This window comes from Clytia hemisphaerica, unplaced genomic scaffold (genome assembly GCF_902728285.1).
Source record: "Clytia hemisphaerica strain Z4C2 unplaced genomic scaffold, Clytia hemisphaerica genome assembly, whole genome shotgun sequence".
Lineage (NCBI taxonomy): Eukaryota > Metazoa > Cnidaria > Hydrozoa > Leptothecata > Clytiidae > Clytia > Clytia hemisphaerica.
In genome coordinates this window covers 450,850-516,891 of record NW_027104377.1, presented here as the reverse complement: position 1 = coordinate 516,891, position 66,042 = coordinate 450,850, and the positions used below count along the sequence as shown (strand labels likewise).

Genomic DNA, 66,042 nt, shown 5'->3' with positions numbered 1-66,042 from the left:
TGTGCTTATAAAGAACTTTTCATTTTCTGGCTTGAGAAAATATATTTTCAAAACAAAATTTAATGGATGACAAAATTGAACGCAAACTTATTTCGTGGAGCTAAATTTTATTTTATTCTCGTATATTAGAAGGCTGGAAATCTTCGATGCTGATAGTAAGAATGTTCAGAGCAAACTTGAGTTCTACTAAAAAGTCGTATTTCATCGGGCGAGCCTGGAATTTCTTTTGATTTATCACATAAAAGAAATCAAAAGACTTTAACGACCAATTACCGACAAATTCATCTCCTGTCTTTCTTTATACCTCTATGGTTAGAGATTGAACTCTAGCCCTTCGGGCTTTAAACTCAATGAATCCATCTGCAAGTGTAAGGGGGAAATATTTAGTCGCATTTGTGCGAATCTTGTTTAACATTGCAATAGCCCGGGGTCCACTTAAAGCTTTTTTGTAGACTGGATGGCGCGATTAAGTGGCCCGGTAGTATAGTAATATGCTTTTGCCTAGGCGGACTGTAAAATAGTCCGCCAGATTTTCGTTGTTTTTGCCAGGTAAAAAAAGAACGAAGCAATGTTTTTATTATAAAATAAGGGATTCAAATCTGTTATTGATGTTTGTTTCTCATTCTTAATTATATTTTTCAACTTTGAGTAGCTTTTTTGTTAGTTGGGTTTTAAATATTTTTTTCCAAAATGACGACATCGTCAAATGCTCCTAGTCTACTTCACTGAACTCAGCGTCATAAAAAATTAGCAAAAAGCAAAGTTCAGCCAGAAGTAGACTCTAGTCTAACATTGCAATGGCTTCTTCTCGCGGGTACCAATTCCAAAAAAGCTCCGATCAAAGATGGCGGATATAGCTTGGTCCGTCAAGTTTCATTTGAGTAGTACTTTTTTCAATGTTTTTTGATAGCGAAAAAAAAAGGTTTTTACTTATTATTGAATCGATTATCCAAATGAAAGTGGTTGGACTATGCCCACTGGTATTTATTTGGTATTTATTTGGAATAGTTTAAGCATCGATATTTGCTAGTTAGTAGCTATCTATCTATTTTGAAGTCATTGTATTAAGAGCTATTATTAAACTAAGAGCTAGATTTTTAGTTTCATTAGCAAGTGGAGGTATTTATGATGAAGGGCAAAACTCGAAGAATTTTATTTAGTTTTTTGCTTTTTTAATTTTATTCTCCGATTTAGTTTTCTTTGCTTATCATGTAACTTAATAAAAAGTTGTGTATGTTCGGGTCATAGTACAGTCCGCAATTATTTCAGCGCATTAAGCAACGAACTTTTCGAAAGCCATTCCCATACCTTTACTAAATGAAGAATCAATTCATGGCTAGTTTTGAATATTAGGTAAAAAAGAACAGCGTCATTTTATTCCGCAACAGTAAGTCTGAAAAAGAAACTACTGTAAATTTTCTAATTTATCGCGTACCCTGTTTTTAGCGAAAAAACGTAATTAATCTTATTATGATTTTTAACGCGTAGCCGAAATTTTACCTCATTGATTATCTCCTAATTATTACGCGTGACCTTAGACAATAAAATTTCAATTTTGAAATTAATTTTCCCCTAATTATTATTGGGAGTATTTACACCTGAATTTCGTAATTAATTCTTCTCTTTTTTTTTATGCGTGCGTCAAAAATAATTACTTATTGCCACGCGTTAAATTAAAAAATTTGACGTTATAATTTGCGAATCTTATCCTCTATGTTGTATGTTAAATCTTCTAGACTTGAACCAGAGTTTGGATTGCAAATTATACTAATACTGTTTACAATTTTTTTTTCGTTTAGACAATTGAAAAATAATATAGAAATAAGATTGCAAAAGATATAAGATTAGACATCCAGGGACCAAGAACAGTTCAGCTCCCACATAGATTTCTAGACAGCAGAAAGAAGATTTTTCAGAATGTTTGGGCCTGGTGTAGGAATTGGTTTACATACAATACGGTGAGTTTAACAACTTTAACTGTTACATTATTTTAGCATAGAAAGCCGCGACTGGAATGATAACATCTCAATTTCTGTTGTTCTATCTCTGTCGTATTTCATGACTATTTCTAGATAAAGTAATGTAGCATCTTTAATGGTAAATTTTATTTGTTTGCCGTTAACCCTTAGAAGCCAGAATACGTATATATACGTTTTGAAAAGGCCATTTTACCGATACACAGTCTTTTGGTCATAACTCCTGACCACTTGAGATTCAGAGAAAAAAAATATGCTATTTTTTGTAGCTGAGAGAAAGAGCTTTCCAACGATACCAAAGTTGATACCTGAATCGTTTGTCCTGGTCCAGAAATTGCCTTTGAAAGAATAAATTTCCAGAAAAAAATGATGAACTTTTTGGCCTTTTTCAAAAAAAGACAGCGGCTTCTAAAGGTTAATGCCTACTTCTCAGTGTGTTTAAAAACATATGAACAATACGGTACACATTTCAGTCACGGCTTATTACTTATACTATGATTTTAGTGATCTAAGACTACAGTCTACTTCTGACTGAACTTTGTTTTCTGATAATTTTGATGACGCTGAGTCCAGTTAAAGCAGATTTGAGAATTCCGCCATCATGACATCACTTTCGTTCTCAAAAATCATATAAAAACACTAAAATGAGTCCCATCCAAGTTTATGAAACTAAAATAAAATTATAAAATTACATCCAAAATTTGAATCAAACGTTCATAAATTGATCAGGGTTTTCTGTTAGCTTTTCTCAAAAATGAGACTGGGTCTAGTGGTATGGATTTGCTGTATGCTCAGGCAAAGCCAAAAATGAAGTCTGTAATATTACACCTCGCCCAGGCCCAGCGGAAGCGGAGAGACTCGGGAGACTTCAACCTCTTGAGCAAATAAGATTTTTTTCTCAAATTTTATCTCATTTTGAGCCTTCAGCTTCCCCCACTTTAAGGTTGTTCCACCGGTCCTGTACTCATCATGGCCATCCAGTCCATTGAGAGCCAAAGGCCCCCGGGCTAAAGTGGTCGTGACCGTTTATACTCATTAAACGGTTTTCTTCAATATTCCTCTGCTTTCCAGCTTTTTTCTAACAAATAGTCGATTAGGATTGCATTCCTTTTTCGTTTTCAAAATTGTTTTCTTGAAACTATTTCAGTGCACTTTGTGTTTGATGAAATTCTTTTTCTTGATCTACAGGTGTAGACTACGGAGTTCGCGTGGATTTGATGCATGCCTTCTCCGATATTGCTACCGTAGTTTAATATCTACTCATTAACTCACCCACCCCCCCCCTACCGTCTTTTTAAACGGTGCTTTTGAAGTTCACTAGGAAAAGTGACACCCTCCAACCTTCTTTGGAAGTGAACGCCCCATACCACCATTCTCTTGGAAAGTGACGCCCTCCCACTTCTCTTGAAAGTGAACGCCATCCCAAAACCTTCTCTTGGAAAGTGATGAACGCCAACCTTCTCTTGGAAAGTGAACGCCCATCCCAACCTTCTCTTGGAAAGTGAACGCCCATCCCAACCTTCTCTTGGAAAGTGAACGCCCACCCCAACCTTCTCTTGGAAAGTGAACGCCCATCCCAACCTTCTCTTGGAAAGTGAACGCCCACCCCCCCTTCTTGGAAATGTGAGCCCACCCCGCCTTCTCTTGGAAATAACGCCCATCCCAACCTTCCTTGGAAATGACGCCACCCCCGCCTTCTTGAAAGTGAACGCCCATCCACCTTCTTGGAATGTGAGCCCCATCCCAACCTTCTCTTGGAAAGTGAACGCCCAACCCAACCTTCTCTTGGAAAGTGAACGCCCAACCCGCTTCTCGTGGAAAATAACGCCCATCCCACCTTCTCTTGGAAAGGAAACGCCCATCCCAACCTTCTCTTGAAAGTGACGCTTCTCTTGGAAAGTGAACGCCCACCCCAACCTTCTCTTGGAAAGTGAACGCCCAACCCAACCTTCTCTTGGAAAGTGAACGCCCAACCCCGCCTTCGCTTGGTTCAACAATTTCATATCCATGCAGGGGATGGACGAACGAACATCTCCAGGGGGGAATCCGAGAACAATGCATAGGATGTCTAAGGAAAATGTTTTATTTTTCCACGGGGTAAAAAAATATTCTAAATAGAATTCTAATAGAATGATTTTAGTTCGTCCATCCCTCCCTGTTAAGTACGAAGAAGATTTTTCAAGGTTTTCCAGTTGGTATTCACACAATTTCTTTTTGACTCGAAAAGTTCTTCTACCCCCTGTATGGATTTTAAAAGGGACAGCTATAAATGATATGGCAACTTTTCAATAAATAAAACTTTGTCATTTTCCTCGTGATGTTCTTTTGATTTTCAATGGAGACGTTCTGGCATGAATGGCGGGCATTGTGACGTAATATCCGGCTTGTTTTTTTCGTGATGTCTTGGTTGAGAGGAGAAAGACACTTAAAAATACTCCCATGGTATGACGCACGATTTGGAGTTGTAAACAGGAAAATTTAAAAAATCATCACCAAAAAGTATGTTTTCCAAATTCGAGATGATTTCTAAGCCCAGAGTAAAAAATTCTAAATTACAGGCCTATGACTTGGTATCGAATATGCTCCATTAATCATTTTTCTTTATATCAGTCTATCCTTTCTCGACAAAGGGTACAGCACTGTCTAAAAGTTAAGTCAGGAAAAATTACTATAACATTAATCAAAGGAAGTAGTATGTTTTTGAAAAAAGTTTAACATAAAACTGACACTACAACAATCACTGACATTGTTATTTCCAACTTGTTTCCTTTCGCAAAAAACCTTATAATGAAGTCTTAGAGTTTGAGTATTTGAGAAATAGACGGCATCGACGATTTTCGGTGCAAATGACATCATTCTGTCTAAATGTCCTAAATAAACCAAATAGTCGATTAGCTGGCTTTTTCTTTAACGCTTTATACCAGCTGAGAGAGATTGCAACTAGAAGCTAGGGGGTAGTGGCCGTAATGAACATTAAGTGACAGTTGCTTGAATGTCAATTTTGTTGACGCGAGTTGATCATTGCATTATTTGGCACAATATTAAAAGTAGTTCTCTAGTGTTTTTCCTTTTTGCTCATGGTCTATTTTTAAATGCCGTGTACTGAGTCTTGACCTCTTTGCCGAAATGGTATAAAGTAATCACATGAAATTGAAAGTGCCTTTTCGATTTTATATTTGCTCAGTGCAAATTGCTGTTTAGCAACTTAGCAATAGAGAGTTATGGACATTGTCGGAAAACTTTTTTCGGGCTTTGTTTTAATACCGCAGGCCCGATATTTTGCTTGAAGAATGTCTTGATTTTTTTTAAATTCAGTTGTTGTGTTTTTCTTAACTTGCTTTATTTGGGCAAGGTGTTGTTGGGAAGTTGGTTGCAGTTAGATTGAAGCACATTGATTTCAAGCATGATGAACGACCCTGAAAGTATACTATGTTGAAAGAGGCTTTTTTCCGAAAGAAAATTTTTTCGGTGGAGAGGCTTACATGGTTTACGGTGTGTCACTATTACTCCTTTTTATGCCGTTGTTTCAGGGTTTGAAGGGAAAAGTCTGTTTTCAATAGTGTTGAAGGAGCCATGCACTGACAAAAGAAAGGATTTTAAGAGTCATTGGTGTTCTCAGTAATTTTAAAAGAATTCGTCGGTATTTTGGTGTTGGCGACCACCACCAACATTCCCAGTTTGCCCTAATTGGACAATTTTTATGTTTTTTGAACTTGGCATCGTTTCAAATACATTCAAGTTCTTGGAATATAGCAATATTTGAAGAAGCTGAATTTGCTTTTAACCTTTCCATCACGAGCAACCCAATTTAATTGTAAATTCAAATATCATTATTGTTGTATTTTCAGAGCAGTTTGTTCAACTCTTTCATCATGTTCATTATCGGTATCAATGCTATTGTTATCGGCCTGGAGACGAGTATCAGTTTGAAAAAAGTATATGGTGAAACCTTCTCCTTACTCGATGATCTCTTCCTGGCGATTTACACGGCGGAATTTTTGATCAAAGTGTGCGCTGATTATCGAGGATATTGGAAAAGCGCCTACAATATTTTCGATTTTGTCATCATTGCTGTTTCTTTTATACAAATCCTTATGAGCAGTTTGGATGTTGGTAATAATAGTCTCGGAGTCTTCAGATTATTAAGAGGTATGTTTTTGTTTATTTCGCTCAACCCAGTCTTGATAATGCTAAACTCTGAAGGCTTGGGGACAAGAGAAGTTTTCTTCGCGTTGGTGTAATTCAACATGCTCCATCCCACCAACACAAGAAAAAAGTGCGTGTCCCATGGTTTCTTTTTTTGTTTCATATGGGACAAAAAGTGAGGGAAATACCCAAAATACACGCTGGTTTTGTCTCTGGGACAAAAGTGAGATTTCACTTTTATGGATAGAGAGAAAAATGGGGTGGAGACACGAGAAAGCGTTTCAGGTTGGCGGGATGGAACATGTTGCATTGCACCAACGCAAAAAAACCTATCGTGTCCCCAAGCCTTTAGAGGCTACCTTTATGGCGAAAAGTTAGTTTGTCATAGGAAAATTGTCATTTTTGTGAACACTTTTTCCCCGTCCCCCTCCCCCTTAAAGGTATTTTTTGGAAGGAGGGGATATCCGAAAAGAAAAGGAAGGGTGGATGAAGGCGATGCTACTATTCAGAGCAATAATTCCTTCGCTCCTTAGGGTGGATGAAGGCGATGCTACTATTCAGAGCAATAATTCCTTCGCTCCTTTCTCTTTCTTAACCTCACGATTTGCTGTTTTTACCCTAATATGGAGTCCACTTAATTAAAGCTTATTGATAAACTGTTAATGCAGTTACGTGACCTGGAGAGTGCCATTTCAATTTTTTTTTCGCAGCATACGATGGCTGCTCGTTTCCTATACACCTTTTTAGACCGTAGCCGCCAATTGCCGCGTGGGTATTTTTTGTCTGCTTTATCCCACTAAAACCGTCCCAGTCCTTTTTTCGCACCCAAAGACAATAGAAAAATGTGTCAAAAAAGGATTGGATCGAGTTTAGGGGGATAATTAAATAATTAAGTGGCACGCGCCTAACCGCGCGACTACGGTGGAAAAGGTGTTTTCTACATGTTTCTTTATTACCCAAGGGGAGTTGCTCTAGCAAATCCCAGCCAATCCAACTTGTGATTTTATGAATATGGCTCTCAGGCACGTTCCTTACGATTTTCAGCGAAAATAAAATTGCAATGGACAAAATATGACCACTTTAGCACTTTTTGAATGGAAAACTTCCAAGTTGTTTTCTCAAGAAACTTTGTCAAATTATTTTTAGATTGGATTTTCTACAAAGAAAACTAACTAAACGATTTCGTAATTTGTCAACTTTTTTGAGTTGATCTTTTAAATAGATGGATAGTTTAGCGATAGAATGTTAAGCCTTTTAAGTCTGAACAGAAAAACTAACAAATTTAAAGATTAGTTTGTTTATTATACTAATGAGTCGGATCAGAGCAAAGTGCCTTTAGAGATTCGGTGGATTCTTGACTTTTGACAACATTTGATGCATAGGCAGACTTTTGGGAGTTAACTTTTGATAAAGATTGTATAACAGGGTTTGGGACTGGTGCATGAAGAAAGTATGAGTGGTTGGTTTGTGAATCGGAGAGTATATTTTCGTCACGAAATCTACAATGTTTTCTTCTCTATTTCGCTTAGTTTAGAAACTACCAAACTGATAGGGTTTTTCTGTGGAACCGTTCCCTCTGTGCAAAAAGTGGTTGAAAATTATTTGGTTTGTAACATTTGGTTTGTAACATTATTTTATAACATTTTCAAAACTAACTGTTTCAGCACTGCGTACACTTCGTACTATCTCCTTCGTGGAAGGACTACAGGTGTTAGTGACGGCACTCATCGACACCATCCGAAACTCTGTATTGAATGTGGTCTTCTTGTTGGCATTATTGATGATGTTTTTTGGAGTTGCTGGTTATTACATCTTTGGTTATGATGAAGATGGTGATAGAGAGAGATGGGGAACTCTCAACAATGCAATGTTAACACTCTTCACCTTTGTTACTGTAAGGAGTGTATATTTTTTATGGATATCCAGGGGGTTGTTCGTCAAAGGGCTTGTTGATATGCAAGGCGTTGACTGTCTAAATCTCATGGATATTCTCGCAGATATCCAGAGGGCACATACAGTTCGAAAAATCAAGACTGACCAAATGTTAAACATTTTCAAGTTTTAACTATTCTGTGGATGAAGCAAAGAAAAGTTAGAGTCAAAATTCAATGCTAAAATTCTCTAATACATAAATCTAAAAAAATTCCATAAATTGATATCCTCAATGATAACCCCATACAATTTTTTTCTCGGAAAGCTCAATTCTGACATCATACGGTGGTAAGGAATATCATTCTAGACATTCTTTCCAGATTCGAAACGAATTGCCGATCTTAATGTTTTTAATTTTTCCTGATCGGTACAGGCAGACGGATGGACAGACATCCAGCGACGTTTGGAGGAGAAATATCCTGGATCGCAATGGTTCACCGTAGTTTTCTTATTCCTTGGTCATTTCATCTTCACCAATCTTTTCATTGGTATCATCATCATGGTACGTCTAACCATAGGTTTGAACCCTTTATTCTGAGGGAGAGGGCACATTCTTTACTAGAAAAATCTCCTTTGTCAAAATTTTTACTTTTAAGTTTTTCTTTTTATGATGATGCTTATATGTGACGAAAGTTATCCTATCAGTTATTGAAGGACCGCCCCCATGCGGCAACACTTGATACCCAAAGACCATAGGACTAAGACCATTTTTCCTTGATCATCTTCCTGTTAAGAGCATTTCACCTTAGGATGTCCAAGTTCGATTCTAAATCCTGAAGTATCGTACATAAGACATCATTAGTAGCTCTAAGATTCTAACTTGAAAAGGATATGCTCATATTTTTTTAAGAAGTAGGGTCCATTACATTCTTTCTTAATACTGAGGACTAGTATAATGAGAAATGCGAAAACAATCTGAGAGATTTTTTTTAACGGATTCTTCAACATTCCCTTGTACTCCTCTTTCAATTTTTAGAATATCCATGAGGCAACTGAAAAGTTTCTACAAGCACAAAGATTTGAAAAAGAAGCTCAATTGAGTGTAAAGACAATTTCTGATTTTCTTTTTACTGTTTTAAAAAGAAAATAAACCGAGAATAGGCAGGCACTTTAATGGAATGTAGCTCTCTAATCTTAAAAATGACAACTTGATGAGCCTGTATGGTCAAAGATTTCTAGCTCCTAACATCCTTCATTTGACTAAAGTCTATGGGGAGACATGAAATATTTAGATTTTGATCTAGATGGGCTGTCGTAAGTTCAGATGATATTGTTTAGATTTATCCTTATATGGAAAAATATTTTTTGTAGCTTTTCCAGTTATCCATTTAGGTATCTTGTCTGACGTCACCTTGTCAAACGTTGAGAGCTTATTTTGACTTGATTACTTTCTTGCAAATATTTGACAGAAAACTGCATACTTACCTGTCAAATTACAGGCTGTATCTTCATCATTACTTTTAAAAATTACTAAGCTTTTACGTCTTTAGAAATATTTTAAAAGATTTAATCTATCACTTTTTCCAGTGGTACGAGGCACTTTAGACATAGACACACCCATTATCCGCTAAAAATTGTTGTGCTTTTTACGACTCTGAGAAAGATTTAAAAGCTACTCTTTAAGGTACGCCTCGTCCTCGTATCCCTAATTTGCTTAGAACCCGATCGGCCAGATAAAGATGACTTTGTTTCATTTTTGTACGTTCTTAGTTGAAGAAAGAATATTTGTACAAACGACAACATGAAGATGTCAGACAAATGCTGGAGAAACAGGTATTTTTTGCTGCTTACAAACTTTATCTTTTAATGAGAAAGGTACATCATTTAGCTTTGAAGTGCAAGTTTTTGATTCAACCACCAGGCAGATTTGGTCATACCAACGACTGGTATTAGATACCTACCTCTCTGCTTTAAACGAAGCAAATAAAGAAAAAGGCTAATGAATACCGATTTTATTGTTCTACATCTGCAATTTGAGCTTTATTAAGGTTAAAGCGGATAAATATAAGGAGAAAAAGTGGCATCCTCTCCATTGCACTCTTAGGTTCCAAATAACTGGGGGGATTGAAAAATTTTCAAAATTTTAATAAACGAGGGGACCTAATTTCCGGTGGGGGGGGGGGTTGGAAATTGTAATTACGAAAACCAAACCTTCTCTTTGAAAGCTGAAAAATTTCTTAAAAATTGATAAACGGAAGGGTCCGTGGGGTTGCGGGGGGGGGGCGTTTATTTGGAATCTAAGAGTACACTAACTGCCATACCTGAAAAGATAGATGTTCGGTCTATTAAATCACGGTCAGATTATGTTTTCGACGAATGAATTTGACCTTATACCTAAAAACAGTTAGTTGAAGTACTGTGACTGCTGACGAAAAAAATGAACATAGAAATTTCTTACTCAATATAAGGAGAAAAAGATTTCGAATGTAATTTGACTGGACCCTTACAGCGCCGGAAATGGAGAACAGGGGGGATACTTGACAGATTCTTGACCTAATTTATGAACAAAGACTTTACGTGAACGAATTTGAAAGTTATTTTAAATTAGGATAAGCCTTAGGATAAAGAATCTCTAATTAAACGTCATTAATAATTCGGCATACCGTAATAACGAATAAACAAACATACCAATCCTAATTACTCAATACAAACAAACTTTATTTGCACTCATTAGTTTTAATGAGAAAGTTTTTTCCATCCTTTCGCGCTCACTTTGTCGCTATTTCATAGGCGGGAATTTTACAAGGTCCGTGAATTTGATTAATTTGTGTATACTCTTCTGTGAATCAAGGATGAACAATTTCTCAATCCCTTATAACATCGAGTACCTTGTTCGTTGTTTTTTTCTTCTAAATTTCCTGATTGAAAAATGTGTACACGTTTTTTTTTTATAAGAACAAACTATATAAGAACATAAGGCTTCGAGGCCCAAAAATTTAAGAACATTCTAAGAACATTCTAAGGCTTTGGAGACTTAAAAACATGCATTTTCTTAAGAAATTACATCAAAATGCTCAAAAAATGCTGAAAATAAGAACATTTTAAGAACATTTTTAGGCTTCAAATCCCAAAGACTAAGAACATCCGAAGGCTTCGAAAATTTTTGACGTTCTTATAAAAAAAAAAAAACGTGTAGCTACTGAAATAAGAAAAATTCGTAGCTACTAGTGTAGCAAGCTAACAATAATCGTATTATCATATAACACCTATACTAGACTACTGTATTACACGCATTATAAACAACTCCAGTCTACGTAACTACTGAAATAAGAAAATTTCTCCGGTTAATAACACTACGTCTCAAGGTAATTTTCCAAAAAAAAAACTCGAAAGAAAACGACTCTGTCTATCTTCATAAACAAAAAGTTACTGAACCCTCCAACGGAATGAGTGTCTACCAAATTTAAAGTTATTTACTTGTTTCATTTTCAAAAACTATCATTTTTTTCTGTTCTTTGCCCATAGAAAACAAGCCACTATACAAACTTTAACGAGATGGCTTCAAGTTTTGTCAAAACATTACGTCATGATGATTACGTCATCATGAAAGACGTTTGTACCAATTTGCTGTGGATTGAAACGTACATCGACTCCCTGGATTATCTTGATCTCTATATGCATAGGTACGCCTACAATCAACTCTTTCAAATTCAAATTTACATTGTTTAAGGTCTCTTCATATTTCGAACCTTCTGAAGAATAATCGAAGAATTTTTAGGGCCTCCACATTTTTTCTTAAAAGAACATAAAAATTTTTTGAGGCCTCTGGATGGTCTTAACTTTTTCAGTTTTAAGTTCAAAAATGTTATTAAAATGTTTTTATTTTCACTATTTTGACTATGACTGTTTTGTTCATCTGGTTCAGAAAGCTCGAGTAAGGATTTCGTCAGATATGTTTTATGTAGGGTGCAACAAGGTCATCGAAATTTTGCGTTAGTCCTGGCGGAGATGGCTGAGCGGAACTACAAGAAACAATACGGTTTGTTACTAACGGACGACCACAACGACCGGTATGAACCATTCCTCAAGAAAGAGGACAATATAAAAACACCCATACCTCAATTACCCGCTTTCACTGTCACTAATGCATCAGAAGAAATGATGGGCTCATCTTCACAACACGCGGTTAACCCTTCCCGACCGTCTTCGGTGGTGAATCCGATGGCTGAATTCACTTCATTCGGATCCTGGGGAGCATCAGGTGAGTCTAACTTAAGGTGTGCCAGCTTCCATCTAAAATGTTGTCTTGTATAACAGCACAGTTGCTTTTGTTCATATCAAGCGCATCATGATTCCTATTCATCTAAAGTGGCTTCAGTTAAGTTTTATACCAGATTTGAATTATGGAAAATGTCTATTTGATTGAATGCTTTATAACTTTAGGTTTACTCTCTAACCCAAGACCTCTTCCGTGCAGTTATTACAAGGGATGTTAGCTATACAGTTGACGCTTTCTCATTCGATTTTCTAAGGGGAATTGGATTTTCATCGAATAATGGAATCTGAGAGTTTCGATGGCTTTCAGCAAAAAGAGAGAGCATCAACTGTATTTTGAATCATAATTTTTTAAATTTTTTTCTACATTCTTCTTATCGAAAGTTTTTCCAAAATAGACAATATTGACAAGAACAATATCTTTCCAACAGGAAGTTCACGCTCATCAGGTGTATCAAATCTCGATGGTGAAGGTACTCCAAGTTACGTCGTTCGAAGATTCACGGCTCCATCAAGTCGAAGGGCGTCAGAAACGCCAAGTCTTGATGGTGGAGAAGGTCCCTCAGACTATACAAGCACACACCGGCGCTCTTCTGGTGATCCAAGTGGCGAGGAAGGGTCAAGTCGTAGGGCAAGCCTTGATGAGGATCAAAATTCAAATCAACGTATGAAATATCCGCAAAGGCAATCGCTGACCATCCACACTAACAGACTTTTAAGTACGTTTCTTTATTTTCGAAAATATCTGTTTATTTGACATTATTTGCTCTTGGAAAGTTTTTTTTCCAATGGTTACATTTTGAGGATTTGATTTTAACTTCAAAATCATCCAAGGTTACAGAGGTCTGAAATAGCAAGCCAAAGACTTACTCCTGGATGTAGGAATTGTGACATATGGCTTAAGAAATCACGTATTTATTGCTAAGTTTGAAAATGCCCGCTCTTTTTTCGCATTTAGGATTTCAGTGCTCATTGTTAGAATGAGAAATGTCGACTCTACTTTCACAATACACCTTTTCGACCGTAGCCGCCAATTACCACGCGGGTATTTTTTTGTCCGCTTTATCCCACTACAACCGTCCCAGTCCTTTTTTCACACCTATAGACAACATAAAAATGTGTCAAAAAGGGATTGGATCGAGTTTAGTGGGATAAAAGTGACACGCGCCTGACCGCGCGACTACGGTCGAAAAGGTGTATTAGAGTTTGTCGGAGTTTAGAATGACCCTTCTCATCTAGCTTATTTGGGTCGAAAATGCTCTCTCTACTTTCATATCTAGGAGTTCAGTGTTTATTGCTAAAGTAGGAAATATCCAATCAACTCCAATATTTAAGTAGAGTTCGATGATTAAATGCAATCTGTTTTAGGTTCACCAGTGATGGAAGGATCAGGAGGAAATCGGAAGATTGATGACATCCAAGAAGAAGATGAAGAGAATGATCAACCTCGTCCGCAAAAACAAACAAAATCTTCCAAAGATAATGCACTACAACCCGGTACTTTATGACATACTCGCTATTAAAGAAACCCATCTTAATGCTTAGTTGTCTTAAAATGTACTTAGTTTAAAATAGTTTTGGCTCAAAATTCATAAGCAACTTTTTGGCTGAAATCTGGAAAATTCTTTTAGCAACACAAGCCCTGAGCCGAAAATTGGGGTTGCTTAAAAAAACTGTAAGTAAGTTGTTTGTAAGTAAGAGCTAGAATCGAGTACTTCTAAAATACGCTCTCTATGAAATTTTGAATAAAAATCTAGAAGTGTTCTAGTTTTTTAATTACAATTATAGTGTGGTCAGCTACCTAATGCTTTAGTTCCCCTTTTTTCGCTTAGAGATTTCACATTAGAGTACTCTCTGCTATAATCGTGAGCAGGAGATGGACATCAGAAGACTAAGACCTCTTGAGATATTTTCTTTATACACCACCCGGACTGAACTTCCTAATAGGAAGCCATCCAGAGCTTTTTTCGACGTTTTGAGATCTAGCTGAGTTATTTTTAATGTGTTTTAAAATTCTGCTTCAAGTGCTTTTATTTAAGGGGGCCTTAGAGGAGCCATCTTACCAATTCTACTCTTTAGTTTAGATCATATTTTGTATTGTGTAAAATTACTTGTTTTCTAAATAACGTTTTTTACACAATTCGCAAAGCTTGGGAATAGCTATTAGGGTTCTCAGGTTCTACCTGTGCAAAAGCAATTCATAAGGAATCTTTGGAAATAGAAATAGAATGAAATCCATTTTTTTATTTAGGTATGAAACTATTCCGATTCCATTCTCAAGATCATAGAGATGAAGAATCCGATGATTCCGATTGTGATACACCGATATTGGAAGATTGCCCTGAAGAAGGTGATGTGCAGGAAAATACACGTCCCAAAACCGTCCAAGCAAGACGTATTGAAGTCGTTCCCAGAGCTTCGATGAATGATGAAGAAGATGTGTAAGATACTGAGTGATTCCTGAGTTTCATACCTATTTGAAACTAAGCTCTAATTTATACTGCCCACTTTTCATCCTGCCTATTCTAATAGTGAATTAAAGTGGGCAAAAAACCAATGTGTTGCCCTTTTTGATGCCAATACAATGACTTCTTTCAATCTTTTTCAAGCAAAAATTTTAACTTTTGACTTTTCGCCCACTTTCAGCCCACTCTAACAATTCGAATAGGCAGGGCAGAAAGTCTGCCGTCAAAACTAGAACTAAATCTTTTAAACTGGTGTTTCAAAAGTCAGGAAAGTTAAGTTTTTGTACCACACACGCTGGTACATAACGTTATTTTGTCGTTCATCTAACGTTTCATGGTCGTTATGTATATCAAGTGGACGTTGTAGCAACGTTGTGTGTCAGCTTGACTTTCTATCAAAAGTTTTGAATTTTCTTCTCTGTGTTCCCATTTGGTTTCTAGGGGTTTTAATATGGTCTTAACACACTGTGACTTGATTGTATTTTGTATGAAAAGCCCCAGTTTAAAGAACTTTTTGAAGAATTTCGGGTTTGTCAGTTTCCTGATTTAAGAAAATTTTCTAACGAGTTTTGAAAATGCCAGTAAAATAAAGTGCAGGAATTGGTTTTATTAATTAGGCTTGCTTTTTAGACCTTGAAAGGGCCTTTAAAAGGCCCGAGTTTTGCATAGCTTGAATTTTGAGTACCATATACATATCTATAAAGAAATACCAACGGTCTTAAGATAATATTTTGTTTAAAATTTTTGACCCTTTAGATCAGTTTGTATAAAAAGTTTTACTTAGAGAGGCTATCCATCAAGTAATATTTTTGTAAAAAGTTCATGTCTTAAATTTTCTTTTTGGTGTTTCGCCTGTCAGTTTTACCGTTAAAAGAATTTTAAATTTATGTTATTGTCTTTTTCGTCAAGTTATTTATTAGATGTTTCCAAATGAAAAGATTATTAGTGTTGGCTCAGTTACATAATTTTTTTGTTCAATATTTTCTTTGAAAAGGGAGGTCGTAGCCTTCAAAATCTTAGCTTAGAAGTTTTTCCGAAGAAAAAAAGTGGATTGTTGTTACACTAGCCTAACTCACGAAAGGTTTAAGAATATACCACCATGATGGACTTTTTGAAGATTACGATGATGGTTATGATTCTTGATTGCAAAAATATTGTGTTTTGTATTTATTCTATTTCACTGGATCTCCTTTAAATGGAATTTCATCCATCGCTTTATTATTGGGTTATTTTCTTTTGCATTCCTTAAACCCCTTTTTTGGTAATTTTGCTAATTAGAAAAGAGGAAAAAGTCTGAGGCAATGTTTCTGACAACAAAGGTCACCAAATGGCCTTACTGAAAAAGGTTTTAAGATTTCTGATTCTGATGTTCCTTTACCTGTACATAAGCCTGTCTATATATTTTTTTGTCTCCGCGACAGACTGTTATTAAAAGAATCAGTGACTTTTCCAGAAATAGTCGTTTTTGAACTAAGTTTATCCGTACGAACTTATCTCTATAACAACCCAATTTTCTAAATCTCTACATTTTATTCAGATTACCATTCTAACGCATTCTAACGTTTAATTCGGTCTTTTACGGGCGCATTAAGCTCTGACCGCCCTCCCTTACTTTTACTAGTCCCGCTTTATCACAATCCTATGCGGTGGAAATTATTTCCATGACTCAAATTACTATCCGATTAGCATCTTAGCTCTTTGTGGCAGAGACTCCTTCCATCTGAGCAATTTAGTTATATTAAAGTAAAAGATTGCGTTATAGTTCATTTTAGAGATGTGAAGAATGCGACCAGTTGAACCTTGGACGCCATGGCAATTTTTTGATTTTTTTGTGGACATGTCTTTAATTTTTACGGTTTTTATGGTATATTTATGTCTTGTGGAAAGTCGTCCGGTCGTATAATATAACAATAGCGTTCAGTTTGAGGTCGTTGTTGTTAATATAGCCCGATAGTGTCATTTCGCCCGCCGTTCGAATCTTTAATCGCTTACTTAATGACCGCTATATGGATAATAATGGACAATAAAACATGATGCTAGATTATACTTTTTCTCTTGACTTTTTTCTCAATATTTTGGGAAAAATTTCTTCATCTTTATCATTTAGGATTTGGGATGGTGAGAAAATCCTAAAAAAAGGTGAGAAGAAATGGGTGTGAGCTGCATTTCCGAAGCTTGTTCTTTTTCTCTCCAAAAAGAATCTACAGATAAAACTAATATTACTCTGAAATTATATAATCCTTGTTCTTGTCTGCTGAAGCATTTGATTAAACCTCTTACATTCTTTTTATTTTATAAGAATATTTTTATAAGAACAATGAGCCAAAATATCGCCATAAGATAAGAAAAATTTAAGAACAATGCTGAGATTGGATTTACTCAAGCAATAATAGGGGTTAAAGAAGTAAAAATTGAATATAAAGAATAAAATTCCTCAATTTCACCCTTTAAATGAGAACAATTTGAGAATCAAAGAACCAAAAAAAAAGAACAGTCGAGCTTTATAAAAAATTTGCTGGCTCTTATAAAAAATTCTCTTCTAAGACTTAGACTCAGCCAAATTATCAAAATTAGTTGACATTGTAAAAGGTCTAATCATCATTAAAATGTTTGCTTTTAAGTCATACTTACTAGTTAATTAGAAAGCCTCAAGAAATATTTTTGATCCTTAAATTTCAAAGTACTAGTACAATTTATTGTAAGATTTATTTAGGTCAAATCTTATTTTTGTTTCGAAAAATCCTTGAAAAATATTTTCGATGAGAAATGAACATCCAGTCATACCTACACGTTTTTTATAAGAACAAACTATATAAGAACATACGGCTTCCATGGCTGAAATGTTGAGAACGAGAATATTTTAAGGATTTGCGAACTCTAGAACACCGAATTTCATAGGAAAATGAACAAAAATACTTAAAAAAGGCAAAAATAAGGACATGTTAAGAATATTTTTAGGCTTAAAACTCAAAAAGTTGGGAACATCCAAATGCTTCAAATTTTTTGAATGTTCTTACAGAAAAAACGTGTAATTTGAAGGTCTTCACTTGAATCGGTATGTTGAATAAAAATTGTGGAACGCCAAAACAACGTCGATCTAATATAGTATTAATATTAACAAATGTTGTGTGTGAGCTAGGGATTAAGCAAGACTTGAGTGGTACTTCTGATATCAAAATTTGAAAGTTTCGAAGCGGGATGGGAATTTTTTAACACATTGACGCCAATAGGTTTGTTAGTAAAACATAATTAGCGTAGACGAATAATGTTTTTCTATCCCACTCTTCCAACTTTAGTTTGTTTTTATTTGACTGTGAGAACTCTGTGATCAAAGGACGTCACCATTTACCGTGTTTCATATTTGGGTTAGGTTGGACCGTTATGAAGATGGTTTTACTGGGTGAGTAGGATTAAGTCGATTTAGCGGATGTATCGGATTTGAGGGATTTGGTTATATGGGTTGAGATACAAAAATTCTGAACATAGCAGGTTTGAGATCACGCATCACCCTTCTCTACATTCCTTCTCACGAGTGCCTTGAATTACAAAGCTCGCTTCAAAAATGTTTTTCTTTAAACAATGTCTTTATTTTTGAAATATGAAGCTTCGAGTACACCAGATTGGAGATTAAAGAACAGATAAAAACAGCTCTCTTTTTTTGTCACTTTGATTAATTTTCATTTTTGTTATTAGACCTATGCAGCTTGTATATCAAATTTCTCGTTAATGAAAAGCTGGTTGAATGTAATTTTTCCACAGGCTAATTTTGCGAAAATAGTTGCAATGGCGATAGACGATCCTATCGTCTACACAAGATCACTAAAAAAGGGAATCGTTTAGGAGAGGCGTGATAAATTCGGGTGGAGTAAGCAGTGGTGGAGATGTTTACAGTGTTCCAAAACTCTAGCGCCACTTTTTTTCCGTAAACCGCCCAGACGCCCTAACTCTTTCCTGCGTTTACTGACCTTTAAACAGACGATAGCATCATCCACAGTATATTGGCGATGACTAGCGAGCACCTCACTAAAAACCGGGATTTTTCATCTCGTTTCTTAGTGAGTTCCACTTTGATGATTTTCGAAAAATAGAAGCCTTTCAAGTGTTTTGACGCAAATTCCATTATTTTGCTACTGCAGGAGCTTCGAAAGTTAAAAGTGACGTCAAAAAATCGAATGTTTAGAGCCCGAAAACCCTAGCCTATACTAGACGTCACCCGCGTTTTTTTACGCAATTAACGTCTATTCCACTTTGCGACTTTTTCGAATGTTTTGAGCCCTGGTTTTCGGTGAATGGTTCTGTACTTCTTTCTAAAAATTACTTTTTCAATATACTTTTTTATGAAACACCCTGTGTAGGAATGTTTTCGATTTCAAATATTTGCAGAACGCAATACCAACTCCCTTTTTTGTCCCTCTTTTTTGGCAGAAGAAAACTCACAACCACGGCATGCTAATTGGGTAGTACAAGGTGCTTATCGTAGTCGCGTGTTTTATTATGTCGTTAGAGAGGTGTCATGTTGCATACTAGTGAAACTTGGGCTATAACTGTCAGTGATTGTAACAACAGGATCATGCACAATGACAATTCAATGATTATGTGGATATGTTCAACATGTCTGCCAGAAAGGCTCTCTATGGTTGTGCTTAGAGGGCCTCAGCTCTAGTTTAGACGGCCGACTTTCTGCCCTGCCCCTTCTAATTGTTAGAGTAGGCAGAAAGTGGGCACAAAGTTGGCAGTTAAAATCTTTGCTCGGAAAAGATTGAAAGAAGACATTGCATTGACGTCAAAAGAGGGCAATGCATTGACTTTAGACAGCCCACTTTATGCCCACTTTAATTCACAATTAGAATAAGCAGGGCAAAAAGTGGGCTGTCTAAACTAGAGCTTAGAGACAGACTTAGTATCTCTCCAATTGATTTTCTGCTACGTTAAGGTAGCTTTTGATGGTTTTGTTTTCAATACTTATATGGATGGTGACCCTCATTTACCTAGGTTTATGAGTTACAACGCTCTTTCAACGTTCATCTAACGTTATATGGACGTTCTGAACGTTAGATAAACGTTGAAACAACGTTGTGTGCCAGCTGGGAATGTTGAGACCCCGTTGAGACAACTTCAAATTGATTAATGCAACTAAACTATTGACATGACTGATGATAGGGCAGTCTGGCGTACAATATAATCCAAGGCGCTCCATCCTCAATTACTAGGAATAACGGACGATATTTTGCCAATTTTTTCAGTGGGAAAGGTTCCCAGTGGGTCTGTGAGAAGGGAGTGTGTTTTTGCGTGGTTTTCGAAACCTTAATTCCCCTACTAACATGGGAAAATAACAGCCCCTAGAGGGATTACTTACTATTATTAGTATTATTACTTATTACGACCCTTGTTATCCGCACATACTGAGCGCCAATTATTTGCTTAAATAACCCCTCCCCCTCCACCGGGCTTTGCTTTCGTTAAGCATAGTTGAACAAAATCTCCCTTCAAAAGTAAAACTACAATCTTATGATTCATAGGTATTTTTCTTTGAGTCTACACGAAAGATAACTTGAATTGTTTCACCATTAATCTTGTTCCAGTGTTTTTTCAAGCTGCCAGCTAATGCTTATTGTTCTATTCGCCTTATATCAAGATTTGTTCTTAAGATTTTAATATAGTTTATCTTTGCTAGTTTTTGTACGTGGATGGAGTAATGAACTTTGTCACAATGTTGCGATTTATAACAATGAAGTTTTGAGATGGTGATGAGATTTTGAATTGACTCGACTGTTTTTTTTTTGAAAACGTGTTTTAGGTCCTTAACAATGGTGGAATAACAATCTTACCTTAGGTTATTTTTTTATTCACGTTGAAGAAAAGTTTCATGAAAAAACATTAAGTTAACAAAAAAACAATCTGCCTCTATAACTGCCAAGAAGACTTCTAGAACAACCTCAAAACGGTCTGGTCGATTTGTCATGTGCAGTTTATAACCATATGGTTTAGTAAAGCAAGCTCCCTTCTTCAGAGGGGTGAACGTTTTTAGAACGTCGTAACGATCTATTTAGACATTGTATAAAAGACACTGGAGATGGAGGAAGAGCAGACACGTTCATAGCATGAGCATTCACTCTTCTTTTGGATTCGCGCTAGAAACAGTATTTCTTGCTATTTATTGAATTGTAAGGTGCGATAGCATCGTCTTGAAGACTCTATGGTCAAATTAGGGCAACAATATCACGAGAGAGTCATTTTTCTCATATGTAGAATAAATAACATTCAAGCACTCTTAAGATTTTGCCTTTAAAAGTGCCTCTCGAATCTTTGTCTTTTAGACGCCACATGCATTTTTTTCTAGGGCATTTTGAAGTGTGCGAGTTACCGCAAATCTTAAAATAAACAATACACATGCATCATAGTCTATTGTATTTTCATTTCAATTATTTCAGCAATAATTTAAAAAAATTGATGTATAAATAAGCGAGGGAGCTAATATCCCAAAAACAGAAAAGCAATTCCCAATGGAAAACTGGTCACACGTTTATAACTCAAGAACAACTCGACAATATAGAAGAGAAGACGATATGGAATCATCATTCGATCGCTCTTCAACATGTAGTTCATTCGATTCTGAATCAACTGCGTCTACCTCATCTTCGCATTCACAATATTCGATCTGTAAAAGGAACGGTCGGAGGGGTGGCGTTCAAATGAAAAGCAACGGTCCTGATTTTACGGTCAAGAATGGACAATGGACATTATGGGTAAGTTGAATTTTCTTTTCATAAATCCTTTGTTCTTATTGTTCTTATTTCCTAGCCTTCTACCGATATTCGGGTCGACACGATATGAACATTATTCTTTTAAAATAAAGGCAACTCCGCTTTAGTTAGATTTTAAGTTTGGGTAAATTTTCCATGACAACGATATTACATGAACTTCTGGATATTAAAAGGGCCTTAAAAACCCTCGATTTGTTAGACTGTCTAAAAGTTCTGGATATATCTGGGCTATTCACGTACAATATCTATTTGTAAACGACTTAACCTCAAAACGATTTTTTTTTTATTTCAATTTTAGGTTGACACTTTACCACGTGCAGAACTAAACAGTAAGTTTAGTTACCTATTCAGGTTTCTTTCAAATATTTCAATGCAAAACAGGGTGTCAATAGGACCTTGAAAACCATGCACATGTTAAAAATGAATCATCCACCCTCAAAAACCTTTGAAGATTATGTATTTTCTTGGAGAGACTTGGAAAACTTTGAAAAATTCCTGAAAACCTTAAAGGTTTCTACAATTTTAATCAATTTGAGTCGTACCCCTAAAATGAAAACATCGCAGGTTTAGTACTCATGATTTTTTGAAAAAAATTACAGATGTCAAGTCTATATAGAGCCATCTTATAGAAATTGATTCTAATGTAAAATATTTATTATTTTCTTTATAGATTACAAAGTAGCGTTTTCAATGTTCGATCGCAAACGTAAAGGAAGGATAGGAGCACGACATCTTGGTGAATTAATGAGAAGCTTAGGTTACAATCCACTGGAACAAGAACTTAGTGATCTCATCGACGAATTTACTGACCGAAGTAAGTCTGAATTCACTTTGTTAGCCTGATGAACCAAGCAACTTATTCTCAGTGTAATAAAAAAGAAACCGCATGCCTACAATATCCGTAAATCATATAGCGCATCGTAGCTTTAAAGTCATTGTTTGAATTTTAATGTTTGCTTCGAATAAGTATTCAGTCACAACTTTAACCATCATATTTTTACCAAGCGACTGAATGGTAGCTTAGATTTCTATATCACTTTGTCACCGATTTTTGATATTGCAAAACTTTTTACTTTTTTTTAAACTTTTTTTAATTCTATTGAAAAATCAGTTATTCCATATCTGTCACGAAAGTTAGAGAAGATTCAAACCCGACTTTATTTCAAACTCTATAAACAAATTTCTTATATATTTATAGATTCCAGTAGGATAACGTTCCCTGAATTTGTTACCATCATGGCACAAAAACGACGCTCTTCTGATCAATACATTCGCGACACGTTAGACGTCCTCGATAAAGAAGGCAAAGGATTAGTACCAATCACTGACCTCCAAAAAAACCTTGCCACTATAGGTGATCAATTGAAGCCTGAAGAAATAGCAGAAATTTTCACTGATCTCGATATAGATGACGATGGAAATGTTTCTTATGACGGTAAGAATTTTTCAGATTCAAATTGGACCAATTTTGTGTATCCGGTTACATTTCGTCTCAATACCAGTCTATAAAGCCGTTTACAAATTGTGCTATAATCTCTTGATAGTATTCGAATATACCTGGTGTGCCCACACCCCTATATCACTGAGCCAATAGCCCGGGGGGGGTACTAGGGCAAGATGGGTTACGGGGATGCTCCGCTGGTCAGGGTACCTTTTTTAACCTCCACGAGTCCCAGGTAGGGTCGCAAAAACACCAAAATAGAAAAATCAGTCCCTCGTAGAGTGCCTATTTTTGGAAAATTTGGGGAAAAAGTAGAAAATTTGAGAAAGTTTTGGAATTTCAGTCCCATTCAGGGTCACTTTTTTCGCAAATTTTGAGTCCCACTTAGGGTCAATTTTTCGATCCTCAGCGGAGCACTCCCGTCGGTCGACAAGGGTAGTACCCCCCCCCCGGGGCCAATAGCCTATTTCACTAAACCTCCGTAAATTCCAAAGTTTCAGTGTATCTACACCCCTTTGTATTCAATGTAACAAACACCTCCATGTCTCACTCAACCAGGGATGACTTCCAAAGGGTGGTGCTTGATTATATCTTTGTACCTCCTTAATTGCCAACAATGAGTTGTTGAAGTGATTTGAAGAGAAGATTTCAATTTGAGTTTCTTTTCACTTTTTACAGATCTTGTCGAAATGATATCAACAGCTCCAGAGGTTTTCGACGAACCTGAAAAACAACGAACGCAACGCAATCGAAAGATGTCTGAATACACCGTAAAAGGCGCCCTTAAAAGCTTTTTTGGAACATGACCCCAGAGTGATGTATGCCAATTTTGAGAGAGGTGGCAGCAGCTGAGATTTGGTACTGCCTCTGTTTGAAACTCATTGCATACCCTTTAGATCGTGTTGTGCTACTGAACGAGCTGTCATCTCCAAGTCTACAAGATTCTCCACACGTTACCTGATAATGGATGGTTTAACGATCACAGACGAATTTGATCAAATTCAAACAAAATTTGAATATAATAATGTTGAAAATGGTTTTTAAAGAAGAACAATGCCCTCTTTGGTGCTGGAAACATGACAACAATGGCGATATCAAATGAAATCACTGCTGGATTGTACAAGATTCTGGATTCTTTATACGGCACATTTTTGATTCTACTATACAGTGTGTCTAGATAAGCATAACAGAATCTATTTTATATAAAACTTGTCAACTGTATTTGAGTACTGTACAGATTTTCCATTTACTAAGGAAATTCAATTCAAATTGCAATTTAATAGGTTTGATTAAAACGGGGCTAAAGAAATAATGTCTTAACATGAACGCCGTTTTGAAGATTTTTCTATGAATAAATCCTGGACACACTGTACGCAAGATAGTATTTGACTTTTCGGATCCTAGGATCAACTACTACGAGAATTCCTGCAGCATCAGTTGGAACAGAAGGGATTCAATAGTTGTAAAATTGAAATATGAAAATTGAAAAATAACTATTTTTGAAAAGAAAAATTTTTTATATAATATTTCTAAAATGAGAATTTTAAAATTTCAAAATTTTTTGTATTATGATAGTAAATTTATTAATCAAAGATTATCAAAATATTTATTAACTTTAAGATAACAAAACTTGAATTCTTATGCCAATACTCCAATGACAGAAAATTCTGCACTTAGAACATATTTCGCGGCGCAAATTTCCTTTGCCATAATGGAGCTTTAGCATCGTGCAAACCGACCAGATTAAATAAATTGTTTTTTCATTTTAAATGTTAGCGTGACCGACATAGTAGAACCACTGGTGAATAGGTTTCTGATCTTTTTTTTTGAAGGGAGAGGTCCAAAACGCTTACTGACTATCTACACGTTTTGTATAAGAACATCCAAAATTTTTGAACCCTTCTGATGTTCTTAACTTTTTGAGTTTTAAGCCTAAAAATGTTTTTAACATGTTCTTATTTCCACCATTTTGAGGATTTTGTGCATTTGCTAAGAAATAAGGTGTTTTAGGGTCCACAAAGCCTTAAAATGTTCTTAAGTTGTTCTTGCTATTTTGGTCATGAATGCCTCATAAATTCATATAGTCTGTTCTTATAAAAAAGACGTGTACTCCGTTTGGATACTATAGATCATAACTTTCTTTCGCCGGTGTAAAACCTTCTACTCCAAACAACCAGAACGTCGAAACGTGTATAACAACACTACATAGATGAGCATTCCCCAAAACATCACAGACTGAACAAAATATTCTACCGCAACACTGCCAAATGTCATCTATAGTTGCACCAAAATCATGAAAAGCATCATACAAAGTCATAATAAAAACATCCTTACAGAAGAGGCAAACAAGAACGCAACCGAGAGAAAACGTAGACAACCGAAAGTGTAACTGCAGGGTAAAAGCCAACTGTCTCTGAATGGTTCATCTTTAGTTGAATGATCAGTATGCCAAGCTACTGCGAGGAAGAACGAGATTACAGCAAGGGACATAACAGTACTTGCGAAATTTGTAAACAAACTGTATGCAGCGGATAGAAAATCAAAATAAATGTCACATGTCAAAATAAAAAATCAAACCAAATATGGTTAATTTTGATTGTTCAATTGTTTTACAAGTTTGTTTTGGACACGTGATTTTAATTGTTCTCTTTTATGACACCTGGTTTGCGCAATGTTTACATTTTACTACTGTAATGTCCCTTTAATATCAGACTTGCTGAACCAGCTTTAAAAAAAACAAAGACAAAATCATCAAAAGAGGTTAAAACGAAAAACCGACCGCCAAAAATCGCATGGACATCCGACAGCACCCAACGTTCAATCAGCGTTCATCATTGAAATGTTCTTTGTCTCGCGGCGGAGAAACTTGAAATCTCTACATTTCCAAACTGATTTCAAAATGCCATCCCGCGAACAAGTTTACTTGAGAACTCAACGAACTCAACAGTCCCCAAAAAGCCTGAAAACACTTTGTCTTAAAACACCTCACCTCTTGAGGTGATGTGTTTTCAATATTTTTGCGCTTCTGGGATTTCCACATAATCCAAGCCAAAATGCCTGAAACACTGGTAAGTTTCTGAACCATTAAATCTTTTCTCTGGTGTTCAAGGTGATTTCCAAAACGATTTTGAAGCTCTTGCAATGTCTCGTCTGAGCATGGAGGTAATAAAGATAGATGGAGAGTCGATGCCTTTTGTTCTATTCTGATTTATCATCGGAAGCAAACAGCTGTTTGGTTGCTTTGGGAATAAGATGATTAATTTTGGGTATACTCGTGGGAATATTAAGATGAATGAAAGGACATTACATTTTTAACAAGTATATTGAAATACAATAGCCTTGACATGAAAAATTCAAAAAAACTTAATAAACACATAATAAGCACAATACTCCGAACTTCTAGGGGCAGCTGCCCATAAAGCTATCGATAGATTTAAAAAAGAATTACGTGTTACGATTAGGAACCTTGTATCGATCATTTTGTCAGAGTATGAAAACCGTTGCCCACTTAGACGTGAAGATTTTAGGATAAGGAAGTTTCAACGATAATGTGATGCAACTCTCAATGTTAACAAAATGCCAGCCCAAAAATGTGTCCTTAGGGAGCGGTCATAAAGTATCTACTAGGGGGGGGGGGGTGGAGGATTCTAGGGGGGGGGGTTCGAAATTTTTTTCGAGGGTTTAGGGGGGGGGGCTCCAAAATTTTTTTGAGGGTTTAAGGGGGGGTTCCAATTTTTTTGGGAAACTCAAGAGAAAATGTAGGAAGTCTAATTTAATAGTTTTACGTTTGAAGATTTCAAAAAATTTTCGGCCTTCCGACACTCATAATTTATCTTATTGGATATATGTACATTTCATATTGCCTTATTTGGGCATCATCGCCTTACCCTTTTGGTTTGTAACATTGAGCTAGGTGAGGGAAGTAGATTAATGGCTCTCACAGTTCATCAGAGTGGTTTGAAAAAGTACTTCTTAAAAGAAATTTGTCAAAACAAAGTGTCTTTTAGCTAAAATGGTGGTGAAAAATATTGAAATTTTCGCCCGTCGGCGCAAACCATGGTTGCGCCTCCTTTGTTCAAAACACCTTAACATTTCAAATTACAAAATACAAATTCCAAGTTTCTTGACTCAAAGATTCCGGGCGTTACTTTCAACCATACTGCTCTTACAGTTTAATATTTTCACTTAATAATGGAGGGCGGAAATAAAGGACAAAAAATACCAGGGGCGCCAATTTCATAGTTTGCACCCCCAAAAAATTAAGCCAGGTCGCTACTGGGGAAAATAAGCCGTATTTTTTTCCAAATCTTACAGAAGCTCAGAGAAAACCACTTGGTGATTCTTGTCTTAACCATGTTATACTTTAACTTAACAGGGCTAAACTATCTCCCTTAGCCTTACCTTATTGGCCCAGCGCTAAGCGAGTGGGCCTTTCATTTGCAACGTTCTGTTCGTGTGTACGTGTGTCTGTCCGTCCGTTTTGGTAGAAACGGCGCTTAAAACCAGTACCACACTTTTTAATTTTGCCGTCTGGAGAGGGAAAAGCTTGCTAAAGTCGGATACTGGCTATAAAAGATATATTTTCTGATTCCGCGCTCCTTCAAAACAATTTTCTAAACAAAACAAGATGGCGGTCGAAGCGAGGAGGTTGATTCATACTTTCTTGAACATTTTCTTTGCTTTATGTAGTGGTCAAGAGACTTTCAAACCAAAGAAATTTTGTATTGATTTTTCTTTATAAACCTTTTTCAACATTCTGCCATATCTTATAGTCTTTGCTCAAGTTTTCATAAAGTTTTTTGAGTGAAAATTCTACCTTAAAATCACTTTCATTTTTAGTTTCTTGACTTGTTTGTTTTCAAAAAGACTTTATTTTTAGGAAATAGCTATTAATGGCTTCTGATATAGAAATAAATAAACTGAAATGCAGCTGATGTGTAAAATTGAATAAGATTGGAACATTTTTCTTGATGCCACACAAGAAAACAGTCACTTCTGGATCTGTTGATCTGTCGCTGTTAACAAAACAACGGTCAGTGACAATGGGACGTGGTACCATGAAGTCGGGTAACTTGCATCAGTGGAGGCAAACATGCATACCCTCAAATTAATGACCTGTCTGGTCATTAAAATACAAAGTTAAATCAAAACAAAAATGGTAGAATAGAGCTACGAGTGTCGAGCTGCGTAGTTCATTTGTTTTGAAATTTGAGTGCTATGCATGTTTGCCTCCACTGATGCAAAGTTACCCGACTTCACGGTATGATTTTCAAACTCAGCACATAATTGTTTAAAGTAAACTGATTCTGGAATTTGGTAATGGACACTAAAATGGAGCTCATGTTTAAATTGGAACAAGATTGGAACTTTTTCCATGATGCTACGACGGGTGAAAATTGTTATTTCTGGATCTGTCTCGTTTGACGATTGGTGGCTTGATTTTTCAAACTCGATACAGAATTATTTCAAGTAAGCTGATTTTGAAATTATGTTAATGGAGACTAAAATGCAGCTTGTGTGTAAATTTGAACAAGATTGGGACTTTTTCATGATTCTACGCATATTAAATAAATTTCTGGATCTGTCGCATTAAACGGTCGGTGGCTTGATTTTTCAAACTCTTTCACCGTTTAGTTTTTTAAAGATCATTTTTCTGGTTTACGGTCTGATCCAACTAACATGCCTACAGGGATATTTCTCCCTGCATGGGAGTGCACCTAATTGGTTAAAAAGCGCCCACTCACTATATTTTTGCGGTTTTTTTAGATATTTTTCTATGGGCGCGCATAATTTATGGAAATTTTCCACCTAGGACATTTTTATTCCAACCCCCCGCTTATTAAGTTTTGAGATTTTTTCCAACCTCCCCCCGCTTATTCCAAACCCCCTAGCTATTAGGTACCAGAGAGTATTCAACTGGTTGAACCTGCGCCGGTAGACCCGGTTGGTTAGGAGACCATTCAATAAAATTTCAATTCAAGCGTCTAACCAATGAGAAGTACCGCGGTGATTTTGAAAAGATTTTTCCTGTCCTCACTTTGATCCATGTCAACAGGGTCATACATTTGCTATTTCACACGCTCGTTTTCAACACGTTGCTTTTCGCTGGGCCTTCACGCCCAACGGGCTTCTTGTTTTGACTTAAAAAACTGTCATACAAACAAATAATACTCTTTGTACCGCATCTGTGTGAATTCTTTTTCGCGTAAAAAATCTTTCTAGTAGGGGGGGGGGGGTGCGAAAAAATATTGGGCCTTATGAGGGGGGGTTCGAAAATTTTTTCCAGGTTAGGGGAGGGGGTGCGAAATTTTTTTTTGATTTTTCGAAATATCCTCCACCCCCATCTAGTAGATACTTTATGACCGCTCCCTTATGAATTTATTATACCATTTTAGTCTTACATCAGTTGAAACTATTTCGAATCACATTTAACAAGGATTTTCGGCAAAATTAAGTTTTTCAAAATCAACCAAACAGTCTCTTTCTGTTCTTATAAAGTTATAAATTGATGTTTTTTGCTTTCAATGATGGTACATCAAAGAAAAGCCGCTTTGAATAGATTTATAAAAGATTTCAACGACCATTTAGATCATTACCGAGACGTTTTCTCTCCATCTATATCTTTATTACCTCCATGGTCTGAGCAAATCAGATAAAACTTGGGTTAAAAGTCGGGAAAATGGAACTTTTTGAGACAGGGCGACAGGACATTCGATGCTTTGAAAACTGAACCATTTATGGTCAAAAATGTTTTCAGGTCGTAGTGTCAATGTGTTTTTAAAGTTATGAAACATACATGCTTTGAGAATTGTCTGAAAAAGAAAATTATGAAATTGTCGAAACTGTCAGTATTGAAAAAATAATTCCACTGCTTCAACTATCATATGTTAACATAATATATTCGCCTTCCCCTCATATGGTCACGATCCTATTTTCTTTTTGCTGTCTTCTTCTTCTTTTATGAGGCTCTTTATAAAACACAAGTCAGTGTCGCTTTTCAGATTGAAGTTGTGGAGTTTCTAAAAATTGATCAGAAACGGCGACGGCGACAACCACGACCAGATGAATTTGGGTTATCGAGTTTTTCCCCTTTCTCCAACGTAGAGTGTCTCATCGTATATTGAATTAGTCATTTTGTCAACATAAAGATAGACAATAGGGTAGATTCATATCTCTAAAATTGACCTTCCTGTTCCCTGTCACTATTTTTGTCAAAAAGTGTTACTATGACAAGAAAATGACTGGTTACTTCAAAGGTCACTTTTTCGTATTCTGAGGACTTTATTAGGACGTTCTCTACGGTGGAGAGAGCATATAGACTCGATAACCCAAATTTATGTGGTCGCCAGTCATGGTCGCAATTTCTGGTCGATGTTTAGACTGGGAATCCAGTCGTTTATAACGTTTTTGTTGAAAGCGGGAAATTTTTATGTCGGGATATGGTTAAAATAAACTATATTGATGCTCCTGTCAAGTTTTCTACTTCCTATTTTTTACTGAGTTAAGTCGTCTAGCATAACTAGTCGATGTTTAGAAACTCCCTTGAAGTTATGATTGATTTTCTCAGAATGTTCTAATTTTTCCAAGTTTTAGGTAGGTAGGGTAGGTACCCTGAAACTTTTCAAATTTTGTTTTTACTGGAAATTTGGTGATGTTGAAAGCCTCGAAACAAAAATTAAAATCGAATAACAATAAGATCTTATCACAATTATAAAGTCTACAAGGATTATAGTCCCGCTGCTGAGATCGAAAAAAGTGGCTAGAAAACAATTTTCGTGACACACATCTTAGAACTAACTTTTTTTGGTGGAAACTCACGAATTAGTATATGTAGATTCCAAAATCAAAAAGTTTCCACGATATTATCGTGCAAGTAACGAGTAATTGGCGATTTTTTGCGTTTCCAGGCAAAATTCATGATTTTTGGGGGGTCTTCAAATTAAAAAAAGACCTATATCACATGATAGAGCTCTTCAAACTGAGCAAAAAAGTGTATTACACCAAAGTCCCCACTTCTCTAGATCAAAAGTTATGGGCCTATTCTAAGATGTGTGTCACGAAATGAAACATTTATCGACCTCAGCAGCAGGACTATTATTTGTTAATAGACATGTCAATATCTTCATTCAAAAGGATAAATTTGTCAATAAAATTTCAACTACAGTCCGCCCCAGTATAATCCCAGCGCTGACAGAGAAAGGCGCTGTAACTTTTGACATTTGAACCAAATAGAGGTTTTATGCTTGTTGAAAAGATAATAATGATCGGAATATTATAAATTGTAGAAATTGAAAAAATTAGAAAATAAGGATGAAAATAAGGATGAAAAGTGAGAAAAAAATAAACAATGTCTTGTAGAATTGTCCTATGATCTTTATTTCCATATTAGGAAACCTTCAATATTAGAGGGCTATCACTTTGAAAACATTTTTATCCAGTCAGAAAATACAGCATAAAGACTTTTGTCTGGTTTACTATAAAATACGCTCCTTTTTGTTTTTTTGATGATTTTTAAAGTCAATCAGTGATAAAATTTGTTGGCCTATACCAGTGGACATACAAAAAAAAACACAGAAAAAGCAAAATTAAAATGGTATGAAATTGATTGACTCATTAATAGCGTAAAAATGCTTTCATATTGAATATACAGCGTGTCTGAAAAAAGTGGAGCAGATCTTATAATCTTCAAAAATCTTTACCTCTTTCTTTTTTTACCCCTCCCTTTATGAGGCACTTTTCCTTACTCAACCCTTTAGGTGATTTTTGGAAGGCTGTACACCCTCCTTATGGATCTGGTGGTAAAATGAATGGCGTTAGATTCTAAACAATTGAACGTTCCTATAGAAGGTTAGAGTTCTATAGATTCCTATAGATACAGTTAGAGTAAAAGAAATGTTTATAATTTCATCAAAAAAATTGAACACCTTTAGATTTTCTCTCCATCAGCCTTTGGATCATTGTTGGTGCAATCAATAACAAGTCAGGTATCAGCATTGACACTTCGGGATCGTAAATTTCCAGGGGGTACCCAATTAGGATACCTCCATGAAGGGGGCACGCGAACTTTAGCTTTGAAAGTCATTTGAACTGTTGAAAAAAGAGAAATTATAGGATCAAATGTTTTTATTGGTAAAAATAGTTTCATCGTATGATGATACTGACCTGAAGAGATATCGGGACTCACAATTCAAAAAGTGTATAAAACAAGCTGAAAGATGAGCTCGAGAAAATTAGAGGAAACGATTTTAAACTAAACCTCGACACACTAACTAAAAACGTGCCTTATTATACCCCATTATACTTAGCCTTTCGAGCATCTTCCCAAACTTGAAATTGACTATTGACTAGTGATAGATATGGATAATTGATGATGACTTACAAAATTTTGGTTCGGCCACCTATGATCTGGTTGTTATTTTACAGATCAGAATGTAAGCTTGACCAAAATCATGTATTGACCGATCCACTCTTTCGATTTGACTGAAATTTGTTCCTGAAGGCTGATTTCTCAAATAAAAGAAGACTAGTAACAGAAAAAATTGTTCCCATGAGTATTTGGTACTTTGCAGACCGGTCTGTAAAATAGTCGTTGGCCACCTGCCGGAACTCAGGAATTACTGAAGCTTTTAATTTGAAATTTTTGCTATGAAGCAATCTTTCCCATCAATCCCATCCTCCATTTGTTGTTGATTATAAGCAAATTTCGACATTGCTTTTCACATTCAATTTTTTTCAGTTTTTTTTCATCTATAGAATAAAAAAATGAAAACTAAAAGACAAATAATAGCATAATATTTAGATTCAATTTTAGAACATTTGAAAAAAAGCATGCCATTTAAGTTTTTGCGCAAAAACTACAAGAGTATCGCTTTCCGATAAAATTGGTTCAAAATTGCATATCGCTCCAAGTTACGAATTTTTGGAAATAATCTTAAATAAACCTTTCACTTTTCTTGCTATTTTTTCAAGATCTGAGGTATTCAAGCTGCAACAATTTTAGCAACCTTTTCTTTAAGACTGTTCATCTAACGTTTCCAGACCATCTAAAAAGAACGACAAATAACTATTAAAAAGCGACAAAAAGAACGACAAACACTAACCCTAACCCTAACTAAAGTCCGTCTCAAAGTAATTTGCAGCTGAGACAAAAAATGGCTGTAACTTTTGATAGAATTTGAATGAAGTTGCGATTTTGTACTCGTTGAAAAGATATTTGTGAGTGGAATATTATCAAGCAAAAAATAGAAAAATAAAGAAAAATGAAAATGAAAAATGAAGAAGAAAAAAAATCAACTTCTTGTAGAAATATGGTATAATTACCATTTTCACAGGAGTGATTCTTCAATCTTTGGCCATCATCACTGTGAAAAAAAAATTCAAAAATAAATATTCAATCAAAAGATAACAAAGTTAGTCATTGGTTGATTGACAAAAGGCTGTTTTTTTGTCGTTTTTTACTACTTTATAGAGTCAACCAGCAATAATTTTTGTTAGATATCTTTTGATTGAATGAATATTTTTGAAAATTTTTTGATTTTTGATTCGAATTCTATCAAAAGTTACAGGAATTTTTGTCTCAGCTGCAAATTATTTTGAGACAGACTTTATCAAAGATGGCATATTTCGCCGTCCACAACCCCGACTGAAAGTAACTCAACCACCACTACAGATTCATTCCTTTTTGTTTATCACGGGAATTAACTGCATGTGGTTTAAAAGAAGGATAAATTAGGCATGCGTATAAGTCTTTATTTGGGTGAGCTGGAAACATTAGATGAACTAACTCCTAGACATTTCAAATCCATTTAGTTTTAGTCATTTTAATCTTCTTTCTATATATATATTAACCTTTAACGATTTAAAAACTATTAAAATTAATTACACCTTATTTGATGACCATCGAAGCTTTGATGATTCCCATTCATTTATTCGAAGCCATCATTTCAACAAATTCTAAAAGGTTAATAAGAGAATAATTTAAAACTCATAAAAGCTGGGTGAGTGAAAAAAAGGCTTCACTTTCTCTTGCTTGAGAAAGGTTGAAGATTCCTCTCTAGTTAGTTTTCTAGTTCAGGGCTTTAAACTCAATGGATGTGTACACCGTACACCGTACAAATATTATTTCAAGCTTTAGTTGGTATCTAGCCAGTACCACCCCGAACAACCACGAACAATTTTTGCCTATTTGAAAATCTAGCCATTTCATATAAGAATTTGGTACAGGCTAGTTGACATCCAAACTGACATAAAACGTCCATTTGACGTACACAAAAACGTTAGCTGAACATTCAAACAACATTTGGCTCTTCCAGAAAAAAATTGAATATTGGGGGTGGAGGATATAACATTTTTTGGAAATTTACCCCTCGGACATTGTGACTTTTGACCCCCCGGACATTCATAATTACCCCTAAATAGAGCGGTTTTGTCCCTCAAACAAGGTAAATTTAGTAAAATTTTCACTACTCCCGGACAAAATTTCCAATATATCCTCCACCCCCCATGTACGAAAATTTTCTGGAAGAGGCCATTATATGTACCTAAAACACGTTAGCTGAACATTCAAAGAACATTATATGTACCTTCATAATTGATGAGCCCATCTCCGTCTGCATCTACTTCATGCATGATTTCATCGATTTCTTGAGGTGTCAAATATTCTCCACCGAGGTTAGTCATCACACTGTGTAATTCTTTTGCACTGATATGTCCTGTACCTGATGAAAAAGTGAAAGACAACTCTTCTTATTACCAGACTCTTTTTCACCGAATTTCTTTAGGGGTTTTGTTGGCCAAATTACGGCTAGAACCGAACAACGCTACTGGCGAGGTTTAATGCCTAAGCAAGTTATTACTCCGATCGTAAAACACGTGTGATTTCCTATACCGTTTTCATTCGTTTTTCATTGTACTAAGATAGCTAAAATACATTCAGTTTGAGAAAAAATAAGTACCCAACATGCCTCGTTTTTTAAAACAGTTCATGAATGAGACGGAAAACGAAAGTGGAATGTTTTGAAGCTCTCTAAGTCCCAATTTCTGCTATGTGATCCTTTCCTGTTTATTTTCGAAGATCAAATCTAAAACTTATTTTAGCAAGAAGACACAGAAGCACCAGCTGTGTAACCGTTTCGTGTTGAATTTTAAGGTTATATAGAACTATCTATAGAACTATCCAAGCTTTCATATGCGATACCATTTGAAGCTTTGAAGCTTTCTTTAGTATGGCACCTTCACTATTCGATTTTTTTTTATTATTTGAAATGAAGTTTTTCTTAACTTTGTATGTGTTACAGGAGGCTCTCTGTAATAAAAAAAAACCCGTTAACTCTGATGATGACCTCTCGAGGTGAGATCGAATAAATAGTTTTTACCGAAACAAAAATGAAGCTCTGGTTATACTATTTGTCATTTAAGCTATTAGCCTTATAGGAAGAATTTTTCAAAAACCTCTTTGTTTGATTTTCTTAAACATCAACCCAAAAGAGTTTAAATCAGAGAAAGAAAACACATACCCCTTTGATCGAAGACGCGGAATGCTTCTTGTATATCATCGTCTGTGTCTCGCAACTTTCGCGCCATCATTGTTATGAATTCGGGAAATTCTATCGTCCCTGATCCTGTAGTATTGAATATGATAGCAAAGTGTTATTTCATTTGAAATCAAATTATAAGTTCCGAAAAGGTCAGTAGCGTAGTAGCGAATTGGGGAGGCCCTTTTTAAAGTAAAATATCTTTGTAAAAATTACGCGACTAAATCGAGTATGAACATTTTTAGGCATTTTTTCTCTTTTTGGCTCAAAATTGTTAAAAAGCAAAGGGGTGCCACAATTAGTAATCAGAGGCGCCTTTTTGCACCTCTTGTCTTGCGGCATCCCCCCAAAAAAGATCGGCCACTAGGGTGAGGGTGAGGGTGAGGGTGGGATATGTATGGCAATCACGTGTCGTGTTACTATACCAAAAACATAGAATAATGTTTTTAGGACGATCACCTACTGATGATGACTTCTATTGTTCCTTGAGTAAGCTCTACTTCAAAATAAAAACGTGTTTTTCAGATTATGTCAATGGGAAAAGTGTGCTATATTTTCCTTTGATACCATACTTTCTAATCCTTCATGGGTCCCCATAAGGCTAAACAAGCATAAAAATAAGATTACCTTATGGGGAAAAATAAAGTACACTTTTGAACTTCTTTGTGGACAGAGACTTTCAAAAGGGTGAAAATCATCCGATTTAAAGTAGAAGAATCTAGGCGACCGTCACAGAACCAATAAAACCCCCAGCGTTCTTTTTCTTAACCCGTATAAACTGCAAAAAGAGAGCTTTTCCCTTAAGTCCACAATAATTTTCTGCCTCAGTCACCCACTATCACCATTGCATTTTATAGTCAAGTGGAATGATGAGTAGATAAATGTCAAATGAAACCTCTTTCAACGAGACATCCTTTCAAATTCTTTTTTTTTTTTACAGTTCCAAAATTCCAATATGAGAATCTGCCTTTCAATGCTTTTCCCTGGTGGGAATGCAAATAAACCTTTCTCTCCAATGTATGGCAATGACACTTGGGTATCCCACCGGATACAACTGTGTGACCGAACTTGTAAGTGGGTAGGGGGGGGGCGAAGTGTGAAGTTCTAGGACAAAAGGTTTGTACAGGAATATCAACATAAGTCTGATTTGGGATAGCCACTTCGATAAAATAAAATCGATATTTTACGTGGATAGCCCAGTAATCTAGGAATTTTAGGCAGTCTTTTGATTGTTTAGCCGGATCGGCTATCTATGAACTGAAGAGAACATTGGAAGGAGCGGGGATAAAAAAACGGTACCGTCAAAATCGACTTCATTAATCATATCTTCAAGTTCGTTTTCAGTTGGATTCTGTCCCAGACTTCTCATGACGGTGCCAAGTTCTTTCGTTGTGATTGTACCATCTCCGTCTTTGTCAAAAAGCGCGAAGGCTTCTTTGAAGTCTTTTGATAAATAATGGAGAAAAAAAATGGTTTTCATTAATAATTTGAACCTCTGATGTCTTTCTTCACCCTTTCAGGAAAACTTCCTCTCTGTTAAAGCCTCTATAAATCGAACCATTATTGATGATCGAGTTATGGGGAGTAAATCGTAGATGTTAAACATATTTTCGGCACTAACTTAACAAATAGTCTGGTTAATTGGAATATTAGTTCGTCAATTTTAAATGTCAATTTTTATAGAAAACCACATTAAAATATTAGGATTGGACTGGATCAAAAGAAATTAGCTTTTTCGATGTGCACGGAAATTGAAATGAATTTATCAAACCACATTGTTGAAAAAGTTGATTTCAACTACAGGAACGTTCAATACATCTTTACGACATTAGCCGCCAATTACCGCGCGGGCATTTTTTTGTCCGTTTTACCACCCTAAAACCGTCCCAGGCTTTTTTCGCACCTATAGACAATGGAAAAAGGGGTAAAAAAAGGATTGAATCGAGTTTAAGGGAGATAATTAAATAATAAAGTGGTACGCGCCTACGGTCGAAAAGGTGTATTATACGTGACGTCATGAGCAAATAAAGAGGTTATAAAGAAAAAAGGGAACCCCTTGATTGGATGGTCAAGATGTTATCGTTCGTATGAAACAAGGTTGACCACAAAAATGATAAACAATTTGCCTTATCTTTACCATGTCTTATGATAAGATTATGGCTTGAAAAAGAGTTTAGAAATATTATTAACACTTTTCCTCGATTATCCAGTTTCGCTCATGGAAGGCTTACACGCAATAAGACTGGGCAACTGGGTAATAAGCAAGAACTTTAAAAACACCAACTTCTCACAGACCCACTGGGAACCCTTCCCACTGGAAAAACTGGTACACATATGGTCCTGGTGGAAAATTATCCTCCGATTTTTGTCCCCGTTGAAAATAATCAAATAAACCAACCCTCACTGCTCACTGGCTGGAAAAATCCTACCTAGAAACCTACACAGACCCGTGAGAAGGGAGTGTTCTAAAAGTCAAAATGACAAAATTGCTCACCTAGAATCTGCTCTTCGCTCAAAGTGTCAACCTAAAAATGAAAAATGAAATTGGTCAGGAATCCATGAAATTGAAGGATTGCACTAATAAAGATCCATGCAAAACTATAGGTGAAAATACAGACTTGAGCATTTGAAAGTCTGGCGTGCTGTTGAGTAGACGTATAGTGTAAAGTATATGCGCAGAGTCAGGGCGTCTCCCCGGGCGGTTTACAGGAAAAATAGTGGCGGTAGAGTTTTGGAACGATACACTGTAAACACCTCCGACACTGTTTACCCCGCCCCGAACTAAACTCGTTTTCAAATTTATCCCGCTTCCTGAATTATTCCCTTTTTCAGTGATAATATGTAGACGATAGGATCGTCTAGCTGTTGAGCTAAAACATAAATAAAGCCTTGTGAGATCATTGAAAAGACGACTTGTACGAACAAAATCTAACATTCTTCCAAAATTTACAATCTTTGTAGAAGATGAAAATGTTCGGCAACATCGGCAAGAGCTCTATCGTTGCCTCGAAACAAAATTCGATACAACCTTAGCATCAATGGCGAGATTAGGGTTACAGTTTACACGGCATCATTAGAACATTTATTTAACATCATTTGAATGCTACAGATGCTATGTTAGCATTGAAACAACGTTTTCAGACATATGAGTGCATTCGCTACTTATCAGCCCTTACACTAAAAGGGTTTGCTTCTAGTTTACCGGAGACGTCAAATCTTTGTAATCTATGGACGTACCAGTGCAAGACTTCAGACATTTGGCTTAATTTGACCCTCCTAAACGTAGCCTAGTTCGTTCGTATGTAACTTTAGGCGTAATAGTTTTAAAGAAATACTTAAGGTGTGTTACGAGTAACACCCGATTCGTTTGCACCTCCATTGGAATCTAGGCTGATAGTTAAGAAGGACTAGAATGGCCTAACCAACACAATGACTCCCCTTCTTCTTTCTTTAATCGTTTTCTTCGAAGGTGCCTTTTCACACCTTAAATCTTTCAAAGGGTTCCAAAAAAACTTCCATCTACTAATGACGCTCAAATTGCGAAAATCGAAATTTTCCTATTTTCAAATGTCGTACTTTCTAAGTCAAAAGTACGTCGCACGAATATCCGACACATTTTTTTTATAAGCAACCCGAACTTTCGGCTCAGGCTGGAGTTGCTAAGGATTTTCCGGACCTCAAATTTGGTATTCAAATACCATCGGTATAAATTTTAATGCCATTTAAATGCTTAATAATGCTGAAAAGGCCTCTTTTTTAGGCATTTTTGGTTACTTTCCTGGTTCAGTTTCAGGCCAAGTTGCTTAATCTTTTGGCCATTCTCAGGGCTACACCCTTAAAGCAATTCGGTTGCTTATAAAAAAATGTGTACCACTTCATAAAACTACAAAGTACTTTAATCAAAGAAGCAAATTACTTGAACATTATCATAAGGTTGTTGTGAGTGTTGTCGACTGGTCGCGAATTCGTTTGTATTCTTCCGGCCGCTGACCTTCTTACGGAAAACCACATTGAACTTGGTCAACAACCAGATACCTGGTTTCTTACTGATTTTCATAATGGTAGCGTAATCACGGGGGACGGTTTCCACGCACTACATGAAACTTGAAAATACCGTCCGTTTAGCAATGCCAGCCAGAGGTCAAACGTATTAATAAATACCAAATAATAGAAGCATAGGAAGTTAAGTTCAAGATAAAGACTAGTTTATTATACCAAACATTTTCTATTTTATGACAAAAATAAAAAAATAAAGAACTAAGTATTTCTTCTTTATTATTATTATTCTTCTTTCTTTTTTCGACTGTAATATTTATTGCTGTTGTTTTGTTTTGTGTTCTTTCTTTTCTTCTTTTATCTACTTTTTTTGTGGAATAATAAATTTACTTTCAAGTGAAGGATGAAATATTTATAACCGATGATGAAAAGAAAGAAGTACGCGAGACGGACCAAGGAAGATTGAAAAAGAACAAACAACATGTTGAATGGACCTACCTGAGATAGATAGTCGGAAACATGCTGGATGAAGATGAAAATGTTCGATGTTTTAGAGCTAAGGAGCCATGCTAAGTTTTGGACACAAACAAAAAACAATCCTTTCATTTATGTAAAGATAAAATCTAATGAAGCAACTTCCACAAATCCAAAATTTGGCCTAAATTTGGCTATGAAACTTTTTCTTTAAAAAAATCTTAAAGTCTTACATTTTTTTTAAGAATTACAATTTCGCATCACTGTGTGAAAAGTCAGGAAAAACTAAGGAAGGAATTTCACGCAAAGTCCAAAAAGGCCCTTTCTTAGGCACTTTCTGACCTAAATTCAATCGAAAGAAACTCTCCCTAAAAATGACAAAAGGAAATTTCCCCCTAAAAAAGAGAATCCGATTTTTACGGTCAAAAAAAGATTTCCGAAAAAAACAGCTTCAGCCACTTTTTAGAGAACCTTAATCTTTATCTTTATGCAAAAAATCAGAATAAACTAAAGAAGCGATTTCACACAAAGTCAAAAAAAAACCATTTTTAGGCAGTTTTTGGCCCAAATTTGCCCAAAAATTTATTTTTCGAAAATCGGGCTTCGTCACTTTTTGGATTCTGTCATTTTGCATAACTATGCAAAAAAATAATGGCCGAATCCCGAGAAAAGCTGGCAACAGACGACCGGACGTACGACCGAACGAACAAAGGTTAAATTAAAGGACATCCGAGGTAGGTCCAAAAATTTGAAGTTGAATAACGACCCTCCCAATCCATGCACCAAAAACTCTCGAAAAAAAATTTTCAATTTAAGGAAAAAAAGGTTCTTTAAAATATATATAGGGCAATCATTCTTCTCAATGATAAATTCAACAGAAGAAAAATATTTATTATGAAGGCTGAAAAACATATACAGTATATTCACACTGAATAGTATAACATTGTAAACCTCCTTGAAGATCTTTGTTTTTTTATAAGAAACTTTAAAGCCTGAGAGAGGTATAGCATTAAAATTGTTTGAAGTGTTGTTTTGACTTTGAATTTTCTTTAAGCTTTAGAAAATTTAAACAGAATTGAAATTTATTGCTAACCAACCAAATTTTGTTCTAATTTAGATATTTAGATATTTAGATATTAAGTCCAATATATCGCCTTAGTCTTCGAGTGAGAAACTAACCTTATAAAAGAAACTAAAAAGTAATTTTGAAAATTCAGCGTGGGCAGAAAAGAAAAAAAAATTAAAGTACTTGGATTTTAGAAAAATACACTTTTCAAGTTCATCTAAAACAGCGCAAAAACAGCGGTAACCTTTTTTAAAGTCAATGAAAAACGATCCTTTTTAGAAGTGTGTCCTCTGCGAGTATAGATTCTAAGTTAGATGTGAAAATGAATTAAAAACAAAAATACTTGATTCGATTAAAAATTGAGAAAATATCAAGAAATGTTTTCCTGAAAATTTTGAATTTCTAGCATTGGACTAAAGTTTTCTAACTACAGACCCACTGAAAAATGTTTCTTATTCAAAAAACGACTGAATTTTATTATTGTAAATTTTAGGCCTAAATAACAAAGTGGGCGGGAAATGCATTGGCAAAACTAATTAATTTTTCATCAAAACCCAAACTTTTCTATTTTGCACAATATCTTTTAAAATTTCAAGTGTAATTAACAGAAAAAAGGGGCGATGATTTTGAGAGAAATACACTATCAATATTTCAGAATTATACAAATTAAGAAATTCAGGGGAAAAACTGTTATACTTATTTTACACGATTTTTTATAAGAATCAATAAATTTTACCTTGGAAACAACAGCTTGAGCTTTAAAGGAGCTAAACACCAGTTGACTTTTTGTTATATAAGAACAATTTTATAAGAACAATAAAGATAAAAAATGCTAAATAATTCGAAAAAAAAAACACAAAAAAACGCTCAGCCTGGAATTGAAAGATTTACGCAAATTGAGGGTCAATGTAGTAAAAAAGGGTTTAACCTAAAGGTCCTCAATATTGAACTAAAATAAGAACACAATAACCTGCAATAACAACAATTTGAGGCTTAATGTGTCAAAACACAACAATGTCTACTAGAGGAGCCAGTGCAGTGGCTAGGAGAGGTTGTTAATAAGGGAATGAAGACTATAAGTTATAAATATCGAAACCCTGCTCAGATCAGCCTAGGAGCAGTTCCAATTGCAATTTCAATTTCAAAACTTAAGTACATTCGATACAATAGTGAGATTATGTATCGGAGATATTCTACGGCTACGGTTGCGGGGCTGCCCGTACGGGTCGTCCCAAAGGCGACATATCGTTGTCTACTTTGCTTTGTACGGGAAAAACACCAAAACACCGTAGAAGCAAAGTCGACATAATGCCGTACGTCAAATATCGAACTTGCTTTCACTCGCCATTACTTGCCTTACTCGCCATTACCCTCGCCACTTCAACCGTAGCCATAGAGAATTCCAGATACATAATTTCGCTAATATATACGAGCCCCATCAGCAGACCTTCCATTCAAGAAATTTCTATTCACGCAATTTGTGTTTACGCATGGTTTTTTCAATTCACGCATTCACACAGCTTTTTCAAAATTTTCAAGCATTCACGCAAATGAAAAAGCCCATTCATGCATTCATGCAAACTGCTGGGAGCCCTTATATACATAATCTCAAGTTTCCACAATGCGCCATGTGGAGACATTTGTTTACTATTTCCAAACATCAGTACACTTCTACTTAAAAAAAAGGTTCGATATTTCTCAATGATTTTCTTCCATATATAAATTTTCACCAAAGTTGAAATTTGATAATTAGCCTTTATTATACACATATCGAGGAGTATTATGAAATCAACTTTTCAATCCAAAGTGTGAAGAAAAAGAATATTTTTTTGCTTTTCTTTTCTCGCGTCTCTTAGTTTGACAACCCTGTTCTAATTTCTCAAAACTTTTAACCGAGCTCACCTTGATAAGGCTGAATATTGTATTTGTTTTTCGAAATTTGAGAGGGGGAAGTCAATTCGCTTTAAGTGTGCACTAATCTTTATTTCTAGCAAAACAAAGATTAGTGAACTCTTAGGGAGTGGTCATAAAGTATCTACTAGAGGGGGTGGAGGATTTTTCCAAAAACCGGAAAAATATTTCGCACCCCCGCTAGATATGTCAAAAACAATTTTTGAACCCCGCCTTAACGAAGCCAAAAAATTTTCGCACCCCTCCTAAGAAAAATCTTAAATACAACCGGGGGCCCGCGGGGGGGGGGGAGGTACTTAGGGAAATGGAGGGTACGGTATGTGCCGCCCTTAAGGGTACCTTTTTTGGATTTCCAAAGTCCCGCTAAGGGTCGGGGGTTTAACCCTCTCATTTCGCTAAAACCTGAAAATGTTCTTAAAAAACCTATCACAAAATTAAAAAATGACTACAGTGCAGGGACAATGCACCTTAGGTGCTTCCTATTAGTGCGAAAATAAGACTAAAATTTCCCCTCAAGCTATATTTCTTAAAAATTGAGATTTTTGCAGCATGCATATAAATAATGATTGGTGTAAAGTTTTAAAGTTGATCGATTTTTCAAAAAAGGCTCTGATAAATGGTTAAAAAAGACTTTTTGTTGAATCAACTGGTGGGATGTCAGAAAAATTTCACACTTAAAGGTTATACAAAATTGATTATTTTGGCAAAGTATTGGGCCATCAATAAATGCATGTCCTTCTCAGCATAAAAATAGTAGCCTAGATTTAAAGCTCTTAGTTTAATTTTTAAATATGTGTGCTAAGAGCTTATGGAGGTTACATCTGATACTTTGGCTAGAAAAACAGTGGAATCTGGAAGCACTATTTCATATGATAATTCTCCCAATATAAAAAAGAGATTCAATCGTCGTACCCAGGCGCGGAAATTTATTGAAAAAAGCTGACACCTTACTTCCAATGCAAGTTGTTTATGAGTTATTCGAAATCTTCTCCATTACACTCTTTTTATTTGATACAGAGTATAGCTATAGGTTTGCTAAGTTGGAAATTCCAGACTTTTAGTCTCAAAAACTACAATTTTTTACGGTCTTTACCTGAAAATCTCAACATTCCAGACATTTTGACAAAATACCAAATATTTTCCAGAAAGCTTTCAGTATTCCCTTAAAGGTTATTTGAAAGGCCAGATTGATAAATACAAAGGAATGAAAAATATCAGAATGAACATAATTTCAAGATTTGTGTTGCAAGCAAAGCGACATTTCTGGCAGAAGTAGCAATCCTGTTTATAAAACAATCTTAGGTGAACGAGGTTCAAAATCGCCAAAAAATAAGAACAATTTAAGAATAATACTGAGCCTAGAATTACTCAATTTCAAGCAATTTAGGGGTCAAAGTAATAATATATATCCTAAAGTGATAAGTTAAAGTTATAAGATCAGGATAAGAACAATTGGAGACTCAAATCAGAACAATTTGAGGCTCAAAGTGCCGAGCCTCGTCAAAAAGAATTACTGGTTCTTATAATAAAGGCAGTGCAGTGAACACCACTATTTCATTTGACGTTAGATGGGTGTCAACTTAACAACTTATTCAAGCTTGGCGGCACCCAGATGCAGAAATTTTCCTCCAATATGCTAAAGCTCAGGAAATTTCTAACACCCTGAAGGTTTGCATTACAGACTTCATCTGATTGATGTTGCAATGGAAGTTCTAAATTTAACCGTAGTTACAAGTTTGTTGACGAAAAGGATTTATTTGTCTTAACAGTTACACAAGTTCTAAACCCTTTTTTGGCAACTTTTTTAGTATGTACACGTAAAGAAACTGAGACCGATTGGGGATGTGGCATAAAGGAGGGAGACTTCCATCCCACTCCGAAGTGACCTCATAAAGAAAAATACCAGAATAACTTACCCAGAGTATGAGGAAAGGAAAACGTTCGAGTTCGATGAAATGTTGTGAAACACGATTATATTGGAAAGGTGTTCCTTGCAACGGGTTTCTTCGGTATCTGACTTCCTCCACCTGTTCTTCCACTTGTTGAGCTATTTGTGCACCAGAGACGTTGGTGATGGTCGCCGTTACCAGGGCAGAACCTATCCCTGATGCTAAAGCACCACCTGTAGAGTTTTTATCTTTCTTTTTCATAGGGTTTTTCATTTTAATGCTTTTTATTTTTTCTTGGTCAAATATAATTGAGACTTTGCGATATCAGAATTGTGGGATGAGATGAAGTTTTTACAAGCTCTTATTTGATTTGGTTGGTCGTTAACCATAGTAATAAAACCGACATAGGTTTACCGACTCACTTATTAGACCGGCCGACTCACTTATTAGACCGACCGACTCACTTTTTAAACCGACCGACTCACTTTTTAAACCGACCGACCGACTCACTTTATAGACCGACTGACTCACTTTTTAGAACGACCGACCGACTCACTTTTTAGAATCTAAACGTCCAAATTCACAACCAAAAGGTTTTTCACGTTTAAAATGCACGTTTGTTTAGATTTAATATTCAAAGATAATCGACCGACATGATACAATATATCATTATCGGTCGACATTTTCTTCCACATGCGATTAAAACGTGGAAAACTTTTGGCTGTGAATTTGGACATTTTCTTCCCCCTGTGCGTGTAAAATGTGGAAAACTTTCACTTTTGTCGGTCATAAACTTGACATTTTCTTTCACGTGCGTTTAAAACGTGGAAAACTTTTGGTTGTGAATTTGGACGTTTTCTTCCCTGTGCGTTTAAAATGTGGAAAACTTTCAATTTTGTCGTAAACTTGACATTTTCTTCCACGTGCGTTTAAAACGTGGAAATTTTTGCTGTGAATTGATGTGTTCAACAACACTCTACTCGGCGGGTGCGACGCCGGGTGACGGCTAGTTTTGTTTTTCTAAAGAACGTTCTATTTTTATTACTTCAAATGACCAATTATTAAAGTATCTTATAAAAACTCCATCCCATCTGTTTCATTAGGTATAAAGTTGGGAAAGGTGCAATATCAAAAATTTTATACCCAAGCAGTGATTATATATTTTTGATTTATAATAAACTTTGGCGTTTGTGAGTTGATGAAATATCAAAATAACCATTGCGAAATTAGAAGGCGACTTTTTTCAAAGTTGATTGCAATACTACTAACAATTCTTAAAGTTTTTACTCCAACCCTTAGCGCCTAAAGTAGTGAACCATAAACCTCCGTACATACACATTCAAAACAAAACAATCTATAGACAGTGAAGTCTCCATAACTCGAACACGCACTGGGGAAAAACAAATTTGTTCGAATCTTGGAAATCTCGAGCTATGGAGATTGGTTTATAAAGTATTCGTAACTGAAGGAACGAGAAAATTTGTTCGAGTTAGGAAGACTCTAATGTATTTTTTCTTACTTATGATAAATACCGCCATGAATCTTATCCCAGTAAAACTTTGAACCTCTCAAATGCTAATCTACTCAACAAAAAAAACACACACAAATCACCGTAAAAATTTCTAGTAGAATTAATAACTGTTTTGATTCAATTAAAATTCAATTCCAGAAAAGAAAGTGAATCTGGGATTAAAAGCTATTTGAATTAACCATATTCTTTCTATCTGATTATTGATTCCTTAAATTTAAACAGTGTGTAAGTAGAGGATAATAAGGTATTATACCCTTGGTACAACTGTGAAAGAATCATATACCATATCGTTAAAAAATAGAATTTTCTAACGATTTCCATACAGTTCACTACAGTATTTCTTGTAAGAAACAGTGGATTTTAATGAAGTTCGGCTGTACTTATTTTATGCAACTTCAGCATGGAAATGCGTGGAATTGATCTTGTTTTGTACTACAATGTTATTTTTCAGCCTTTTAAGCTTTAAAAACTTTCTTGTTTTGTGTTCTGAGCCATATGCCTCATTACACTAAAATCCTATAGAAAAAGGGTTGTATTTACTCAATGTTCTTGTTTTTTGTATTTCTAGTCTCGGTGTTCTTATCAAACATCTCGAACCCAGCCCCCCCTCCCGAAGTATGAAATATTTGATCTACGTTTCTTCTAAAAGGTTAAAGACACAATCACGCACGCGCAGTAAAAAAAACCTTCAATAGATTATGCTCAGTATGATCGAGTAGATAATCCGCAAGGATATATAATTCGTACTCCCGTAGTTTCCTCCATTTTGAGAAAACATAATTACGTCAATCTTGAAATCGCACTTATTTAGCACAAATCATAATCTCATTTCACAGTTATATAGCCTGGAATGCTCCTCCTGGCTAATTCCAATTGGCGTTACGTACGCTGTAAAAGATTTCGCGTTAAGAAAAATTCTCGACTTGCATACTCTTATGCAAGCCGAGAAGGGTCAACGCGCCAAATTTTTGTTCAAATTTTTGTTTTTCCCTTTGTTCAAGATGTCTTGATCTTTTTCAAGATGCCGCGATACTTTTAATCTGTCGCGATATTTTTCAACTGCCGCAATATCTTTTAAGTTTTTAAGCCGTAATATAGAGATGCTGAGCAACTACTGATTTCTAGACCGAATAACAGGTTAGATTCCACGAGAAAAAAAATGATTGGAGACTTTCTAGGTCAAATCAATAGAAGAAAGTTTGAAAGGTTAAAAACATCGTCATGACCTACTGATGTCAGAAGTCTTTTTGGAAATCTAAAAATGAGGGACGCCGTTCGCATAGAAGTTTCTAAAAATACCAATCTGATTGACCAAACCAGGCATATTTAAAACAACTATGGAGTGAACCAATGCTTAAACCTGGCTGGAAAAGGGTTTGATTTAATATCTATTCCAGTTGCCTCAATGGTTCTCTAAATATATCTTTATCTTTATCTAATATCTTTTTCAACGTACTATCGTACAAAGTGATGAGGAGTGCTGAACAAGTAATCCGAGTATTTTTTTTAGATTTCCACACTTAGGGTTGGCCTCAGCCTGCAATCAAAGATCAATTTTGGGGAGCAGTAAGCGTGATCTCATGAAAAGATTATAGTTTTTAGCAAACTTGTAGCGAACAATGAAATGAATTTGGTATACTTACAATGAATTGTCTGCCGCTTTCTCCAACGAAGAAATCATTCAATTTCAATTCGAACGTCCGATGGCACATTTGAACTCCAAACTTTCTCTTGATCATCTTCTTCAACATATTGATTCAGACGAAGGGAGTGAGAAATACAATGTCTGAAAGAATAGACCTCATCTGAGTTTTTGATTTTTCTAAACAAGCGATGCATTGTGGGATCGTTTCGAATGTATTACAATATAAATCTCTTAGGAATTCCTCGAGGGAATTCTATTGTAATATACTCGAAACAATCCCACAATGCATCGCTTTTTTAGAAAAATCAAAAACTCCGATAAGGTCTATTGAAAGCTTAATAAAATACATACAAACCTCCAATCAACCCCGACTCCGAAATGGTAGGTGAAGTTTTTGAGGTAAGAATTGTAAGAATACAATAAATTGAATGTATGCCCAATATTTTCACAAATTTTTGGATTCGAGATAACTGGGTAGAACACGAATTTTCCTTATTTTAGTACTACAAATATTCAGTTGTAACTTGTCAATTTCAAAATTATAACGAATAATAATCCCTACCTCAAGATTTTACCGGTGTTTGGTTTATGTGATACAAGAAAATGTTTCTTGCTAGTCTTTGCTTGCATAATTTGAAATAATTGGAGGGCTTTCGAAGCATCTCTATTTAATAGTTTTTCATTGCAGTCTCAGTATGCCACTTGACTATCACAGTACATCACAACATTCTACTGGCTTCCATTTGAACGATCTATTGAGTGAAAGTTAAAAAATAAAATTAGTAAATTGAAAAGAAGTGTATACTGCTGTAAAATTGTCGATATCATAAAATGAGAGTTCTGCCTATGTGACCTTTTCCGCCCACTTCCTTTTACAGAAAGGGCTTTTGGACGATTTTTGGATAAGGGCGAAGTTTCAGGTGAAGTTTTATCAATTGTTTTCAAGGAAAATCTAATTTAAATTGCAAAAGGTACCTTAGTAATGATCAATTAGATTATTAAATTCATTTGTTTATTACTTTCACAGTTGTTGACACCATATAAAGCCTCGTCATGACCAAAACTATACCAAAATAAAAAACAAACATGTCTATATGATCTAAAGAATATTGGAAAATCTCATTCGAATCCAATAGGTTAGTGCCCACCCAGGACTTTGTTAGCTAAGTGATCGTTCACTCCTAAATGACACTAATCTCATTTCCCAGCGTTAAAAATCCTTTAATGAATGATAATTTCATTTCATAAAATCATTCATTAAATTCCAACTTCCCAATAGAATATAGATAGAACAGGTAACAAACTATTGGTTAGGACAGTTAAAGAATGCAAACATTTTATTACTCAAAATTTATTTTTGATTTAACACCCATATTACCCTACACCGTTGGAGGTAGTACTTGTAACATGAAAAACAAAAGTTACGAAAAGCAATGAGGGTAGTGTCATCTTGTTTTTTAGTCATTTTGTATTTAGCAAAATGCAGGGCACTATGCCCACAAAATTGTGAGTGCACACAAACTACTGTAAAATGTAATGGTGCATTTCTGGAGACGATTCCAACCGATATCTCAAAGGACACTGTAGGATTATATCTACCTGGCAATAAAATAAAATCGGTCCGACGAGCTGACTTCGTGCACCTGAAAAACTTGGTGGTTTTAGAGCTGACGGATAATAATTTGGAGAACATTGAGGATGACGCATTTGATGATTTGACAAAGCTGAGAAAATTGTATTTGCGGAAAAATAAATTGACAAGATTTACTAGAAGACTTTTTAGTAAACTGACATCAGTCAGAATCATCTATGCTGAGAGCGTTTCATCCGACGCGCCTTTGTGCATTGATGATTATGCATTCGAAACCCAAAAACAACTCACCCATCTATTCTTACAATCTAACAAAATTATCAAAATCACCAACCATACTTTCACAGGTTTAGCCGCATTGCAAACTCTGAACATAAAGGACAACAATATATTGCTTTTTTCGCCTTTGTCTTTTGCTTCATTTGACATCTTTACAGACGTTGTTTTGGACGACAAGTTTCCTTGTTGTTGTCAATCAAGGGAAGCTTTCGAGCATTTACCTTTACTTTCGGTGAGATGTGTTGACCATGTCAGTAAACAAGAAGGAAATTTAAAGTCAATGACATGCAGTAATTCGGGAATATGCTCAAATCACCACAACTCAACTTGTGAATTACAACCATTTTCACCATCAACTGATTTACCATCAGAGGCTCGGACTACCATCATCCAAAGTTCTTCAATTGAAATCGTTACAACATCAAAGCCTATTTTGGACTCTTCTACTATCCCATTGAAAGGCACTCAGATGTTTCTCCAGTCGGAAAAAATTTCTAGTACCGAACTAGGCGGGACACAGACATGGTTCACAACATTAGGAAATCTTGATGGAATGAGCACAAAAACGATTTCGGACTTATTTTCTTCGAGTTATGAGAATGACAATATGATATCCTCAGAAATCAATACATTACAACTCAGTTCTTTCCAAACACAATCACGTGAGCAGTATTCAACTCCGTTCATTACCACTTTACCATTATCAAGTTTTACTCTTCATTCCAAGTCAACATTTAATGAACTTTCCATGATTCAGGGAAGCCCGACTTCTATTACCATTCTCCCAATGAAATCGACACTGAATTCGCTTTACAGCACCACAAATCCACTTGGTTTAAGCACAGCAATTCTCAATAATACAAAAGAGACCCAAACAATGTTGTTTCCTTATTCGACCGTTTCGATCGTATCACAGAAGATAATTCCCAACTCATCACAAGTCAGTTTAGCCACTGATAATAGTTCAACAGCATCACAAATAAAAGCTTTCTCTACAGTCTATTCTGACACAAGCAGCCTTTACGTCGATTCTTCAGACTATGCTACAGAAACAATCGAATCGAAAACCATCCTTCTCACTGGCATCCAGGATCCATTAACAGATATATCAACATTCGACAAGAAAGCCACTGCCAGCTTTTATATACCCTCGAATACTAACTTGCGTTATGCCTCTGAAACATCAGAATCAAATGGAAGAACTCAATCAACTATCTTTCAAGAGGAATTAATGCCATCAACGAAAATTACACAACCTCAGTCACACAAACATACTTCAAGAATCAGTAGAATTGAGCAAACACCCTCGACCATTACATCCCATTCATGCAGCGTATCTACATGTGGTAAAGGTTGCAAATTTTCGAAAGAAAATTGCCAATGTATGCCACAAGGATCAAAGGACTTATGCATAACCACAGGGGAAAGTTCGAATTCGCCAATAAAAACATGGCATATTATTATCATAACTGGTGGTTGTATCATATTATTCATTTTCGTCATTTTCTTGCGTTTTACGCGACAAAATAGAAGAGAGAGACTTCGCCAATCATCCATTTCGTCTAGACATCGATTGCTTTCGTCTCGAAATTCATCACTTATCGAAAGAAATAACGCTATGCTTTTCAATCATGAAGTTAATTTGAAATTCTTAACTTAAAATAAACGTGACTTTCAAAAAGTACCTTTTTGGCTTGACGAAATGGCCCTGGAGCGCAACGTTTGTGTGATGTACATCTTGGAATCTGGATGCTATGAATTTTCATGGTTGAACATTGCATTGATAACATTTGAACAGTTGGATCAAATTGGATATTTGATTGGAATATTTTATTATTTGTAATATTTTAGAAACATCTGAAACGATAAAATTATACATGGACCAAAACAAAATCGAAGTATTTGGGGAGAGACGCTAAACAAATTACACAACTAGATGACGGAATCGAAGTTACATGGACGAACCAAAGATGCAGCAGTGCTAAAACAAAAATAACCGTAAAAGGGTTCGACGAGAAACATTGAAAAAAGACTTAAATTAACTTGAATTCGAAAAGCAAGTTTAGAAAGGTATATTATGACCAAAGTAAAGAAAGTGAAATCAGTTGACCCAATAAACATAGAATATTGCATAACATTAAGAGTGATAGCATATATTTCTAAGGATTGAGAATGCTGAAAAACTCCAGTCATCCTTAAAAAAATGTGTAGAACAAAAAAATTATTGGGTGACATTGTTCAAATTTATTTATTGCAAAAATGTTTTGTAGTATCCTTCCCACAGATAAAATGTATTTACAATCGAAAAAGGATAAAAAGGTTTGGTTCAGTCTCGGTTTGGTAAAAGAATTCTACTTTGTTCCCGTTTTCGCAACGATTGCGAGTGCATCACTCGAGCCGCCAAGAGTCGTACAGATATATCATACAGTTCTATGACAGTACGTTAATCTTCGGCAGGTGGCGGGGATCTTGACTTCGATCTTGACCTGGAACGACGTTCTGAGGCTGGTGTTTTACTTCGAGAACGACTTTTTGATCGAGATCGGGATCTTGTGCGAGAGCGTTTAGGTGAGCGAGATCTGCTGCGACTACGGCTTCTACTGCGTGATACTGATTTGGCAGGCGAGCGGCTTCGTCTTCTCCTACGGTCTGGTGATCGGGTACGACTTCTGGAACGCTTACGTGAACGGCTCCTGCTGCGACTCCTTGATCTTGAATGATCTCTTGGTGGCCCAGGGCTGTCCTGTATAGTGAAGATGAGTTTTTTTAAATTGTTGATTGTGTTTTGGTCTACAAGAAGGAAAGCTTACAAACTGTTACAAAAATAGTTTTTATGTACGATGTATCATTTCAATACTAATTTTTTTTCAATACTCTCTGAGCTTGATAGTAATTTTCAAAAAGCAAAACTTACATCAATGAGTGTCAATCGACGATCGTAAAATTCAACACCATCAAATTTCTTCATAGCTCTTTGCATTTCTTTGTATGTACGGAACTCAACAACCCTGGAAAAATAACGAGGCAGTTGCACTAGACAAATTTCCCTTCAAAATTTTAACAGTAGGGTAAATACTTCATTTTACTGACCACTGGCATTACAAACTCAGTGACATCAGTAACATCCATTAGCTTTAAGTGTGCACAAATCTTTGTTTTGCTTACCATTTTCTAACAAATAAAGAAAGTTGGTTGGTTCGGAGGTACTTCGAAGCCTCTTAATTTCAACTAAAGTATGTCCCAATATAATTTGCAGCGGAGACAAAAAGGCCGTAACTTTTGATAGAATTCGAAGTAGATAGCGGTTCTGCGCTTGTTTAAAAGATAAATTTGCAGTGGAATATCATCAGAAAAGAAAAAAATCAAAAAATGGAATACAAAGATGAAAAATGAAGAAGATGAAAATCAACTTCTTGTAGAATAATGCTATGATCTTCATTTTTATATCAGAAATTCTTTAATTTTAGAATGTCATAAATGCGAAAAAAAATTCAAACAATATTCATTCAGTCAAATAAGTATAATGCAATCACATGATAACGAGTGCAATTCGAATATAATTGCACGAGTTATTATGTGATTACGAGCTAATCGCACAATGGCTGTCACTACATTTTCCCAGTTAGGAAAGTAAATTACAGAGATTACACTGAGAGTTGTATATTTTTCTCTTCTCTTTATGTCTTTCTTTTATTGTTGTTTATTGATTTTCTTTCTCACAAAATAAATTTCGAATGCAATTAAAACGTTCGATGAAGAAAAAATGCAAGAAAAAAAACATTGAAACCAATTTTGTAAACATTGGCGCGGCATTGGAGAGTGTGATTAACGATTAATTGCTCTCTACAAGATCAGTGATAAAATTTGGACTATAGCTTTCGATGGAATAAATTTATTTGAAATTTTTTTTCACATTAATGATGTTCTAAGAACAAAGAATCACTCGTGTGATAATTATAGCACAATTATTGAAGTTGATTAAATTCTTTTTCTTCATTTTCTGATAAGTTTTGACTTTTTTTGATGATATTCCACTCCTGTTTATCTTTTCAACAAGCACAAAACCGCCATCTAATTCGAATTCTGTCAAAAGTTACAGCCTTTTTTGTCTCAGCTGCAAATTATATTGAGAGAGACTTTATATAGTTATTTATCCCAAATGTTTTTGAGTCGAAAGTTAAAGCCTGCTGGAGTTTAAAAAAGGGCAAAAAACAGGGTTATGCTTTAAATTTTCTATGCATTAAATCCATGTGAAAATAATTGTATACCTTAAAGGAAGAAATTTTGGCATAAATTTAATATGGCAGATGGCCGAAAAAGTTTTTAGGAGAAAAAAGTTTTTTAGAGGGAATTTAATTTGGCGGATGGATGAAAAAACTAAATTTGGCGGGAATTCAATTTGGCATTTGCTGAAAAATTTATCCTTAAAATGGCGTAAACAAAAAAAGCAAAAAAAAGCAAAACCACCTTAAAAGAGATCATATTTTCAAAAAGTTTAATTTGGAGGGAATTCAATTTGGTGGATGTCAGAAAAAAGAAAGGGGGAACTTCTAAAAACAATATGTCATAAAAAATCTGACGTTACAAAGTTACACTGCAATGCAATGGTTTCAAACCCAGGAACAAACAAAATCTGACGTTTTGTTTTAGAAAATCAGACTATGCCAGGGTATTTTTTAGCGTTATCAGTAAGCGTCAAAAAGCTGATATTATTAATACGCAGAGAACAAGGTCGGGGCTCGTTCTTAGCTTGGATAGATATCCTGAGAAGATAAGTTGTAAACAAATGCTCTCTTACCCTTCGCCCATTCTTTCCTTATTGGCTTTAGTAAATGTCACTTCGCCAGCTCCTCTGAAATAATCTTTCAATTCCTAAAGGAAAAACAAAATAAATGTGTTGATACATTCTAAAGACTGAGGGGCAGAAATAAATATAAACCTTTACCGTTATTGCAGGAGGATGTTGTTTTCGAATCTTGAAAGAAGATAATTACTTATAATATTCAATCACCATTGTTGAAACCAACAGAAACAAAAACATTGAATGATTCATGTGAACCACAGTTTGATAGCCAGCATAAGACTTTTGATAGATATGCCACCAAATTTTTTTTTGATAGGCCAGGGAAGATCTTAGAGCATTATGCAGAGTGGAAAGTGGCAGCCATGACTTCAAAAGCCAACCAAAAGATAGATAGATAAGCCATTTGATTGGCCAGTATTGATTAGATTAGAAGGGATTTCTAGCCAGGGAGCCAGTGAGTGACCAAACCAAGTGTAGGATTTTGGGATAAGCCAAATGGTTAGATTTGAATGATTTGATTTTTTACACCACACAGTGATTACCAAAACAGATATTCATTTCCTAAAAATTCATCATTTAAAAATTTTTGAAATCTATTTCAAATTTACATTTCTTCTATTTCTTTGCTTCAATTAACTTTCTTCAAACAAATAAAAGCAGTGTGAAGACTGCATTAAATGGAAAGGTGATTAAAAACTGGCTTTTAAATCTAAAATTATCAGAGAAAGATATCTGGAATTCTTTTTTATTAACTTACCGACCAACCAACACGAGAGGAGAGATTTTTTACAATTATTCGCCATTCTGTGTTATATGGGCGTGATCTGCCACCACCACCACCACCACCTCTGCAAAAAGTTATGTGATTGATTAAAGATACAGCTTAACTCAATATTAATTTTTTTCTAGGGTTATGTCGAAATATGTTCCTTCACATTTTTTATTTCAATTTAAATTATTGCTACACATAATACAGAACTCATTCAATAGGCCAAAACATTTAAGTTTCAATTTTTGATTGCATGTTCTTGGGGAAAAACCTGATTTTTAGAACATTTATAGGACAATATTGTAGAGACTTAAAGCTACCTGTCAAATCTGCGACCTCTGTCTCTGAATCCGCCACCACCACCACCACCTTCCCTTGGTGTGCCAGTTGCATGTTCTACTGTCAATCTGAAAAATATTTTTCTGATACTCAAACAAAGGGCTAAAGACTTGGTTGAAGAAAACAAAGAAATTTCTATTTTTTTAGTTTGGTTAAAATCAGCTTTTTGTAAAAGATATATGGCCCCCAAAACGGAGACGGCCCCCAAAACGGAGGTTTTCATTAATATGAAGATTCTGACTTGTAGATTTATCAGAATTAAACAATTTTTGTTTATTTTGAAAGAATGATGGGTATACTTAAAAATGAGCATGTTTTTGCTGGTTTGAGACAGATTCAAAATAACATATTTGCGTCTAAAGGAAATATTTTAACACCATAATTAGATAAAAATTGGGTATAACTCACTCTAGCTCCTTGGATATTGAAAATAAGTTATGAAAACGGGGTATAGAAAACTTTCTACACCTAATGCCGTTCAGAAAATGCAAATACATTTGTGACTTTAGAGGCTAGGTAAAAGATATAGCATTTTGAAGGTCAACCAGTATTTTGGAGCCCTAGAATCAGCATTGACAAAACCGAAAATTCTAAATATGAGAAAAAGAAAAAATCTTGGAATTCTATTCCTATCACCTTGAGTTAATAGTTTATAACAGAAAATTAACATTATATATATAAAAATTTTCGCTGAATCAGCAAAAATGGCAAATTCTGTCATTTTTTTGCAAAATATAGGAGAAAAATATCTTTAAAGCTTAATATTTTCAGTTTCAGTTAAGCTTTTTTTCTAAAATTTTCACAGCTTATTCCATACATGAATGGAACTATTTTCAAAAGAGATTTGTTTTCAAAAACTTGATTAAGACGTTGTTAAATCAAAATTGTCATTTTGAAAATTTCTAAATTTTCAGTTTGGACTTTGCAATATCGAAAATCTTGAAATATTTCATAAAAATCATAAATTTTACATCCATCGGGTCGTAAATTTAAGGGAAAACACAAATATGTTCATAGTTTTTCCCCCTATTACCACTGGGCTTAATAATTTGTTTTAACTACACCTCCGTTTTTGGGGCCCCAAACCTGCATTTTGACAACCAGGGGTATACTATAAAAATTTTATCAAATAAATTTATGCCCAAAACCCTCTAAATCATATTTCAAAACTATGGTCAAAATTTTGTATTCATATCTTAAAGATATCTCGAGAAATCGCTAAAATTTCAAACCTCCGTTTTGGGGGCCATTAGAAAAAAGCTACCTATCTTTAAGCGATTGAAAAATATTGTTGAAATTGAAAATTTTGAAAAAAAACTTCCAGGAAATAAAGTAGAGATGTTAAAGGGGTTCATGCAACAAAATTTTTTGTAAAATCTCTTTTTCTCTAGATTTGAGAGAAATTTCAAATTTGATCGCCGCTTTGGGGGCCACATACTGTAATGTGCTAAGCCCTTTTACCAATTAAGAACTTTGAAGTTGTCTACACTCCCAATTAATTTTGCCTTTTTGATAAGGCCAAAAGAGAAATAGCTTTGTTTCCGAAAACGCAGGTGAATTACAAAAACTTCCACCCCACTGGCCGCAAATTATACTTTTTAACATTTTCATACACTCTTGATTTTTCTTTCCAAGCAGAAATACAAAAGTTATGTGTGTTTTGCTCTAAAGCATAAATTTTATACAAGACAAATATCTAAGAATGTTTGTTCACCTTTGCTGTATAGTACATATAGTACTCTGTTACAAAACTTTAGTGTTTTATTGAAACATTCTACTTTTTTGAGCTGACTTTTCTGAAATAATCATCAGTTCGAGATTTTTTTTCAACAGCACAAAAATAAAATAATTTTTTCTGTGCCCAAGTGACTTTCAAAACAAGTTCACCCAGCTGATTTCTAGAAACAAGGCATCTTTTTTATTTGGCCTAAGGTTACAAGGAAAAATTGTAAATAATTTACCTAGATCCAAAAAATTCTTTTCTATCAAGCTCATAAACAGCATCATCTGCATCACGTTTATCTTCAAATTCCTGAAAAAGAAATTCAAAAATTTATCATCAAATCTAATTAGGGCATTTTTAAAATAATGAACATTTGAAAAAGTTATCAACATTTGGCGACCATAAAAATGTTCAGTTTCTAAGACCCAACTAAATTCCTACCTTTGCACTGGCTGAAAGATTTTAATGTCATCAAATGACACAAGCAGAACAAATCCTTTATAGTCACCACCTTTGTAACTTCTTATTAAGTTTTATAATTTTTTACCTATCGAAGGCGTTGAATATATTTTTATTTTATAGCAATATATTTCGCAGGTCTATTGACCTCTATGAAACAGAACTTATGATTTTACATTTTATAAAGTTTTTTCTCCCATTCTTTTATCAAACGCTCTTTGAAGACTTGTAAGGACGGTGCTTCAACAATATCTTCTTCTAGATCATTCCAAGGTTTCACACTTCTGTAAAAAAGAGAGTTGCTTTGGTAGCCTCTCATACCGTCATTAGCAAAGTTCCTTTGAAGCTCGTAATCGTGCTGACGTCGTGGTCGTGTTCGAGGAGTAAATTTCTCTGATCTTATAGACTCGTCATAAATGTGGAGGTTCTTGAAAACTTCCATCATATCACCAACTTGCCGCCTGGTCTTTAAGCTAGGTAGATTGATGAGTCGTAGCCGATCTTCGTATGAGTAGTTTCTATAGCAACTAACTAGCCTTGTAGCTCTTCGTTGGACGCCCTCGATTGCATTGATATGTTTGATTAGCCTTGGAGACCATACTACATGTGCATATTCCAAATGGGGTCTGACAAATGCAATGAAAAGCGTTCGAAACATATCTGGTGAGAGAAATTCGAAGCTCCTGCTAATCAAGCCAACGATAGAGTTAGCTTTCTTGATTTTACTGAATATATGGGCTTCAAAGGTCAGGTCACTATCGATTATCACTCCTAGATCTTTTTCTTGGTCAACATGTTCTAGAACAGATCCTGCTATGGTATAGGGATGGGCATATTTGATGTTCCAAAATTTACCCAGTGTTAAAACATGACACTTGTTCGGATGAAATTCTAAAAGCCAGTCCTTTGACCATTTTTCCATGGCATCAATGTCCTCCTGTAGCCTGAGCGCATCTTCGGCGTTGTTTATTTCTTCCACCAGTTTTGTATCGTCAGCAAACAGGAACATTTCTGCTTTCGTAGCCTCTGGTAAATCATTGATGTACAAAACAAAAAGTAGTGGACCAAGTACACTTCCTTGTGGAACTCCACTCATAACTTTACATCTTCTCGACAATGTTCCGTTTACCTTAACATATTGATAACGGTCAACGAGGAAGGACTGTATCCAGTTGAGCTCCGATCCTCTGACTCCATAAGCATTCAGCTTTTTCAGCAGCCTGCGGTGTGGTACAGTGTCAAAGGCCTTCGCGAAGTCAAAATAAATCACATCAACTACTTTATTATTTGATATCGAATCCGCACATTTATCAAGGTATGTAAGTAATTGTGTTACCGTTGATCTCTTTGGCATAAACCCATGTTGTTTACTAGATAATAGTTTTTCATCTACCAGATGTTTCATAATTTGGTCCCTTAGCGCTCTTTCCATCAGTCTGCAAGCGATGGATGTAAGACTGACTGGTCTGTAATTTTCAGCTAGATTTTTGCTCCCTTTTTTATATATTGGTGACACATGTGCAACCTTCCATCCGTCTGGCAGAGTACTTTCATCAAATGATTTAGTCATGATTGTGTGGAGCGGGACAGCTATGTAGTCCGCTAGCTCCTTCAACATAATTGGATGAATTTCGTCCGGACCAATTGACTTATTTGGGTTGAGACCTTTAAGTTCTTTTTTGACCATTTCCAAAGTGAGATTAAACTCTACTTTAGAATCGGTACGTGATTGAAACTCCGGAAGACTATCATCAGGCTCTTTCGTGAATACACTACAGAACTGATCCTGTAGTATATCAGCTTTGTCTTCGTCCGTATAGTGAAGAGAAGATTTATCCGTTGGGTTGCGCAGGAGAGGCGAGATCCCAGATTTTGTTTTCATGGAGTTACGAACATGTCTCCAAAATCTTTTTGGACTCCTCTTTGCTTGCCCACATATCCGTTTTTCAAGTTCCCTTTTTACTTGTGTTATCTTTCTGTTAGCTTCGTTCCGTGCAATCACATACTCAACTCTAGACAGTTCCTCTCTACTGGTACCGATCGATCGTATCCACTTTCGATGAAGACGCCGCTTTTCTTTAAGGTATTGTTGGATTTCCTGATTTATTGCAAATCTTCCTCTTTTCCCATAGACTCGTTTCGTTGCTGAAAGTGGGACAAATTCGGCCCTTAGTTCCAGTAGTTTTTCTTGAAACATCTTCCAGCAACCATTCACTTGATGGTTTTCAGCTCGGACCTTGAAATCGTCTACTCATCCTGAAGACTCCAGGTGTCTTTTCATCGCCGCAAAATCTGCTTTATTATAATTGAACCTCTCAGTTAACACTTCTGGGTCGAGATAGCATTCAAATGAAAATGAGAGTACGTTACGGTCACTTTTGCAAAGAGGAGCTAAGTAGTTGATTTTATTGACTTGGTCTTCTTCATTAGTGAGTATCAAATCGATTAACGATGGTTCATCTGTTCCTCTTGCTCTAGTCGGCTCATCAACGTGCTGGAAGAAGAATGTGTCCCTCAAGGCATCGAGAAACTGTTCATCTTCCTTTGTTTCGTCGTGGGGTGTCGACCAATACTCCCAGTTGATGTCTTTGTAATTGAAATCTCCAACAATGCATTTATGAGTATACTTATTGTTCATGCCAATTTCCCTAAGTAGTAGGTTGAGTGAAGCATTATTTTTGGCAGATGTCTCTGTGTTGGTAGGACTTCTATACATACACCCAAATAACAAAGTGTCATTACCTTGTAACTTAATTTCGACCATGCAAGCTTCTTGGAATTCAGTCTCGAATCTTATTTCGACAACAAGATCTTTTATCGATTCATGTGTTAGAATGACGATTCCACGGCCAACTTTATTTAGTGCATTCGTTTCGAAAGGTGCTGAATATCCCTGAATGGAAAAGTCCTCAATGAGACGTTCTCTCTTCCAATTTTTCGGTTTTACTTCGCATATTGCTATCATGTGAGGTTTTGATTTGGTAACTATCTCAACAAGTTCTTTCTTCTTTTTCTTCGTGAGCTGATCGGCGTTCGTGTATATGATGTTTAGGTTTTTTCGAACTTCTTTTTTCTGTAACTTCTTTTTAGGTTTTTCCGTATTTTTAATATTTTTTTGTGTTTTTTTGTTTGTGATTACGGGATTTAATGGTTTTGATTTCGTGGAAACTTCTTGTGGTAATACCCGTTTTTTGAATCCCCTCTAACGCGCCAAACCCACTCAGGATCATCCAAGTTGAGTTATTTTGCTTTATCTGCCCATTCTTTGAGCACTAGCCTCTCTGTTTGTGTAAGGTCTTCATATATGGTAAATAAATACAGCAGATTTTTCCTGTGAAATATGGCTCTGAAACTTTTTGTGTTGCCGATAATTACTTTTGAGGAAGTAAATGAGTCCAAAACTGTGGATTTTAAGCAAAATGCTGATATTGATGCCTAATGAGCCTTTAAACTAAAGAACCAAAGTTGTTGATTTTCTTTCTCTCATTGATTCCACTACCTACCTATTTGTACCTATTCCTGATTCCTTCAATCAAAATCAAGCACTTTGGTAACTGGCCGTTTTTTTGACTTAGAAATTGAAATTGGTAATTGCTGTAGGTGCCAAAATTATTTAAACTTCTATCTGCAGTGCGGATCTTATTGCGATTCTCAGATTTACAGAAAACACCACAATTTGTGCTCATTTGACTCATTTTTACTCATTGATATCTATTGCCCAAACTGTTAACCTTTTTAGCTTAAGGGAAGAACGTTTGAATTTCCCAACTCCAAATGACAGTTGATGAATTAGCCAATCCGTCTTTTCGCAACGCTTCCCTCAGCACGCGCTGCAATTTTTCGCAACGTTCTCAATGAAAGTGTGCGATTATGAACAAAGTAGCATTTCTTCCATAAATGATTGTGAATTATCACTAGGTAGGAAATTAAAATGCTAGGGTGAACAGGGGGGGGGGCAAGCAGTTAGTACACGACACCCATGACACTTAGTACCGTGGTGGGTCCATTTTTCAAATTTTCAAAATGCAGTTAGTACACCAGTGTACTAGCTGCCAAAAGGGGTGGTGTATATTTTCAAATTTGCAAAATACAGTTAGTACACCTGTGTACTAACTGCCGAAAGGGGTGGTGTATACAGAATTTTGGAAGAAAAAAGGTGTATTAACTGTTTCAAAACGAGAATTTTAAACTAGATTTCTCAGATTTTTACTGTTATCAGTTTATGAGAGGTTTATGGTTCTATCTTTTTTATGTATCTTCTTTCTAGGACAGTCAGGAATACCTTTTAACAGCTTGACACATGACATTACAATTCTAGGAACTCTTAGAACTCTTAGAAATATTCAAAATAAAACATTCGAATTTTAAAATTTCGAACTTTCGAACGTTTTCTGTTTTGTTTTGGTAATCCAATCATCCGATCCATAATCGGGAAAAATAGAAAATATTATCTAAAGATGGTGGATAAGTTGCTGAACAAACATGCTGTGTTTTCTGTCTGAAAAATGTTTCTAGAAAGTCATTATTGTCACTTTAACTAGGTTAGAAACTGGTTAAAACTACTACAGTTTCATCGAGAGATATGATTATACTTTTTACAAAAAAGGAAAAACTTGGAAAATGACTCTTTTTGTGTGTTTTTGTCTCGTTTTTCCTGATAGTGTACTTATATGTGTACTTATATATCTAGCTGATTGCTATAGCTAGTCTTACTGCTTGCCTTGAAATTGTATTACACATAACTTAGTCCTTTGCAAAAACTTCCTGGAAAAAGTTAGGCCTCTTGGCACTATTTCAGCGGGATATTAAGAACTCAAGGGTGTATAAGTTGTATAATTTTGTTTCTCCTAGTGTTAATACTAATTTACCTTACGTTATTTTTTATTTACTAGTGTTTTCATTGACTAACTGGTAAATATTAATTTTGAAAAAAAAATTATTGATCAATTCCCCCCCCCCCACTGCGGTTGACCTTTTCCATAATTTGTTATATTTTTATTTGTTTGAAAGTAGTTAGTGGTAAAAACCTGGTAAAGACAGGTAAAAACGTAAAAATACACCTCATAAAACCTCCCTGGGGTGTGAAATTCACCTGGAATGCACCGTAGAGAGACGGATCCTTATTTTGGGGGGTGGTATATATATTGAGCAAGGTCAAAGACAGTTAGTACACGGTGTACTAAGTGACAGGGGGTGGTGGTGGGGTACAGATTTTTCCAAAAATCAGTTAGTACACATAGTGTTCTGTACTAACTGCTTGCCCCCCCCTGGGGTGAAAAGTTTCCTTTTGGGTTGTTCTTTAAAATGCACATCATTTTGGGACCCGGTCCAGGCCCTGGAATGCTTGTTTTTGTCCATAGGCCATGGCTGCGAAATTATGCAGCGATAAAGCTGCAGAATATTACAACGCAAAAAATGCAAAATTACGCAATGTTGCAGATCTATGCAATTTCCCTCACCTTGACTACCGTGAGTGGTCTAAATCCGACAGCCCTGCCTAAATCCGGCCCCCCAAATAGCTGCTATGAAAAAAAATTCTATGTTTACTAACATTCCATCTCCAAGTTGAACAATAAACTATATTACAAGAACTCTCAAAACAAAACATCTAACAAGATGTCAGTTTTTAAATATGATAAAAAAGTGTAAAAATAATTACCTCTATTATTCTGAATCCATTGCTTGTGTTTAAAACGTTAACAATTTTGTAATAAAAAATTATATTTTGTATGAGAAGCAATTATTCTTATATTTGGATTTAGGCAGGGCTGTCAGATTTAGGACCACTCCATTTGAAAATTTCAGGCGTGTGGTCAATCACACTCCTAAAACCTTAATTTTAGTAATTTAGGCGTGTGATAAGGAGTGCTATGCACAACTTTCAGTTGTGAAACTTACTTTATGGGGTGCGATTGATCGCACTCCTCAGACATTTTAGGTGTGTGTGGAGGTGTGCGCGTGCTATCGCACGCCTCAAATGATGCAGCCTGCCACTCACGGAACTGTTCTCAGCTTTGGTCACCAAACAGCATCCACCAAATTCTGAATCTGTACAAAAGAACTTTTTTAATAAAATCAAAGGCCTTAGTGCTTTCGATTATTGGAAACATTTGAAAATTTTGAAAATGTATTCTGTACAAAGGAGGAGGGAGAGATACAGAAGTATTTATATTTGGTCGATACTAGAGGGTATAGTACCAAATTTCAGCCACACTGAAGGAGACGGACTGTAAAAGGTGGTCAACTACGAACAATTGAGTGAAGTAGCTTTCGCAAATTTATTTGTGAGAGCTTAGCTGTACAGGGTCAAAAACTCTTCAACAGTATTCCCTCTGATATACGAAATATCACTGGCTGTTCAAAAGATTCAAGACAGTTAGGGAAACCATCTAGGATCCTGCCATTCTATAAGCCAGCAAAAACTAAATGACACTTGTTAACTTAAGCTTCTTACCATTTTCCATGGAAAACAACCCAAGACATTGCTACTTCCCAAAGCCAGAGACCAAAACAAATTATCTTCCAAGATTATGGCGCCCTTTTGGATCTATTGTTAAGGCTTTCTAAAATGGTGGAAAGAGTTGCGGAAAGACCAGATGCTCGCTGATTCGAGGGTGGTAACGCCAAAACGCCCAAAATGATCTTCCAACAGAGGCGAGTTAGTTGCCGCGCAAGTTACGTCATGCACTCCACCGCAGCGCATAGAGAAGCGTGTTTAAATGAATATCATTAATTATAAGAATATCTTATGTGCTTACTTTCAGTAAACTTCGAGTGCTTCATTAAAGATGAAGAAGGTAAGAAGACAAAAAATGCGCTGGATAATTTTCATTGTAACAACAGTTTGGTCAATCATTGCTGAAAGTTTGAAAAAGTTTTTCCGACGCAAAAGAAAATGTCAGCCAATTAAAAGCACAGTGTGCTTATACTTACTATGTTGGCTACATCGTCTAGGCTAAAAAAAGTGCCAAAAGACACAAACGCCATTTTTTAATGAGTGAAGTTATGATTTTTTTTGATTGCGGCCGCGTACAGGAACTCGCCAAATGTTCCTAGCTGCAAGAAACAACTTAATAAATAAAAAACGAGATTGGCTGAATCAAATGCTCTTTTCGATCAAATTACACATGTTGGGCTTAACGAGAAGCTGGACAGATGAATATCATCAAATCAAACTGAAGTATACTGAAGTAAGTATACACCTGTGAAAAGTCTCGCTCATCTTCTTTGGAAAATGATGAAAACTGTATAAATAGTGGTGGAACAAGTATTTTGAATCTTCAAGCAAATAGAACGTTACTTTGCTTACAAATTAATCTTTAAAGTGATAAAACACAGTGAAAAGCTAAAAATTTCTCAGCAGACTACAAGACTCTAGTAAGCTCTTTCTCAGGACTGCAGTCAATATACAACAAAGGACCATTGTTGAAAGGGGGCATAGTATTCATAATCTAGATTTCAATATTGAAAAGGCGAAAAAAGTTCAAAAACCTTACCACAAAGGCGTATCCAAGTTTGACATCTACATTCTTCACCTTTGAAAATCCTTTATCTCGGAAAAACTTTTCAACGTCCCTTGTCCGAGCTTCTGGGTTAAGTCTTCCAACAAAGACTCTGTTCTTATTGAACTCTCTACTCATGACTGCTTATTTTCTTTGTGAAGTGAAGAAGGAGGACAACCGCAACCACTGGACAGCGATGTTTGCTTCAGAAAGACTGAAATTTGCATTTGAGTGAAATATACAAAATGGCGGAAAAGAATATTGAACACGTGACACTACCGCGCGCAGAAAAAATGCTAGAGCGGGTCAGCAGAAATTTTAGGGTTGCGAGCTGACGGGGGGGGGGGGGGGGGGACCCTTACCCGGGACTAAAAAGGAGAAAACTAAGAAAATTTTTGGGAATTTTGCGACCCTTAGCGGGACAAATTTGACCAATTTTGACCAAATTTGGATCTTTCAGGGGGTAGAAAGTTTAAATTTTCTTATTTTTCCCACCCTTAGTGGGACTGAAATTTGATTTTCTGATTTTTCCGACCCTCAGGACTTATCCTAAATTCTAAAAGGTACTTTTAGCCTTAAGGGCGGCGGCACA

The 66,042-nt window shown here is 35.6% G+C and overlaps 4 protein-coding genes across 6 annotated transcripts; 2 read left to right on the top strand and 2 right to left on the bottom strand.

The window, feature by feature from the left end:
* Positions 1-3,214: 3,214 nt before the first annotated feature.
* On the top strand, positions 3,215-14,805 carry LOC136818888 (cation channel sperm-associated protein 3-like). Its single transcript, XM_067075118.1, has 11 exons — positions 3,215-3,220; positions 5,825-6,125; positions 7,787-8,016; positions 8,428-8,556; positions 9,031-9,096; positions 9,765-9,827; positions 11,520-11,677; positions 11,960-12,255; positions 12,701-12,988; positions 13,638-13,766; positions 14,521-14,805. Exons 2-11 carry the CDS (start codon positions 5,849-5,851, stop codon positions 14,712-14,714), a joined length of 1,830 nt encoding a protein of 609 aa, XP_066931219.1. The 5' UTR covers positions 3,215-3,220; positions 5,825-5,848; the 3' UTR covers positions 14,715-14,805.
* Positions 14,806-21,165: 6,360 nt separating this feature from the next.
* On the top strand, positions 21,166-24,561 carry LOC136818885 (calmodulin-like). Its single transcript, XM_067075116.1, has 5 exons — positions 21,166-21,480; positions 21,797-21,827; positions 22,169-22,312; positions 22,697-22,933; positions 23,618-24,561. The coding sequence occupies exons 1-5, from the start codon at positions 21,238-21,240 to the stop codon at positions 23,743-23,745; spliced, it is 783 nt and encodes a 260-aa protein (XP_066931217.1). The 5' UTR covers positions 21,166-21,237; the 3' UTR covers positions 23,746-24,561.
* Positions 24,562-33,743: 9,182 nt separating this feature from the next.
* Positions 33,744-51,653, bottom strand: LOC136818875 (uncharacterized). 3 transcript variants are annotated; one of them, XM_067075103.1, is made up of 8 exons: positions 51,540-51,653; positions 48,547-48,736; positions 47,983-48,125; positions 37,967-37,997; positions 36,772-36,915; positions 35,455-35,559; positions 34,522-34,656; positions 33,744-33,892 (listed from the first exon to the last, which is right to left on the bottom strand). In XM_067075103.1, the coding sequence occupies exons 3-8, from the start codon at positions 48,088-48,090 to the stop codon at positions 33,861-33,863; spliced, it is 555 nt and encodes a 184-aa protein (XP_066931204.1). In that variant the 5' UTR covers positions 48,091-48,125; positions 48,547-48,736; positions 51,540-51,653; the 3' UTR covers positions 33,744-33,860. The 3 variants fall into 3 exon arrangements, with proteins under 3 accessions (XP_066931204.1, XP_066931202.1, XP_066931203.1); XM_067075101.1 differs by lacking the exons at positions 47,983-48,125; positions 48,547-48,736; positions 51,540-51,653 and adding an exon at positions 44,836-45,115; XM_067075102.1 differs by lacking the exons at positions 47,983-48,125; positions 48,547-48,736; positions 51,540-51,653 and adding an exon at positions 39,389-40,738.
* A 422-nt stretch (positions 51,654-52,075) lies between these two features.
* On the bottom strand, positions 52,076-65,721 carry LOC136818916 (serine/arginine-rich splicing factor 5-like). Its single transcript, XM_067075157.1, has 7 exons — positions 65,445-65,721; positions 57,728-57,798; positions 55,748-55,834; positions 55,416-55,506; positions 54,653-54,726; positions 52,769-52,862; positions 52,076-52,597 (listed from the first exon to the last, which is right to left on the bottom strand). Exons 1-7 carry the CDS (start codon positions 65,586-65,588, stop codon positions 52,298-52,300), a joined length of 861 nt encoding a protein of 286 aa, XP_066931258.1. The 5' UTR covers positions 65,589-65,721; the 3' UTR covers positions 52,076-52,297.
* Between the last annotated feature and the right edge of the window lie 321 nt (positions 65,722-66,042).

Coding starts and splice junctions, on each gene's coding strand:
- LOC136818888 (XM_067075118.1), top strand. CDS start 5,849: ATGTTCATTATCGGTATCAATGCTATTGTTATCGGCCTGGAGACGAGT. Junction 9,828..11,519: donor GACAAATGCTGGAGAAACAG/GTATTTTTTGCT, acceptor CTTTGCCCATAG/AAAACAAGCCACTATACAAA. Junction 12,989..13,637: donor CCACACTAACAGACTTTTAA/GTACGTTTCTTT, acceptor AATCTGTTTTAG/GTTCACCAGTGATGGAAGGA.
- LOC136818885 (XM_067075116.1), top strand. CDS start 21,238: ATGGAAAACTGGTCACACGTTTATAACTCAAGAACAACTCGACAATAT. Junction 21,481..21,796: donor ATGGACAATGGACATTATGG/GTAAGTTGAATT, acceptor TTTCAATTTTAG/GTTGACACTTTACCACGTGC. Junction 22,313..22,696: donor CGACGAATTTACTGACCGAA/GTAAGTCTGAAT, acceptor ATATATTTATAG/ATTCCAGTAGGATAACGTTC.
- LOC136818875 (XM_067075101.1), bottom strand. CDS start 45,081: ATGAAAAACCCTATGAAAAAGAAAGATAAAAACTCTACAGGTGGTGCT. Junction 37,998..44,835: donor TTCCTTTCCTCATACTCTGG/GTAAGTTATTCT, acceptor TTTCATTTTTAG/GTTGACACTTTGAGCGAAGA. Junction 35,560..36,771: donor TAATGAAGTCGATTTTGACG/GTACCGTTTTTT, acceptor TCAATACTACAG/GATCAGGGACGATAGAATTT.
- LOC136818916 (XM_067075157.1), bottom strand. CDS start 65,588: ATGAGTAGAGAGTTCAATAAGAACAGAGTCTTTGTTGGAAGACTTAAC. Junction 57,799..65,444: donor AACTTGGATACGCCTTTGTG/GTAAGGTTTTTG, acceptor TTTCTTTTTCAG/GAATTTGAAGATAAACGTGA. Junction 52,863..54,652: donor AAGGAAAGAATGGGCGAAGG/GTAAGAGAGCAT, acceptor TTATTTTTCCAG/GGTTGTTGAGTTCCGTACAT.